This window comes from Phacochoerus africanus, chromosome 3 (assembly GCF_016906955.1).
Source record: "Phacochoerus africanus isolate WHEZ1 chromosome 3, ROS_Pafr_v1, whole genome shotgun sequence".
Lineage (NCBI taxonomy): Eukaryota > Metazoa > Chordata > Mammalia > Artiodactyla > Suidae > Phacochoerus > Phacochoerus africanus.
In genome coordinates this window covers 166,180,583-166,231,130 of record NC_062546.1, presented here as the reverse complement: position 1 = coordinate 166,231,130, position 50,548 = coordinate 166,180,583, and the positions used below count along the sequence as shown (strand labels likewise).

Below are 50,548 nucleotides of genomic sequence, written 5' to 3'. Positions count from 1 at the left end.
CTCTTTCTATGTGTTTCATTTCCAGTTCACACCTCGGGGTGGGAGATAATCTCTTTATGCTGGTGTGGTGTGACTCTGTCTCAGACCTGTGTTTAAGGTGCATTTCTCAATTTGGGGTATATGTTATTGTCTTTTTATTTCTTTCTCTTTTTTTGAGACTGCTGTCTCACACTTAAAGTAATTTAAGGTTGGTTGTGTTTTGTTTTTTTGGTTGTTAAGAATTGCACTTTGAAGACAACAAAGTACTTTTTTTTTTTTCAGATGAAAAGGCATGTTCAGACTTTCTAGTTTGTATGCATAACTGTTTTGTTAATCACTGTATAGCATTCTCATTCTCATGGACTTCTTTAAGTTAACCAACTGATTTTAGTAGAGGGCCTCATTAGCAAATGAATCTGGGAAAGAAAGAGAACTGCAGAATTCGGGTGAACCAAAATACTATTTCTTCTGCCTTGTCTCTCTTTAAAAATGTTTCCTCTTTCTCTTTTCTGTTTTTGCCTTCCCTTCTCCTCCTCCTCTCTCTCAACTTCAGTCTCTCCCCACCTCTCACCTCTAGCCATTGACCATCAGCATTTCCTTGATTCTTCCTTTCACTCAGCTTCATTCCACCATGCCCAAAGCATTCCTGCTGCTATGTGTTGCCGTGGTGCTACCGGGGCTTGTGCATGGAGCCATGTTGAGAAACGAAGAGAAATGGAAGCCGCTCAACAATCCTAGAAACCGAGATCTAGTAAGAACATCCCCTTGGAACATGCCTGACTACAGGGTGAAATTGGTACCTCTCTGGATTTGTACACATTGCACTCTGCTAGAGCGCAGTGGAGAGAAGGCTGCCAAGAGCTGAGAAAGTTCCCCAACAGGACCAGGGAAGAGTTTTGCTTGCCTAGTGGCTGGTGTTCCATTGTTCCTTTCACCAGCTTAGATTTCTTTCTGTGAAGAGAAACAAATTTATATTTAGAAATGATCTTATACACACACAGGACATTTGTAAGTGATCTTCTATACACATTAATTTATAGCCTTGAGTTCTTATATATATATATATATATATACACAAAATCAAAAGCATATATATATAATTATATATACACAAAATCAAAAGCATAACAGGGAATTCCATTTTGCACAGCTTGGGTTGACTGATAATAAAACAGATTCTCACATAACCAATGCTTGCAAAACTCAGTTGCAACAACTGAAAGTTGACCTGCATTCTTGGCAATTTACTAGGCATTATGTTCAACATAAAGTTATCTTGGAAGTACAATTCAAAATATCCATAAAAATTATTTTCAAAAAAAATGCAAATACAATAAACATGTTGGCATTGATTTCAAGATTTAGTTTGATCTTTTCTAAAGAAAATGATAACAAGATAGGATTAAAACCATCAAACAGCATCTTGCACAGCTTCTGTGTATTCATGTCCTAAAGGAAAACTGAAAAACCCCATGTATGGAATGACTAGGATCTGTCTTCCCATCAATAGGGAGGAGGCACGTGAGTTCTGGTCACTGTGGAGTTCAGTTTCACCTCTGAATTTGGTACTTGGAGATGGGCAGTAAGTTTTCTGACTGATGCTGTTAAAAGAATTGATCTTCCTCTCTTGATTTCTACCAAGAATGGTGAATTATCTTGTCTAGGGTTGAAATGTTGGATAAAAGGTCCAGGGGAGGACAGTGGAGAGAAAAGAGCAAAAGGAGGCACAACTTGTGTTTCTATTTCTGGATTTTCTACCTCCTGCCTCCTTACTAGCCCTGAAGTCAATTGGTGGAGGTTGGGGGGCCGGGGGGTAGACATGACAAGGGGGAAAATATTCATCTTTGAGTATTTTTGGTGTTTAATTTATAAATGGCACTGAACATTTTCTTTCTCTCTTCAGTTTTTCAGAACCCTTCAGGCGTATTTTAAGGGACGGGGTCTTGATCTTGAGAGGTTTTCGAATACTTTCTCCATGAACGAGAATCCCAGACCTCTTTCTTTCCAATCAGAACTTATTGCTTCTGCATTTTCAGATTTTAAGGAACAGAAAAACTCCTTCCCCAAACACCTCAAAGGCTGAATGTTTATTTTGAGCACAGGTAAAACTTATCCCTTTACTCCCAGGATCTATATCAACATGCAACTCAATCACAAAGTCATAAAGAGATTTTCAAAATCATTTGAAAAATGATTTTATTTCCTCATATAAATAAGTTCTCAGGATGATATTTATTGCCATTAATATTTAGAGTTGGTTCAAATATTTCATAGTTTGGTTTTAAAAAGAAATGACAGTTATGATTTTTTTAAGCATAGCTTTCTAGGGAGAGATATTAAAAATAGCAGAATTATTACTCTTAATAGAATTATGAAATATAATGAAATACCACAGACCAGACTGTATGGCTAAATTATGTGAAAAATTGTATATGAAGAAATATATTGAATTGTGCAGTTGGATTAAATGAAAAGTTAAAGTTAAAAGAATGCTTCTTTGGGGGAGAAAGTATCAAGCATATATTTGAGCTTGAGCTTCCTCACCTAGAGAAAAAAGAAAGGTGGAATATTAGTGAAGATGTCATTTTTCTTGTAGGAAAATAATTAGAAATTTGTTTATGTTTAATATTTGAATTTTATTATTCTTATTACATTAGCATTCCTTTCAGATAAATACCTACCACTTAAAAAGAAACAGATGTGATGCATTCCAAGAAGATGTATTATGATTCTAGTCCCTTAGCTTGTTGTGGGTTTTGTTTGTTTGTTTGTTGATTTTAGTGGCATATGGTTGACCTACAAAGTTGTGTTAATTTCAGGCATACAGCAAAATAAATCAGCCATGCATATATTCATTCCTTTTCAGATTCTTTTCCTGTATAAGTTGCCATATATACTGAGTAAATTTTCCTGTGCTATATAGTATGTCCCAATTACCTGTCTATTCTATATATAGTCATGTATCTATATCAGTCCCAACCCCATCATCCCTTCCCCACAAATTAGCTTTTTGTGTGGTTGAATAATAAAGGGAACTGAATCATAATTAAAATCCACTTCCATTCTTTCAGGATCATATGAGTGAATTTGTGAGGAAGCAAATTATTATTGTACCTCATTCTGATTGTGAAAGATTTTGATTATTAGCTCTTTTAAATATGATGATTTTTTAAAAAAATGATCATTGTTCTTAAAAGAAGATGAAATTTATCAGGTGGCAGATGCACTTGAAAACTTTCCTACAGTGATAAAATAAAAAATAGAATGAACAAAATATATGAATGAAGGGTTCTCGACTTTTTCCACATTCTAGCCCTAGGGTACCAGACTCTAAAACTGAGAATAATTATTAATACAAAGTACCAATTTCAGTATGAGGCAGTATTGCATACAAGTCGTTTGTGGGTCTTAGCTTATTCATCTATAAATGTCAGATATAGGTCTTCAACTCATAGGCAATGTCAGAGAAAACATCAAATATACACTTTCATGTGAGCATGACACAAGGTAGTGTTTAAGGGCAGGAAAAAGAAGGCACCCAGTTAGGGGTATTATTTAACCTTGTAAAAGAAGCAAAGCTTTGGACTTGGAGAATATTTCATAATTATAATCTCTCCCTTCCTAACAATTTTGAGTAGCAAATGAAGGCAAAAATAATTTTCATTGAAATATATTGATCTTTGGGTCTTTACATTAATTCTGTAATATTCATTTTCTATTTAGTTATAACATTTTCTTGTTCTTTCAGGTGTCTGGCTGATTTAAAGCTACAAAGGAGACTTCTCATTAGAAAAATTCAGTCATGGACATGGCTAATCTTTTGCTTTTCCCCCTCCATTTTTGTCAATTTCTAATGATTTTTAGTCTACATTTCCAGGTGTACATGTAAGCAACTTGAGTTTTGGGACATAATGACTTATATGCATGTTTTTTTTTTCCCTACTCGATAACCGTAGATATCAATGCGGAGCACCACATATAGTTGCCAGCATTACAAAAACACTCAAAGTCAAAAGAAACACTTTAAATTACATGTTCCTATAAGCTTGCCTTCTGTTTATTACCTTTTATCAATCACTGTTTTTATTTGAAAGGGACATTGTTCATTTTTACTCAAATCATGTGTAATAGGAATTTGGTTTGCAAATTTATCTGGCCTAGAAAGAAGATGCATTCCCAGTGTTGGCATTAATAAACAAAATATATGAATGAAGAGTTCTCTTGACTATTTTCGTATCAAGGGAGAGTAAGTGATATCCACAGTTAAGTTGACATGGACGGCAAAGAAACACCGGGTTTTAGGAGTTGCTTGGGCCTCTGGGAGATGCCCTCTGCCAGGAGGATCAGAGGTGGGCATTGTGCTGCACTAAATTTCCTAGCCATGCATCACCTCTGGCTCACCCACGCACAACTTCAAGAAGGGAGAGTAGAAATGTGTGGATTTTCTTTCTTTTATAACCAACTGTCTCCCCTCCCCCAGCCCCATCTCAGACTGAATTATTCTGATTCTCTTATTCTCATTTGGAATAACTACTTTCCTTTATGAATAGCTGCATCATTTTTGCTGATTCCTAAAAAGGAACACTGCCTTAGAAGCAAACACTGGCATCCTAATAACACTAGTCTATACTTTCTAAAATCGTGTTCTGTGGCTTTTTTGGTGGATGGCTGATATTGAATAACAACAATAAAATATTTATGCAAGAACAGATTCTATGACTGGTTCAATATGTTCTATTGTAATTCGCTGTGTAAGTATTTTCTCTGAGGGTTATGAGATATTTGTGAACCAAGATCATATCTAAGCCATTTTTATTTCTCCATCACCTAGTACAGTGCCTTGCATGTAGTGAGCACTCAGTAAATACTTGTGGAAGTAAATGTGTACTATTTTGCCATTAGTCTCCCTCAAACATCACACCCCATGTCGGCTTCTCTTTTTGACAAAGGGAGAAGAGAGAGTCATGACCTTCCTGTGTACTCGTCATGCTCATCATGGTAAAAAAAAAATCATTATTCTGCTTTCTTTGGATATCCCATTTTGATTCTCAAAAATCCGGCCCAAAAGTCTGGAAAAGTTTCTTCTTTCTATTTTCATTACTGCTCTAACAATTCCACTTCATCTCAAGGTATGCCTCTGATTCACCAGGGGACATTATCACCTAGAAAGAAGTGGAGAAAAGAAAAACAGAAAGATTACAATTTCAAGACCTATTGCTACATTCTGACCTGTAAACCAACAGTCATCTGTCATGTCATCAAAGTGTTCCAAGAAGAAAACCTGTCCTTCCACCCCTTGCTCCCTGTTCCAGTTCTCCACAACATGAATCTAAATTGTTATTTCCATATTCTAGGCAGAGCCTTCTCTTTACCTGTGACCATTTGCCTCCCTTTGCTTTCATTCTTTTACCGTAGGAGAGTTAGGACTAGACTTTTTTTTTTTTTTTTTTTTTTGCTTTTCATGGCTGCACTTGCAGCACATGGAAGTTCCCAGGCTAGGGTCGAATTTGAGCTGCAGCTGCTGCCCTGTGCCAGAGCCACAGCAGTGCCAGATCCAAGCTGTGTCAGCAACTTACACCACAGCTCACGGGAACACCAGATTCTTAACCCACTGAGGGAGACCAGGGATTGAACCCGCATCTTCATGATACTAGTCAGGTCTGTAAACTGCTGAGCCATAACGGGAGCTCCTTAGGGCTGGAGACTCTTGACTTCCTCACAAGTGCAATCCTCTGACTCCCTGGAGAAATTCAGGGGGGAATTGGCTTATAAATAATTTCTCTGGATTACCTTAACCCAACCCACCCCACTAGCCTCCCATATTTTATACCCAGATTGGGCCCTGGTGATCATTTATTACGAGAAAGAAATGCCTTCTAGCTGTGAGATATTTTTCTCTCACCTCGAAGTCCCCCTCTTGCAGGTCCAGGGCCCTCATCTGCCATCTTACAGTTGCTTTTCCTTGTCTGGATTGTCATAAAGAGTCACCAATGGCCAAGCCAGGTAATTGGTTCCTTGTAATTTGTCCCTAACCTCAGCTTCATATTGAGCTGCATTTCATACCTCTACTCCCTTGTCCATTCCCAAGGCACTTCACTGCCATCCAATTAAATTCATAAATGTGTTTGGAGCACAGATTACCAGGCTACAGAGAGTTCACAAAGATGTGCCAGGTAGTATTTTTCTTCAGATGTTGACAGCTAGTGTCTTTAGAAGAGGATGGCAGAGAAATAGTTAGAATACAAGGTAAAAGATATAAACCATATAAAAATATAAACCAAAATATAAATAGGAATGAAGAATAGTTCTATTGAGGAGAGGCAGTATATCATATTAATTCCGAATATGGGATTTGGAGTCATATAGATCAGGGTTCAAATCCTGGCTTTACAACATATTAGATATGGGACACTGGCATTAGGAATAACAACAACAACAAAAATACAATCCATTTTTAAGGATTATTTTGATATATGAATGTAATAAGCGTAAGACTGTACTTGGCCTATACAGTAAATTGGCAACAATGTGCACTGATCATAGCCAACATTTGATTCTCTCTAAAAGTTTAAGAAAAGAAGAAAATTTGGGTGGGAGTTAGAGGTGGGACGCAAAGTCCAGATAAACTTATTTACAGACTGAGAAGGAGCCTGGGGAAGGAGAAAGTTTGAGGATTTGTAGAAGACGGAAAAACTGATGGTGCCATCCGTTGGATAAGATGAGACTTAGAGCATCGTTTGAGGGAAGACTAGCTTTATGTGGCAAGGCAGAATCAGCAAGTGAAACATGCACGTGTTAGAGCAAATGGTTAAATTAAGAAAAAAAATCACTACAGTAAAGATCAAATTAATTTAAAGAAAAACATTCAAAAAAGAAATGAATTGAGAGAATTTTAAAGGAGAATTGAGCGAAATGATGAAGACGTAGGAAAATTTCCTTAAAGCGCATTTTATTTCCAATTCCTTAATAAGGTTCAGCGCGAGGACCGGGGCCAGCTGCTTACGCTGCTCAAGCGCCGAGAGGGTCCTGCCCCAGCCCTGGTCCCGCCCACGCCCACGCCCCGCTCACGCCCACGCCCACGCCCCGCTCACGCCCATTTCACCAGGACGAAGGCGTGGCCAGATGTTCCGGCGGAACTCGAGTGCGGCGGCTGCGGCGCAGGCCGGACAGGTTTCCCGGGAGAACAGCGGGTCCCTGTTTTCAGCGCCCCGGCCCGGGGTAAAGTCTGTAGGCTTGGCCCTTCCGTTTCTCCGTCTCGGTTCCTGGAACTGCGTATCAGAACCCCGCAGACATGTCGGGGTTCAGCCCGGAGCTCATCGACTATCTGGAAGGGAAGATCTCTTTTGAGGAATTTGAAAGGCGGAGAGAAGAGAGAAAAACCCGCGAAAAGAAAGTGAGGAAATGATAGGCCAGAATGGTCTCTACTGTCTTGTCGCCCTAATACACTTAAGAGAGATGGGGACCCAGTAACCCCATTCGCTGTATCGGGGCGGGTCCGGTACTTAACAGCAGTTTCTTCCCCTGATTAGCGAAACTAGTTCTCACCTCGTCCCTGTGCTGGAGCTCCCCCTTAAAACATTTCGACCACCGAAAAGACTTTGGCTCGGTGGTAACCATTTCTCTTTTTTTTCTATCACCAAATAGTGCGATTTCTCATTAGGTTAAATGAGGGGCATGGGGAGTAGAATTTGGAGTCAGTATCTTGTTCTCGTCCTAGTTTTGCCACTGTGTTTTTGTGTCTTTGGATACCTCTCTTCTTGAGGCCTCAGTTTCTTTATTTCTTGATGGACAGGTTGGAGGTCCCGTTTTTGAGGAGTCTACTAGTGGTGTGACGTAATCTTTCACAGAAAAAAGGGAATTTTCTTGTTTTATAACGAAATCGTTACTGGTGCATTTTTTTTTATATTTATGAAGAAAATATCTGAACATTCCATGTCTTCTCACTTAACCTTAAGTCCCAGGGAAAATGCATTGGCACCTTTTGAGATTAGCTGTCGGATTCTTTCCTAAATTATGCAGCTATTAAGTGCCCCATCTTTTTGATTTAAAAAGCAAGGATACAGTGTGTAGATTAATGAAATCAACGTTTTTAAAATTACTTTTTACAAATGACCGATTCAGCCTGAAGGGTGAGACCTAAATATTCTGAAATGCTTTGACAGCATTCAAATTTAGATTCCACATCCTATATATGTCTTCAGAGCTCAAGTTCTATAGAAATAGAAAATGAGGCAGATGCTCTGTTCTCAAGTGGAAGGAGCTAAATGTGCATTTGTTTTTGAATCATTAATTTTCAATCACAGAGTCTTCAGGAAAAAGGAAAGTCAACAGTTGAAGAAAATCCAAATGACTCTGAAGTTCCATCATCATCTGGAATTGACTTTACCAAATCTCAGGAAAAAGATGTCAATGAAGGTATGTTAAGATCACTTGGTATTTTCATTAGATGTTTAAGATACCTAATGATTTAGTGGAAACCTTATTATTATTTTTTTTTATGGAGTGGTATTCTGTTGTTGATGACCTGGTTTACCTGGAGTATAGTGCTTGATGTATAATAGGTGCCTAATAAACATTTCCTGAGTTATTGAATATGATAATGGTTCATTTAATGGGTTATATTTATGGAGTTTTTTTCCTTTTTTCTTTTCTCTTTCTTTTTTTGCTTTTTAGGCCCGCACCCACAGCATATGGAAGTTCCCAGGCTAGGGGTAGAATTGGAGCTGTAGCTGCTGGTCTTCACCAGAGCCACAGCAACTCAGGATCTGAGCTGCGTCTGTGACCTACACCACACAGCTCACACAATGCTGGATCCTGGACCCACTGATCGAGGCCAGGGGTGGAATACACATCCCGCATCCTCCTGGATACTATTTGGATTTGTTTCTCCTGAATCGCAAGGGGAAATCTCTGTGGAGTTTTTCAAATTGACATCGGTGTCTGGGAGAATTTTAGAATTTTTTTTTTTTTTTTAATTTGGCTGCCCTGCAGCATATGGAGTTCCCAGACAAGTAATCCGATACCAGCTGCAGCTGCAGCAACACCGGATCCTTATCTCACTGGCCAGGTCGGGGATTTAACCTCAGTGTTCCAAACCTCAGTGTTTAACCTCAGTGTTCCAAAGATGCCATTGATCACTTTGTGCCACAGCAGGAACTCCTAGAATCATTATTTTTAAAATTGACCCTCTTAGTTAAGTTACTAATTCTTCCAGACTATACTCCCTCAAAACGTAATGAATCATTCTTCTCCACAAAGTGGCTTCCAAACCACTTCTTTAATTACAGGAGAAAAGATAGAAATGTCAGAGTGGAAGGCTAATTGGCTGTCCCCGTGGGACCTCACACACAGTATAGGTATCTTGTTATGCTGTTTTATCCCAGGATCTAGTGCTCAGCTCTGCATGACCAAATTTTTTTTTGTCTTTTTACCTTTTCTTGGGCCGCTTCCTCGGCTTATGGAGTTTTCCAGGCTAGGGGTCGAATCGGAGCTATAGCCGCCGGCCTACACCAGAGCCACAGCAACGCAGGATCTGAGCCTCGTCTGCGACCTACACCACAGCTCACGGCAACGCTGGATCCCCAGCCCACTGAGCAAGGTCAGGGATCGAACCCGCAACCTCATGGTTCCTAGTCGCATTCGTTAACCACTGCGCCACGACAAGAACTCCTGCATGACCAAATATTAAATTTGGTTAGTGCACCCAGACCAGTTAAAACTCATGAGGGCCTAATTGATGAATTAGTATGCAAACTTATTAATTGCTGGTAATTGATATACTTTTCTGGTGATCAGAATACTGATGATAGTTCATGGTATCCATTTACCCATTCAAATAACCTGTGATGTTGAACTATCACTTAGGTTTTAGTTTTGGCTATAAGGTCTGATTGAGAACCATATTAAACTTTCTAGTCTCAGAGGGTAGAAATAGAGACTGGTTCTTTTCCCTCTAAACAAATAAGCTTTTTTTTTTTTTGTCTTTTTGCCATTTCTTGGGCCGCTCCCCCGGCATGTGCAGGTTCGCAGGATAGGGGTCCAATCGGAGCTGTAGCCGTTGGCCTACGCCAGAGCCACAGCAACGCGGGATCTGAGCCGAGTCTGCGACCTACACCACAGCTCATGGCAACGCCGGATCATTAACCCACTGAGCAAGGCCAGGGATCGAATCTGCAGCCTCATGGTTCCTAGTCGGATTCGTTAACCACTGCGCCACGACGGGAACTCCCAAATAAGCCTTAACATGGAGAAAACAGCCTAATAAGGTGGATAGAAAACAAACAAGCGTTATTCCTGCCTCCTTGGACCAAGTGGGAAAGAAGGGGCAAAGAGGAGAGTAAATTGGGTTTGTAGTTTCTTACCTTGCCAGTCATGTGAGGTGGAAAATGGGATTGAAGTTGCTCTAAAACCTATGAGTCTTTCTTTATCTGCTCAGGGGAGGAGCTGCTCTCCCATCATCAAGTCTTTGACATGCAGCTATAGTAGCAGGTACCACGGCACTGTGGCCTGCCAGCTCTCTTATCTAAAGCAGCCCCTGAGAGGTGGCCATTAGGCCCTTCCTAAAAAGGAGGTTCATTGAATCTGGTTCTAGTCCACCAAGAGCAGTCAGGCGTACAAGGACTGATTGACCTCAGCTCATGTAATCCCATCAGTCCTTTTAAGATATTAAGCTCTCAATTTCCCAGGAAGGAATTGTCCCAGAAATTTACCAGGATCCTTGGTGAGTGTAAACATGTATTCAGAGCAGAAGGGTTCAGTTCTGAAGAGGCTTTGGCAAATCCCAAATTTTTGGTAATTGGTAGGTTCCAATTTTTGCTAATTGGAATATATGGCCACTGAAGTCATTGTCATTGTCTTTCTCCCTCCATACACTGGTGGATTCCACTGCTAAATTCTTATTCTTGAGCACCTTTCCTACATACCAGGAAAGTAGGACTTCTTTTAATTTCATTTTCAATGAAACTTTCATTTTATATCAATTCATTGTTGCTGATATAAAAATTGCAATTAATTTTTGTATATTGACTTCGTATCCAGGAATTCTGCTAAATTCATGAATTCTGATGGTTTTTATTCATAGGTTCTTTTGGATCTTCTATGTATATAATCATGCAATCTGAATAATAACAGTTTTATTTCTTCCTTATTATCTTTATGCCTTTTATTTTTCTTCTTAATTAGCTAGAACCTCTAGTAAAATATTAAAAGGAGGAGTTCCCGTCGTGGCGCAGTGGTTAACGAATCCGACTAGGAACCATGAGGTTGCGGGTTCGATCCCTGGCCTTGCTCAGTGGGTTAAGGATCCGGCGTTGCCGTGACCTGTGGTGTAGGTCGCAGATGCGGCTTGGATCCCACGTTGCTGTGGCTCTGGCGTAGGCGGGTGGCTACAGCTCCGATTGGACCCTTAGCCTGGGAACCTCCATATGCAGAGGGAGCGGCCCAAGAAATGGCAAAAAGACAAAAAAAAAAAAAAATTAAAAGGAGTGGTAATAGTGGGCACACTTGTCTTATTCTCAGTAACTTTGAATAATTAACCATCAACAAACTGTGTTTGTTGAAACTTTTTTTTAGGTACTCTTTATCTAAAGGTCTTTAGTTAAAGGTATTCCATTTTTATTTGACTAAAAATTTTTTTATTAGAAATAGGTTTTGGATTTTATCTGATGCTTGTCTGTATCTATCAAGATGATCATATGACTTTTTTTCTGTTACTGTAATAAATGTTATTGATTTTTTTTCTTTGTCCACACCTACAGCATGTGGAAGTTCCCTGGCCAGAAATCGAACTGTGCCACAGCTGTAACCAGAGCCATAGCAGAGACAATGCTAGATCCCACTGAGCCACTAAACTCATTTATACATTTCATATTTATCTTGAGTGTTTAGAATTCTTGAAGATGATCATTATGACTTTATCATAATTATTTATTTTGGAGTTCCTGTCATGGCTCAGTGGAAATGAATCTGACTGGCATCCATTAGCAGGTTTGATTCCTGGCCTCGCTCAGTGGGTTAAGGATCTGGTGTTGACGTGAGCTGTGGTGTAGGTCACAGACAGGGCTCAGATCCCGCATTGCTGTGGCTGTGGCTGTGGCATAGGCTGGCAGCTACAGCTCTGATTCGACCCTAACCTGGGAACCTCCATATGCTGCGGGTGTGGCCCTAAAAAGACCAAAAAAACCACCTTATTTTGCTGCTCAGAATATGTGGGTTTTTTTCATTCTTTTCTTCCTTAAATATACTATCTCATTTATCCAACATCTTTGGGGTTTGAGGTATTTCACATAAATGAGTAAGCTTATATATTTATTAATATGTGTGTATATTAATATGTGTGTGTGTGTATGTAAATATTTACCTTTTGTTTGTTTGTTTGTTTCGGCTGCAGCCATGGCATGTGGAAGTTCTCAGGCCAGGGATTGAACCCACACCACAGCAGTGACCAAAGCGGCTAAGTGATAATGTCAGATCCTTAACCCACTGCACCACAAGAAAACTCTAAATTTAACTGTTTTGCTGTAGCTTTTCTAAAATATGATACAGTAAATCGACTTCTAAACTTGGCTTTTCTAATCATTCAAGATAATCATTATGAACTTAGAAGAATCATCTTACTGTAGTGATATCCTCAGATACAGATGAAGTACGTCATGTTATTTTGTTCCTAAGGTAATAGAAATAATTTTAATAATAGCATTTATTAAGCTTTTACTATATGCTGAGCATTATTCTTAGTACATATATTTAAAGACTCATCTCATCCTCAGAGTAGCCGTTTTTTTTTTTTTTTTTGTCTTTTTGCCTTTTCTAGGGCTGCTCCCACAGCATATGGAGGTTCCCAGGCTAGGGGTCTAATCAGAGCTGTAGCCACTGGCCTATGCCAGAGCCACAGCAACTGGGGATCTGAGCCACGTCTGCAACCTACACCACAGCTCACGGCAACACCGGATCCTTAACCCACTGAGCAAGGGCAGGGACCGAACCCACAACCTCATGGTTCCTAGTCGGATTCGTTAACCACTGAGCCACAACGGGAACTCCAGAGTAGCCTTTTAAGGCAGACATTATTGACCCTTTTTCACAAATGAGCAAATTAAGATACAGAGAGCTTCAGTAATTTGCCCAAAGTAATGAGGCTGGTGATAGAAGTTTGAAACCAGACAGCTTGGTTCTAGAGGCTCACCTTAAACCAATGTGCACTACCACCTGGTTATATACCACCAGACGTGTTTTGGTCTTAGGTCTATGTCCTACAATTCTTTATTTTTTTCCTCTCTGCTTTTAACTGTTAACTTCTGATTTCCCACTTAATTTTGCCTATATGTTTGGATAAGCCCTAAAGAACAGGTTAGCAATTCCAATAGAGTAAAATACATGGCTTTGTGTCAACTTTCTTCTTTGAGTTGTTTTTGGGAGTGTTCATTTGTCTTTTGTTTATTTGTAAGTTTGATATTGCTTAGGTAGAAATTTATATTCCATAAAATACTGTTTATTTTTTCTTTTGACTACTGAGGGTGCTAAAGCTTTTTTTTCTCCCCAACCTCAATGCCTTTTTTCTTTAGGAGAAACGTCAGATGGAGTAAGTAAGTCAGTTCACAAGGTCTTTGCCTCCATGCTTGGAGAGAATGAAGATGATGAGGAGGAAGAGGAAGAAGAAGAGGAGGAGGAGGAAGAAGAAACACCTGAGCAACCCACTGCAGGCGATGTGTTTGTACTGGAGATGGTTCTCAATCGTGAAACCAAGAAAATGATGAAAGTAAATTGCTTCTTATTTTGGTATTTAAAAAGAGTGTAAAAATGTGACATAGGAATTTGAGGAGAATCTTTAAATTATACATATATTCTTTTTTTTTTTCATCTTGAAACTTTTTTTTTTTTTTTTGGTCTTTTTACTATTTCTTGGGCCGCTCCCGCGGCATATGGAGGTTCCCAGGCTAGGGGTCTAATCGGAGCTGTAGCCACCCGCCTACGCCAGAGCCACAGCAACGTGGGATCCAAGCCGCGTCTGCGACCTACACCACAGGTCACGGCAACGCCGGATCATTAACCCACTGAGCAAGGGCAGGGACCGAACCCACAACCTCATGGTTCCTAGTCGGATTCGTTAACCACTGCACCACGACGGGAACTCCTAAATTATACATATATTCTAAAAGAATTCAGGTGTTCCCATCATGGCCCAGTGATAACAAACCTGACTAGTATCCATGGGGAAGCAGGTTTGATCCCTGGCCTCGCTCGGTGGTTTAAGTATTCAGCGCAGCGTGAGTTGTGTAGATTGAAGATGTGGATCTGATCTTGCCTCGTCTGTGGTGTAGGCCGGCAGCTGCGGCTCCAATTCGACCCCTAGCCTGGGAATATCTATATGCCGCAAATGCGGTCCTAAAAAGCGAAAAAGAATTCAGAATTCAAACTGTAAGAAAGGAAATACTATGAGACAACTACGGTTACTGGTTTCTTTTGTTTCATCTTTGAGATTTTTAATTTCAAAACCTTAATTATTGCATGTGTCAAAATGTACTGTAGTTTTGCTTTTTAAAGGTCCATGTTGTAATTTGATATTTTTTAAAACAAGTTAATGTTGTAATTTGATATTTTTTAAAACAAGTTCATGTTGTAATTTGGTATTTTTTAAAACAAGTTCATCATGAGTAGATAATTTGGAGAGAATTAGAATCTTCAGGGATTATATCATAAATCTCCTGGAGTATAAATCCATTTTGTAGCATCCAGTTCTACATTTGTTCTAATCAGTAATGTAGTAATTCCTGACCCGATTGATTTTTGTTTTCTTTAAAATATTTTACTGTGGTTTGAACTTTCTACTGTAGGAAAGGCTTTAGGTTTGCTTTTTATTTAAATCTAAATGTCATTTCTGTTCTGTACAGGAGAAGAGGCCTCGGAGTAAACTTCCCAGAGCTCTGAGAGGTCTCATGGGTGAAGCCAACATTCGCTTTGCTCGAGGAGAACGAGAAGAGGCGATATTGATGTGCATGGAAATCATAAGACAAGGTGTTTTTTCTGGGGATTATTGACAATAGCAGTTTAGTAGTCTGACTTTTAAAACAAATGAAAGGGCACCTCACTGTGCTGTTCGGAAAATATATTTAGAAGCTCAGAGGTGATAGTGATTAAAAATGATTTGCCACTTTTCATAGCAAGTAGGAGTCATTACCAAGAGAATGAAAATCACAGTGTGAGTCAATGAAATATCATTAATATTTATTGAACTCCTACAGATTTCTTTTTTGTTTTTATTTGTTTTTGAATGTTTCATTTTAGGGGTTTTAGACTTTTTAGTAATACATTTAGTAATGTGTGGCAAACACATTATTTTAAAATCACTTTTGAAGAGTATTCTTTTTTCTTCGGTTTTCCAAATCAGACAGTGTTAGATTGTTTTAATCTACTTTTTGATAAAAGACACAATATATATTTGTCATCTTTCCATTAAACTGCAAATCTTGGGCATAATGAGGGATATTTTCAGAAGTGCCTTTTTGACTAATTACTTCTATTTGTTATTTTTCTTTCCTGAGGTGTTGCCAGTGATGCCCTGCCTAATGGCTTGGGTAATCATACTACAGTGAACTTTCAATTTATCTTTTCAAGGTTTTGACATTTCCTTTCATTTAGACTAGGATCCTTTTAGAAATCTTGTTATAAGTTTCCTGGATTATTCATTAGAATAATTTGAGGTCACTGCTTTTTCTTTTTCACCTTATCAGAAATAACTGAACTTTTTCCTTTAGCATTTTGTGTTTGGTTCCTACTTTTCGTATTATCTGTTTTCTTCCCCCTGACAATTGCCTTTGATTTTAATCCCTTTTCATCTTAGAACCTCATTTCAGAAACATTTCAGAAATGTGGATTAAGCTTTCACTTTGATAATTCTGGGTTTTGTTTTTTTTAATAATCCAGTGAATTTTATTATAGTTGTACAACCATCATCACAACCTAATTTTCAAACATTTCCGTCCCAAACCCCAGTCGCCCCACCACACACACTTGTCCCCTTTGGTAACAGTCCTGGGTTTTGGTGCTGCTTAGGTATCCTCTGTCCATCCCATACTCCTTGGTGTGGGAGCTGGATCATGAAGGTTTAACCCCACTCATGTGGCTGATATTCATTGGGATGCACTTGCTGAGTTAGTGAGCCATATTCAGCCTTAGAAAAGGGGGATTTTCATGAAGGGCACATGGTGGAGAGTAGGGTTTTTCATGAAATTACACTTTGCTTAGAGAAACAAATGTTTTAAAATGCTAAAGATATGTGAAAATATACTAAAGCAAGTAGAATCTACTGTTTATTCTAAAGCGGTTTGTATAGTTCTAAAGTTATTTAGAGAATTTAAAAATTAGAGAAAGAATCTATAATTTGAACCATGGAATTCACGTCAGCTCAAGACTCATCCTTTAACCAATGGAATTTATTTTTTCATATTCATTATAGCTCCTTTGGCTTATGAGCCGTTCTCTACTCTTGCAATGATATATGAGGACCAGGGTGACATGGAGAAATCACTGCAGTTTGAGTTGATTGCTGCACATTTAAATCCCAGTGATACTGAAGAGTGGGTTAGATTGGCAGAAATGTCCCTGGAACAAGACAATATTAAGCAGGCTATTTTTTGCTACACAAAAGGTAATTAAAATGTTTTTCTCACTTTGTTTGATAAACTGTTATATAACAGATTTTTTGGAGTTCTTGTCATGGCTCAGCAGAAACAAATCTGACTAGTATCCATGAGGACGCAGGTTCAAGCCCTGGCATTGCTCAGTGGGTTAACGATTTGGCATTGCTGTGAGCTGTGGTATAGGCCAACGGCTACAGCTCCAATTCAACCCCTAGCCTGGGAACCTCTATGTGCTGGGAGTGCGGCCCTAAAAAAACCAAGAAAAAAGTGTCATAAAATAGATTTTTTTGATCATTGTACTTACTATTCTGGGGTGATGTTAGTTGAAATATATTTATTCCTTATATTCTGTTATACTAGAGGTAAGTATTTTCAATCTTATCAATGACTTTATTAATATTGTGAGCTAACAGTACACACGAAAGTTGGTAGAAGAACAGAACTTTCAGTTTCCCATTGGGATCAATGTTGGGTCTAAGCTGTTTCTTGAGGGTTAATATTAGATTGGAGTGTCCAAATGGAGATTAATATGAAGGTTCAGATTCTGTCTGATCTTGGATCAAGATTATTCTACAGTTCCTGTGAAGGTTAGATTTATTTCAGAATAAGCTACTTGGTTCCATTGGAAAATTAGAGTGTTACATTTTCTGAAAAGGTGGGTCACATTTAGGTACCATGAATGCCTTTTCATGATAAATCTTCCTTTTTTTCTTTTTAGCACTCAAATATGAACCTACTAATGTTCGTTATCTGTGGGAGCGATCAAGCCTTTATGAACAAATGGGAGATCACAAAATGGCAATGGATGGTTATAGGCGTATTTTAAACCTTTTGGCTCCGTCTGATGGAGACCGGTTTATGCAGTTGGCTAGAGATATGGCAAAGTAAGTTCAGAGTGAAATATATATAAATATTCTTATGAATTATCTTATTTTAGAAATTGAAGATATATTTGAAGTAGAATATGCTTTTTATTGCCGTTCAGGAAGTGTTTTGCTTTCTGTATTTTATGTTGTGCTTAAATAGAGTGATTTTTCCCCCAGTACTTTCTCTTTCCAAAGTCAACTGTCTGATTGTTTTGAAAATTCATATTTGTGATTATCGTCCATGTGTTCAGAAGTTTAGAAATGGAGCATGTTTTGAAAGGATGACTAGGTTCCCAGGTTTTCATAACTTAGTTGTTACGTACATTTGTAGCAATATAAATGAAATTATTGCATATGTGCTAATGAAATGTTTGTGATCTGAGTTCTGTAATCATTTTATCTTGAGCCTATAGTAGAATAACATTTGTGTGTGTGTATGTGCCTTTTTTAGGGCTGCACCTGCGGCATATGAAGGTTCCCAGGCTAGGGGTCGAATTGGAGCTACAGCTGCCGGCCCATATGAGAGCCACAGCCATGCAGGATCCGATTCGTGTCTGCAACCTACATCACAGCTCATGGCAACCCCAGATCCTTAACCCACTGAGTGAGGCCAAGGATCAAACCCGAAACCTCATGGTTGCTGCTGTGCCATGATGGTAACTGCTAGAATAACATTTTAAGATGAAAATTTTTCTTTAAAGTTGGCACATACTCCCAACTGAGGTATATATTTTATTCTAAAATATTAGTCCAAGTGTATTCTCTTCTCTGATAATGGTGTACAGCAAAACAAAGCAGGGAATATTCTGGCATACATAATGAATACCTTGTGGTATGCTTTCTGTCCTGTGATGTCTGTTATTATAGTATTTCAGCCTAGGGTTAACCAGCTTGATCTGAATATCTTAGGTTAACCCTGTTAATTCCATGGCCATTTTCATGAAGATACTTAGCTGTGAAATCACCCACTGTGCTCCCAAGAATGGGCTATGTAGGAATCCTGGAAGCATGTTTAGGAAATCCGATGTATATGATGCTCATTGAGGATCTTTCCAGGTTAATTTCTTTTATTCAGCTCTCTGGCTGTCGTACTGGTTAGCCCACTATGCTTCTACTTTTTGAACTGGTAGTTGACCTATGATAGTAATCTGTCTTCCACTTGTATTATTTATAATCTTGTCAGGCAATGGTAGATGAATAGTTCTATAGAAGTCATTCCTACATGGAATTCCTTTACTGTAACTTTGTGTGTGTGTGTGTGTGTGTGTGTGTGATTTCCAATGGTTTATTGGGCACAATATGTGAGACAGCTTCCTACTGTCCCATTTCCACAGTAACCAAAGGCTGGTTCCCTTATTAAGTATAGTTCCCAGATATGAATTAGTAAGCTAAATTCAGAAGTTGAACTGGCATCTCCAAAGAGGAAGGTAAAAATGCTTTGTATCAAATTGTGATTAAAAAATATAAAAGTTAAATCCACGGGCATAGAGGAAAATGATGATCCTGAGAACTTCCCTGAAATGTAAGCCTTGAACCTCATCTAAATCCTGTAAGCAGGTGAATCCTGGGGACGCCAGCACCCTTTGGCTGTGGTGCTATGGGGTGAGCTGTGAGCCTTCCTGGCTTCCTTCCAGGCAAACTTTCGTAGTGCCTCTGGCAGTGAGTCAGTCCCCACCAGGGAATGTGGGGTAAGGAGTGTGGGGCACAGGCACCGCAAAGCTGAGACATGGAGTTGGGGCAGGGCCAAGCCCTGCATTTCCCAGCTATGTGGTGCCCTCAGGAAGTGGGGGCACCTGCTTGCCTGGGCACTGCTGACTATAACTTATGACTGATTAGACTTTCTCTCAGTCCCTACTTTCCCCATAGAAGTAATTATTGAATATAAACTATGTGCCAGACACTGTACAGAGCACCAGGAGATTCAGTATTGAATGAGTTTTAAAATTCCTTACTCTAGCAAAAAAACAAAAAAACAAAAAAACAAAAAAAACAGGAGTTTCTATTGTGGCACAGCAGAAATGAAACTGACTAGAAATCATGAAGTTGCGGGTTCGATCCCTGGCCTTGCTCAGTGGGTTAAGAATCTGGCATTGCCTGTAAGCTGTGGTGTAGGTTGCAGATGCTGCTCAGATCTGGTGTTGCTATGGCTGTGGCTTAGGCCCGGCAGCTGTAGCTCCGATTAGACCCTTAGACTGGGAACCTCCATATGCCATGGGTACAGCCCTAAAAAAGCAAAAAATAAAAATCCTTACTCTTGTGGAATTCACATTCTAGTTGGAGATAGGCAGTGAGCAGATAAACAACTAAATATGAAGTATGTCAGATGTTTAAATAGGTAATTAAAGAAGGACTTCCTTGTGTTATGGTCATAAGGACCTGAAGGAGATATGGGAGTAGATATCAGGGAAGAGTATCACGGGCAAAGGAAATTTCAAGTGCAAAGGTATGTTTAGGAAACAACATGGAAGCTGAGGGCTTCAGGGAAGCATAGCAAGGGGTAATGTTAGAGAGGTATCAGGAAAAGATTCTTTGGCCCTTGTGAGTCATTGTAAGTAAGGGTCTGGCTTTTAATCTGAGTTTGGAAGCCACTGGAAGTTTTTTTTTTTTTTTTTTTGGTCTTTTTGCTATTTCTTGGGCCGCTCCCACGGCATATGGAGGTTCCCAGGCTAGGGGTCTCATCAAAGCTGTAGCCACCAGCCTACACCACAGCCACAGCAACTTGGGATCCAAGCCACGTCTGCAACCTACACCACAGCTCACAGCAACGCCGGATCCTTAACCCACTGAGCAAGGACAGGGACTGAACCCCCAACCTCATGGTTCCTAGTCGGATTCGTTAACCACTGCGCCACGACGGTAATTCCCCTACTGGAAGATTTTGAGTAGAAGAGTGACTTGATCTGACTTGAATTTTAAGTGCATCAATTATGGCTGCTCTTTTGAGACTAGATTGAGTCATGCATGGTAAGGACAGAAGCAGGGAAAACAGGAAATCATTGTAGTCATCCATGGAAGGGAAAATGTAGCTTGGGTCTGGGTAAAAGCCACAGGAAGTGGTGAGAAATAATCAGATTCTGGATGTATTTTGAAGGCTGAGCTCTCAGATTTTCTGATGTGCTGGGTATGAATGTGTGTGTGAATGAGACTGAGACGGGGGAGCAGTCGGGCGTGAGGGGGAACAAAGAAGGGAAGAATTCTGAGAACTAACCTCTGAGTTAATGGGTTTGGAATTAAGGAGGATGAGGAGGGGACAGTAGGGAGACTGTAGGAAATGGACAGTGAAGTGGGGGAAACTAAGACAACGTGATATTCTGGAATTTAACCAAAGAAAGCACTTCAAGGAAGAGGGATGACCATCTGTGTGAAATCATATAAAATAATAGATTTATAATCTATCATTTGTGTAATATGAGGACTAAATATTAACATAGAAGATGAGCTGGAGGGGTTCCTGGGGAGTAAGCAGCTCTTTGGAAAAATTTATAAGGGTAGCAGAAGAATGGGGAGGTAATCGGAATGGGTTGTAGAGGTAAGATAATTTTTAAGTTGTGGAAATTACAACATACTTGTATTCAGGTGGGAATGATCTATAACCAAGGGATTCATGAGAGAAGAGACAGGTTGGATGGAATGGGATCTAGTTGAAGGTTGGCCTTTTATAATAAAAGGAGAATGTAGAAGACAAGACCATGGGTATGAGCAAGGAGGTGGATGTGTTGGGAGTAAGTGGGGTGTCTGATGGGCTTCTCCATGTGAAATAAGAAGCGAGGTCATCAGCTGAAAGTGAGGGTGGGATGGTGTTATGGGTTTGGAGAGGAGAAGATGTGAAATAGCTGTCTAGGTCCTTCAAACCTTGCTACCCCAGAGACTGGAAGCATTTGTTTCATCTGAGAGCCTGTCACAAATGTTAGATTCTCTACCCTGCCCTGGTGCTACTGGGTCAGAATATGCCTTTTTATAAGATTCCCTGTTGATTTGTATTCACATTCAAGTTTGAGAAGGACTAGTAACTATAGTAAGATTGCTGAGCAGCACTGTGGGCCACTTGAAGCTAGTAGTTATTAATTTATTTTTACTTTTGGCCATGTGTGTGACGTGCTGAAGTTCCCATACCAGGGATTGAACCCACGCCACAGCAATGACCTAAGCCACAGCAGTGACAGTGCTGGATCCTTAACCGCTAGGCTACCAGGGAACTCCCTAGTGTTCATTAATTTAGAACAGTCAGCATGATCAACTGGGCAGCTCATGGTGAAGGTGTATGTGGATTAACCAGGGTTGGAGCTTTATCAGATGATTTTAATAAAAGGAGAGAAGGGAAGAAGAATTGAGATGTACATGGGAGTAATTGTAATGTTGGATCACTGAGAAGGAGGCAAGTGAGGACAGGAAGGGACTGTGAGAAAGTGGTAGGATCAATGCTTTGTAGACCCCATTGAGGTAGAAGAGTTGTTGGTTTTGGGTTACAGAGGGAGTGAGCTAGAATGATAAGTAGCTTTGGGAGAATGAGATACTTGATGTTATGAAATTGTTGTACTGACATTGCACATTTTTTCTCTGTATCAGCTCTGATTATGAGTTGTTTGTGTTTGTTTGCCTCAGTTGTGGCATGTGGAAATTCCTGGGCCAGGGATTGAACCTGTGCCATAGCAGCGACTCAAGCTGCTGCAGTGATAACACTGGATCCTTAACCCATTGCACCACAAGAGAACTCCTGATTATGATTTTATTTTTTTTTGGCTTTTTAGGGCTACACCCATGGCATATGAAAGTTTCCAGGCTAGGGGTCGAATTGGCGCTGTAGCTGCAGGCCTACACCACAACCACAGCAACACCAGATCCAAGCCACATCTGTGACCTACACCACAGCTAACGGCAACGCTAGATCCTTAACCCACTGAGCAAGGCCAGGGATCGAATCTGTGTCCTCATGGAAACTAATCAGATTTGTTTCCACTAAACCACGATGGGAACTCCTGATTATGATTTTAAAGAAGAGTTTTATTTCTCTCCTCCAAACTTTAAGAAAATGGAAATCATAGTTAATAGAGGGACTAAGTAAGAAAATTAATTTTATAAACTAAATTAAATAAACACTCATCCATTTTGCCATTTATTTTTTAGGAGTTACTATGAAGCCAATGATGTTATTTCAGCTATTAATGTAATTGAAGAAGCTTTCTCAAAGCACCCGGGCCTAGTCTCTATGGAAGATGTTAACATTGCAGGAGAACTGTACATTTCTAACAAACAATATGACAAAGCTTTGGAGGTAGGAACACTTATGTGTTTCTCTGTTAAGTTTTGAACATGTTTCTGTTCTAGGAATTCTTGTAAATTGATAATTCCTCATTTTATTTTATTTTTTGTCTTTTTGCTATTTTTTGGGCCGCTGCCACGGCATATGGAGGTTCCCAGGCCAGGGGTCCAATCGGAGCTGTAGCTGCCAGCCTACGCCAGAGCCACAGCAACGCGGGATCCGAGCCGTGTCTGCAACCTACACCACAGCTCACGGCAACGCCGGATCATTAACCCACTGAGCAAGGGCAGGGACCGAACCCGCAACCTCATGGTTCCTAGTCGGATTCATTAACCACTGGGCCACGACGGGAACTCCCCTCATTTTAGTTATATATTAAATTACTTGTATTTTAAATTATATTTTTAAAGTCTGTATGGAAACAGATTGAGGTTCTATAGTAATATATAGAATAAATACAGTGTAGTTATTATTAATAATATATACATACTGAATATAAAATATAGTTACCATATGATAAAAACTATTACCTTTATCATACTTGCTAGATATGTCTGTACTTCAAGGTAGGAGGACTCAGTAGCCAGACTAATTGCCATGATTCATTTCTCTCTCTTTTTTTTTTTTTTTTTTGACCAACCTGTGGCAAAGTTCCTACGGCCAGGGATCGAATCCATACCATATCAGTGACAATGCTGAATCCTTAACCACTAGGCCACCAGGGAACTCCTCATTTCTTACTTTTGTTGGGAAAATTAGATTGGTTTAATACAGAGAAATTATGTATTTTCAGTTAAGCTTTAGTTAATATGATTTACAGATGTTAATGTATCACAGTGGTTCCTTATTTTAGAGACATACTATTGCTTTTTATAGCCCATTTAAATGTTTTAAGGATTATTTGAATTAACTGTACAAATCTTTGTATTGTGAAAAAGTTTTTCATGCATACCTATTGTATTATTTCCTTGTCCCCGCATTCTTTTAGGTAATTGCAGATTTTTCTGGAATTGTGCTTGAAAAAAGATCTACAGAAGAAGGCACAGAAGAGAATACAGGTTGTAGTTTCCTCTGCATAGGAAAGGGTGCATAATCCTCTTTTGTTCATAATGCGCCATTTTGAAATTGATAGTTAATATTCTTATAACACATTTTCCCAAGAAGCATATTCCCTGACAGAGATTTTGTATCTTTTCCTTGTGAGTTTTCACACACAAATAATCATTTTAAAAATTGCCTTTAGTCCCATTTATTTCTCAGTACATCCATTTGAACTTGGCATTTGTCACTGACCCAAGATCTTTTTAGTGCTATGTGAAAAAAGAATGAATTACTGAGCAGCTTGTCAAAAACCTTTAGAACTAAGCAATTCACTTTTCAAAAAGGGCTTAAAATATTCTCTTCTAGTTTATTTCGAACTTAAGCATTGAAAACATTCTCCTTCAGACATAAGCGTTCACATATAGTTCTACTTCAAACTTAAGCCCACTATTACTTTATCCCTTTTTCTGCCTCTTTATAGTGAAGACTAAGAAGAGGCTTTTGGATTCAAGAAGGTTAAAGAGGAAGTTCACATATCCCTGTTTGTCATTTTTGTTTTTTAGTTCTTTGTGGTCTTGATAGAAGGTGTGGAAGTTTATGTAGGTTTCAGGTAAGTGGATAAGGTATTTGGGAAAGAAAAGGAAGGATAATTGCTACCAGGGGCAGATGGAGTGAGGTACATGAACCTAGTACTAGAGTTGGTCAAACTTAGGATTTTTTTTGTTTTTTTTTTTGTTTTTTTGTCCTTTTAGGGCCGCACCTGCAGCATATAGAGGTTCCCAGGCTAGGGGTCTAATCGGAGCTGTTGCTGCCACCCTACGCCAGAGCCACAGCAATGCAGGATCCGAGCTGCTTCTGCCACCTACACCACAGCTCATGGCACCACCTACCCACTGAGCGAGGCCAGGAATGAACCCGAAACCTCATGGTTCCTGGTTGGATTCGTTTCTACTGTACTGTGATGGGAACTCCCAAACTTAGAATTTCTTTGAATGAAGTAAATGAGATCATACATAGAAGATACAGTTTGCTTCATTTACCCCACTCTCTAAGATTACATATAGGAACTTTTTGTCTATCTGTCTAATCCACAGCTGATGATAATGTTACCTGCATTGTACCTGATGGCGTGCCAATAGATATCACAGTGAAGCTGATGGTCTGCCTTGTACATCTCAACATTCTTGATCCACTTAATGTAAGTAACATTAAGATTTGTGCTTGAGATACTTTATACTTTAGATCAAATCTATAGTGTTTTCTTTAGATAGCAAGAAATTGAAATTGATCCTAGATTTTACATTTCTTAATTAATAACCAGGAAGTCATAGTAAGCATCGGATTAGTTTTGGGTGAATGTTTTATAAAAGCTTAAGTGTTTGGAACTGGGCTATAATAATTTGTTTTCCTTTTAAAATTAGTAATAATCCAGAGATCAGAATTTGAGATTAGGCCTTTTAGACAATTGGCAGTTTCTGACAGCTGTTCTTTTTTGGTGACCTCAGACTAACTATTTCATTGAATAAAAAAATGTATCACGTATCTACTTTGCAGACCTTAGGATAAAGTATTGAATAAAATATACAAATCCCTGTCCTTATGAATCTTTTGTTCTAATGGAATTAGATAATAAATAAAATAAATACATAAAATACAGGATGTTAGTTTGTGATAAGAGTTCTGGGGAGAAACAGAGAAGAATGGAGAATATTGGGGGTGGGAGGAGTTGCACTTTTATATAGAGTGGTCAGGAAAACTTCACCCCACAAGTGGCATTTGAATAATGACTTGAAGGAAATGAGGGAGTGAGCCAGGCAGATACCTGAGGAAGAGCTTTCCAGAAAATCAGCAAACACAGAGTATGTGAGACTTGCCAGAGGAATTACATAGCAGGTGGGTGTCGTCTTAGCTCCTGCAATGCCTGCCTTATAAAACCCTTCAATAGTATAAGTTGAATAAGTGAGTGATAGCAGAATGAATTCTCCTTAGTAGAGATACAGAAATGAATTTTATTTCATTTTTTAATTTTTAATTTTCAAAATTAAGTTAAATTTATTTATTTTGCTTTTTAGGGCCACACACGTGGGAGTTCCTAGGCTAAGTGTAGAATTGTAGCTATAGCTGCTGGCCTACACCACAGCCACAGCAACACCAAATCAGAGCTACAGCTGCCGGCCTATACCACAGCTCACGGCAACGCTGGAACCTTAACCCACTGAGTGAAGCCTGGGATTGAACTGGCTTCCTCATGTATCCTAGTCAGATTCATTACCACTGGGTTGTGACTGGAACGCTCAGAAATGAATTTTTTAAAAAACAACTATTTAAAGCTGTTTTTATTAAGCCTTGCTTCTTTTAGATTTACCTCTGATAACTGGTATAAATGTTAGAAAGAGAAATATAAGTGGATGTGTGTATTTGTAATGAATGTTTGACTTTGGGCTCTTATTTTGGGGTCTAGCCTCTCTTGACAACACTAGTGGAACAGAATCCTGAAGACATGGGAGACCTCTATCTAGATGTTGCTGAAGCTTTTCTGGATGTTGGTGAATATAATTCTGCACTTCCCCTCCTTAGTGCACTAGTCTGCTCTGAAAGATACAACCTGGCAGTGGTTTGGCTTCGGCATGCAGGTAATACTTTTTGGTGGGAAAAAGTTTTCATCACATAAGCAGGCAAGCACTTATTGCCCCAAGATGGTAATAATTACTATAAAATATTAATGTCCTTGTGAAAGTATTTCTGATTTCAGGTCAGTTTTTTGAAAGTTAGTATTTTTTTTTTTTTTAATGGCCACATCTACAGCATATGGAAGTTCCTGGGCCAGGGATTGAATCTGAGCCATAGTTGCAAGCTGTGCTGTAGCTGCAGCAATGCTGGGTCCTTTAACCCACTGCACCAGGGGCTAAGGATTGATTCTGCACCTCCACAGCAACCCAAGCCCCTGCAATTGGATTCTTAACCCATTGTGCCATAGCAGGAACTCCAAAAGTCAGTACATTAAACTGTCTTGGTTCACCACTAAGTAGTATTCCCTCACTAATGTTTTAGAGGAATGATTCGCTTAATGGTACCAGAATGAAGTAGAAGGACCAACATATCCCATTAAAAATACCTTAAATACCTGTCTTTTACTTGTCTTAACCAAGGCTCTGGTTTTGGTAATAGATTGTTAGACCTAGGATGCAATCTAATTTTTGAAGAGCTTTTAAGGATTTATATTTGATGTTATTTTGAGGGAAAAGTTATTGTATTTTCAGTGTTCTTTGAGGAAAAATGTGCTCAATTTTGGGTTTTAGCTGTCATTTTATTTCATCTAAATCTGCAGTAATTGGAAATCATTTAGAGTAGGAAAAACAGTGTAAGAAAAACAACTAAATCTCTTACAGAAATGTATGAAGGCCAGAAATATTCTTTTTTTTTTTTCTTGTCTTTTTGCTATTTTTTTGGGCCGCTCCCGCGGCATATGGAGGTTCCCAGGCTAGGGGTCCAGTCGGAGCTTTTGCCGCCAGCCTACGCTAGAGCCACAGCAGTGCGGGATCCGAGCCGCGTCTGGAACCTACACCACAGCTCACGGCAACACCGGATCATTAACCCACTGAGCAAGGGCAGGGACCAAACCCGCAACCTCATGGTTCCTAGTCGGATTCATTAACCACTGCACCACGACGGGAACTCCAGAAATATTCTAATAGTATTTCCTATTGAATCAACATGAGAGATACATTAAAATTTGAATAGTCTTTGTTTAAAATATTACCTAATGATATGGCAACAAGTTTGACAATCTGGAAGAAATGGACAATTTTCTAGAATCTTAAAGCCTGCCAAAACTGAATCAAGTAGAAACAGACCAACTGAACAGACCGATCACTAGAAATGAAATTGAAGAGGTCATAAAATCACTCCCTACAAATAAAAGTCCAGGACCAGATGGCTTCACAGGTGAATTCTATCAAACATATAAAGAGGAATTGGTGCCCATCCTCCTTAAACTCTTTCAAAAGGTTGAAGAAGAAGGAATACTCCCAAAGACATTCTATGATGCCACCATCACCCTCATTCCAAAACCAGACAGAGATACCACCAAAAAAGAAAACTATCGCCCAATATCATTGATGAATATAGATGCAAAAATTCTCAACAAAATCTTAGCCAACCGAATCCAACAACATATCAAAAAAATTATACACCATGACCAGGTTGGGTTCATCCCAGGTTCACAAGGATGGTTCAACATACGCAAATCAATCAGCATCATACGCCACATTAACCAAAAAAAAGTCAAAAATCATATGACCATCTCAATAGATGCAGAAAAAGCATTTGACAAAGTCCAACATCCATTCATGATCAAGACCCTCGCCAAAGTGGGTATAGAGGGAACATTCCTGAATATAATCAAAGCCATTTATGAGAAACCCACAGCAAATATAATCCTCAATGGGGGAAAACTGAAAGCCTTCTCCGTCAAATCTGGAACAAGACAGGGATGCCCACTCTCACCACTGCTCTTCAACATCGTTTTGGAAGTCCTAGCCACAGCAATTAGACAAACAAAAGAAATCAAAGGCATCCATATAGGAAGAGAAGAGATCAAACTGTCACTGTATGCAGATGACATGATACTATACATAGAAAACCCGAAGGACTCAACCCCAAAACTACTTGAACTGATTCATAAATTCAGCAAAGCAGCAGGATATAAGATTAACATTCAGAAGTCAGTGGCATTTCTGTATACCAGCAATGAAATATTAGAAAAGGAATACAAAAATACGATACCTTTTAAAATTGCACCTCACAAAATCAAATACCTCGGAATACACCTGACCAAGAAGGGAAAGGACCTATATGCCGAGAACTATAAAACTTTCATCAAAGAAATCAAAGAAGATGTAAAGAAATGGAAAGATATTCCATGCTCCTGCATTGGGAAAATCAATATTGGAAAAATGGCCATACTACCCAAAGCAATCTACAGATTCAATGCAATCCCTATCAAATTACCCATGACATTTTTCACAGAACTAGAACAAACAATCCAAGCATTTATATGGAACCACAAAAGACCCAGCATCGCCCAAGCAATCCTGAGAAACAAAAACCAAGCAGGAGGCATAACTCTCCCAGACTTCAAGAACTACTACAAAGCCACAGTCATCAAAACAGTGTGGTACTGGTATCAAAACAGACAGACAGACCAATGGAACAGAATAGAGAATCCGGAAATAAACCCTGACACCTATGGTCAATTCATCTTTGACAAGGGAGGCAAGAGCATCAAATGGGAAAAAGAAAGCCTATTCAGCAAGCACTGCTGGGAAATCTGGACAGCTGCATGCAAAGCAATGAAACTAGAACACACCCTCACACCATGCACAAAAACAAACTCCAAATGGCTGAAAGACTTAAATATACGACAGGACACCATCAAACTCCTAGAAGAAAACATAGGCAAAACACTCTCGGACATCAACATCATGAATATTTTCTCAGGTCAGTCCCCCAAAGCAATAGAAATTAGAGCAAAAATAAACCCATGGGACCTCATCCAACTGAAAAGCTTTTGCACAGCAAAGGAAACCCAAAAGAAAACAAAAAGACAACTCTCAGAATGGGAGAAAACAGTTTCAAATGATGCAACCGACAAGGGCTTAATCTCTAGAATATATAAACAACTTATACAACCCAGCAGCAAAAAAGCCAATCAATCAATGGAAAAATGGGCAAAAGACCTGAATAGACATTTCTCCAAAGAAGATATACAGATGGCCAGCAAACACATGAAAAAATGCTCAACATCGCTGGTTACAAGAGAAATGCAAATCAAAACTACCATGAGATATCACCTCACACCAGTCAGAATGGCCATCATTAATAAGTCCACAAATAACAAGTGCTGGAGGGGCTGTGGAGAAAAGGGAACCCTCCTACACTGTTGGTGGGAATGTCAACTGGTACAGCCACTATGGAGAACACTTTGGAGATACCTTAGAAATCTATACATAGAACTTCCATATGACCCCCCAATCCCACTCTTGGGCATCTATCCGGACAAAACTCTACTTAAAAGAGACACGTGCACCCGCATGTTCATTGCAGCACTATTCACAATAGCCAAGACATGGAAACAACCCAAATGTCCATCGACAGATGATTGGATTCGGAAGAGGTGGTCTATATACACAATGGAATACTACTCAGCCATAAAAAAGAATGCCATAATGCCACTTGCAGCAACATGGATGGAGCTAGAGAATCTCATACTGAGTGAAATGAGCCAGAAAGACAAAGACAAATACCATATGATCTCACTTATAAGTGGAATCTAATATCCAGCACAAATGAACATCTCCTCAGAAAAGAAAATCATGGACTTGGAGAAGAGACTTGTGGCTGCCTGATGGGAGGGGGAGGGAGTGGGAGGGATCGGGAGCTTGGGCTTATCAGACACAAGTTAGAATAGATTTACAAGGAGATCCTGCTGAATAGCATTGAGAACTTTGTCTAGATACTCATGTTGCAACAGAAGAAAGGGTGGGGGGGAAAATGTAATTGTAATGTATACATGTAAGGATAACCTGACCCCCTTGCTGTACAGTGGGAAAATAAAAAAAAATCATAAAAATAATAAAAAATAAAAAAAAAAAAAAAAATTAAAATATTACCTAATGACAGAAAGTTCTCTATAACTAGAGGAGCATTGATTGACATTTTGGGATATTTTGAAACATCACAGATATGAAACAGTACAGAGAACACTCAATGATTAAGATAGCACTAAAAAGTTGCATTATTTGTGGGTTTTGAATTTTAAAGACATGAATAGGGAGTTAGAGTTTTTACTGCCTTCTGTAAGGCTGTGGTATTGAAACTACTTCTGTTACTAATGGTAGACATCTAAAAATCTTTTTTAAAGATACTGATAATTGGTTTTTGCATGTTACGCCTGTGTAGCATGAGATGAGTAGAAGATAAAACCTCAGAATCATCTAAAAATTATAAAGAGACTTGAAATAGTAGATTAGAAAGAGCATTTGAGGAATTTAATGCTTGTAGCATAATAACAAAATATCTTTAAAAGTGAGACATAAAAAAATTATGAGAAGTGCCATCACAATGATCCATCCATATCTAGTAGTCTTCCTTTATTACCAAAGTTTAACCTAAAGACAGGTGGTCAGTAGATAGTTGAGAAAACAGAGACAAAATAGCATCTTAAGGAGATCATTAAAGTGAAAAGGAAAGAGGGGAAAGGGCCTAGATTAGTGCTGTGACTATTCATGTAGAAAAGAAGACATGCTTAGGGGCAGTTCACCTTCAGTTTCCAGGGATAGGACGTAGTGATTGATTGGTATAAAGTGTGAGGAAAAGATCCCTCTAACCTCCCTTCTGAGAACTAATCTTTAGGAAATAATTGAATACAGTGAGGAGAGGTAGTTTATATTGGAGATCACAGAACTCAGGAATCTAGCAGGTAACAAAAGTGAGTCAAGAGGGTAAGTCATAGGCCCAGGATAGGATAAGACCTGGACAACCCCGGACAAAGGGTGCTGCCATTTCTCAGCATGACTGGTGCACCAAGTGGGAATAAGGGGACCCGCTGATCCCAAATCCAGGTTTTTCAAAAGAGTCCAGTTACATGGATTTTATGAAAATCCTAATTTAAAAAAATGTAGCTAGATTTCTATTTTTAACAACAGAGGGCTGACAAAACATATTTGTGAGTTGAATTGGTCTGCCAGTTGGTGAACTCTGGCTTATATACATGAAGATATTTACTGCAGTTACTTTTTAGAGTAAAAATTTGGAAATAGCCTAAATGTCGAATAATATGTTTAAGTAAATAATCAATTTAATTGAATATTATAAGCATTCAAAGTGCTAGTGAAGGCATGGGAAAATGTTGAAAGCGTAATACGAAGTGAATAAAGCAGAATACCAAATTGCATGTGTGTGTGTGTATACTGATTATATCCTTATAGCTTAGATGGAGATTAGAAGAGATAATTATTTTAAAGTACTAGAAATATGCATATATTTCTTTCTTGTTACAGTTTTTAAAAAATATTTCCTATAATATTTGTTTGAAAATGTAGAAGTAATTTTGACCAGCTTACAAATCTATAGTTCATTTAATGCTTTATTTTTTAATATCATTTTAGAATGCTTAAAGGCCTTAGGCTACATGGAGCGTGCTGCCGAAAGCTATGGCAAAGTGGTTGATCTGGCCCCCCTCCATTTGGATGCAAGAATTTCTCTTTCCACCCTTCAGCAGCAGTTGGGTCGTCCTGAGAAAGCGCTGGAAGCTCTGGAACCAATGTATGATCCAGATACTTTAGCACAAGATGCAAACGCAGCACAGCAGGTAGGCTGTGTAACATACAAGGATGTTTCTCTTGGTGGATTGTATTTTAGAACTTTCACCTCAGTTAAGGATGTCTCTGCAATTTATGTCCAAGTTTTATTTAGTGCTGTTGAAAAATGATTGAATCTTAAGTTACAACAACTCATTAAACATTATAATTTATAGTTTCTGAAACATTGGATTTTAATTTTTATGGGAGATTATAAAGCAAATGTTTAGGTTTGGGTTTGTCTTTTTCTTTTTGCCTTTTCTAGGGCCACTCCCGTGGCATACAGAGGTTCCCAGGCTAGGGGTCTAATCAGAGCTGTAGCCACTGGACTACACCAGAGCCACAGCAATGTAGGATCCAAGCCGTGTCTGCAGCCTACACCACAGCTCATGGCAACGCCGGATCGTTAACCCACTGATCGAGACCAGGGACCGAACCCGCAACCTCATGGTTCCTAGTCAGATTCGTTAACCACTCAGCCACAACGGGAACTCCAAGGTTTGGTTTTAAGATGAAACTTTTCTGTGCAACAAAGCAATTTACACAAAAAGAATCTTGTCATACTTATTATCATGTGTTTATTTACTTAGGAACTGAAGTTACTGCTTCATCGTTCTACTCTGTTGTTTTCACAAGGCAAAATGTATGGTTATGTGGATACCTTACTTACCATGTTAGCCATGCTTTTAAAGGTGGGTAATGGTCTTACTTTGTATTAGCCTTATTGACTTTTAAAATGTTTAGATTTTGGTTTAAACATACATTATAGCTATCTTGTAACTCTTTTACTCTGTTAAATTCAAACTTTTAAAAGTGAAAGTCAGATGAAAGACAAAAGAGATGTAATTGAAAGTTCTACATTAAAGTGTAAACTTGACTATACATTGTAAAATGAAAACTTTGCTAGTACATATTTAGAAAAGTGAAAACCATTGTGGTGTCAATTATCAACCCTATAGACACCACAGTGTGCCAGAATTTTCATTAGCAAAAATGTTTTCCAGATAAGACATCCTTTCCGAGCCTGGCTTTTTTGCAGAGTGTGTGTGTGTGTGTGTGTTTCATAAACTTAATGTAAACTTTTTCCTGACTAAGGTGAGTATTGTGACCCAAATTCCTTTCTTAGGAAAAAAATAAGTCTATTTTTTCTCTTTGAGGTGGTTATGTACACAATAATTAGTCTTTTTTCCCCTAAGGAAAGTTTCAGACACGCCTGTGATACTGGTTTCCCGTAGATTTTCTTTTAGAAATTATGTGACTAAAGAATCTCAATTATCATCTTTAATTCAGGTAGCGATGAATAGAGCTCAAGTCTGTTTGATATCCAGTTCCAAATCTGGAGAGCGGCATCTCTACCTTATTAAAGTGTCAAGAGACAAAATATCAGACAGCAATGACCAAGAGACAGCAAATTGTGATGCAAAAGGTAATTACTTTCATTTGCTTTATTGTATAAAGTTTGAGCGAAGACTGCTGAAGTAATAACACCTGACAGTAATCTAATTGAAAATATACCCTTTTCAGATAAAATGATGGTTTCTAATCTAGACCCCTCAGGTAAAATAAACCTGTTTGGTGTTTAAAAAAGGAAGGGAGGAAGGAAAAAAAGAAAGGCTATATATAAATATTTTTGTTTGAGAAAATTAAAAGGTAGGCATCTTCTTAGATCATTCTGTGAAAAAAAAAAAAAAGATTTTTTTTTTTTTTAATGGCCTCATCCACGGCATATGGATGTTTCTGGATCAGGGATGGAATCTGAGGTGCAGCTGCAGCCTGTGCCACAGCTGTGTCAGTGCCAGATCCTTTAACCCACTACCTGGGCTGGGGATCAAACCCACACCTCCACAGTAACCGGAGTAAGTTATTAACTGTAGTAAGTTACTAACTGTAGTAAGTTTTTTTCATTTTTTGTTTTTTGTCTTTTTAGGGCTGCACTCGTGGCATATGGAGGTTCCCAGGCTAGGTGTCAAATCTGCTGGCATACACAGCAACGCCAGATCCAGGCCGCATCTGTGACCTACACCACAGCTTACAGCAACACCCGGTCCTTAGTTCACTGAGCAAGGCCAGAGATTGAACCCACGTCCTCATGGATACTAGTCAACTAGATTAGTTTCCACTAAGCCACGGCAGGAATTCCCATGCAGTCAGATTTTTAACCCACTGTGCCACAGTGGTAACTCCTAAAACAAACTTTTAATTTTGACTTTTTTAGAAAGAAAATATACCCTATTTTAAGAAATTTGTGAACATTAAGTGCTAATACAGACGGCTTTATTTATCTAGTCACTTCAATTACATATATTCTATTCTCTGTTAAATCCATTTTTGATAAATGTAGCAGTAGTCAACAAAATAGAAGCTCTGAAAATTACTTGCTTTGACCCATTCTCAAGTCATATGACTTAAAAAGCCATCTGTTTTTAGCTGGAAAAGGATCAGGTATGTTTGAGTGAGGCTATTACTCAGGGAACTCTGGGAAAAACATTAGCCATAAATTAGGGATACCAATCTGGCAAAAAAATTTATTCCACGGATATTAAGTCATTGTCACTGACTTGGCAGTGTGCAATGGACAGGGTTTTAGCATCCAGAAGAGCTGAATCTGTATAAGCACAAAATAAGGAAGTAAGATAAGTAAGATGTTGAGGGGAGAGAGTCAACTGCTCAACTCCTAATCTAGCCTCAGAGCTCTGCCGTCTCTCGTTTATTGGTTCTGGGCTTATCCCAATGGCTTCTGTCTCTGCATACATGTATTTTGGACTATGTTTCCTTGAGTTATATTTTTCTCTATATGTGATCCTGCCTGTTTTCACATATAGAAAACAGGATGCATTGTTGGTTTTTCTTAAGCTCATAAAGTTTATGTTTTGTTTTGTTAGTTTCATCATGGTGGGCATCACATTACACCAGTGCAGCATGTGGTAGGATAAACAAGGGCTCTTTATGCTATGTGCATCTTTGTACTCTTATTTTTTTCACTCAACATTTTCTCATATTCTCTTGTCTTTGTAGCTGTTCTGTTTAAGGAATGTGTAATATCTCATTGGATAATTCCATAATCTCATCATTTCCTTTTTATTTCTTGATTATATGTTTGCTTCTGATAATTTTTCTTTTCTAAATTATGCTGTAGTGAGCATCTTCATGCCTATGGATTTATCCATATTTTTGACTAGTTGTTTTGGATAGATTCCCAGAAAGAGAATTACTGAGTTGAAGGCAGTTAAAAAAAAAAAGTGTTATGGCTTTTGGTATTTCTCAAGGGCTGTAAAAAAGGGAACCTTCTTAAAGACAAATAAGGAAAAGAAGATTGTTAAAGGGAAAAGAGAAATTTTGAGGCAGAGAGAAATTGAGAGTATAAAAAGATCAAGAACAATCTCAAAGTATGAATTTTAATGCTTTTGCTTAGTAAAGATTTGAATCCCTTGTATGTGCAAGATCCCTTATCTGACCTCAGTCATGGAAAGCATGCTCGCTGTGCCCTGGAGGAGTATATATCCTAGCTTGCACTGGGAGACATGAATGAGGTAGATGGACTTTACAGAGAACAAATCTGAAGTCAGGATTACGTGGGACTGCAGATTGTTAGACAGGCAGAGCAAAGGGGTCATGTTGAGGGAATGGAAACAGGCAGCTCCCTCCTCGTCCTTATCAGAAAAATGTTGGCAAGAATTCAGTGCTATAGGGCCATGGTTATTAAACTTAACCTTAAAATCAATTGTGTGAATTTTCCTTCTAATACTGCTGTTTCTGGAAATGCAGTGTCCTAACTGATTTTCACTGGTCTCATTTTAGCCATATTTGCTGTACTCACAAGTGTCTTGCCAAAAGATGACTGGTGGAACCTTCTGTTGAAGGCCATATACTCCTTATGTGACCTATCGCGGTTTCAGGAGGCTGAGTTACTTGTGGATTCTTCATTGGAATATTATTCATTTTATGAGGACAGGCAAAAACGCAAAGAGCTAGAATACTTTGGTCTCTCTGCTGCAATTCTGGACAAAAATTTTGGAAAGGCATACAACTATATCAGGTGATGTTCCAAAAACTTATTTTAATTAAATTCAAACATGTATATTTACCCTGACTTAGTTTCTTGTGCTTAAGGATTAATAAGCTGTTTTATTTTAACTCTCTTGTCATTTATGGGTTCAGTTCTTTGGTGATTCTCAGAAGCAGTATATGAGAGCATGCACTCCTATATACTTAACCTTTTGTGCCTCAGTTTCCCCATTTGTTATGATAAAACAGACATCATAATATTACTACCTTAGGATTATTGTGAGGGTTAAATGAGTAGTTAAATATAACGCACACATTATTATTCGTGTTCATTGCATTGCAGCTATAGTGGGCTGGCAAAGAAAAGGTGAAACTTAAAACCAGTTGATTTTGCTTTTTGGTTTATAAATTGTGTTGAAAAGCAGAAGCTAAATGTACAAAGACTGCATCCCCCTTGTTGGAGGATGGTGCATTTCAGTGTTGGTGGGAGAGTATTGAAGGGTTTTGATCTTAAAAATCAGGAAGATTTCCTTTTTACATTATTTTCTACCCTCACCCTCTTTCTGCAATTTTAGGTTAATGGTAATGGAACATGTCAATAAACCCCAGCTCTGGAACATTTTCAATCAAATTACCATGCACTCCCAAGATGTACGACATCATCGCTTTTGTCTCCGTTTAATGCTCAAAAACCCAGACAGTCATGCCCTGTGTGTCTTAAATGGACACAATGCCTTTGTATCTGGTAGTTTTAAGCATGCACTTGGTGAGTGTCCTGGCACCTGTCTTTGTCTGCCTCCCTCTGCTTTGATTTCTTTATCTCTGAAATGGAGATAGTAATTGGACCTACCTTGTAGAGTATTGTGAAAATTAAATGAGTGAATATAAAGTACTTCAGCTAGTGCCTGGCACATACAGTAAGTGGCTATAAGTGTTCACAATAATGATGATATTTATTTTTCTTATAGTGCTTTGGTTTCAAAAGGCTAAATTATGTCCTAAAACTCACTTTAAAGGTCAGCAGTTTGCTTGGCTCAGGCTTGTTTTTTTAAAATAATTTTCATCAATTATGGATACTCTGCCACCAGATTTTAATTTGTTATAGTAACAAAAAGGGACTTAAGATTTTCTGATAATTCATTACTTTAGGAGACAAGTCTTTATTTATTTACATCAAGATTTATTTACATAGTTCTTACTAATTCTGATTAAACTCAGGGAAAATTCATTAGTCATTTATACAAAATTTCTGTAATAAGGAATCAGGAGCAAACTAGTAGAAAAATACCTAACCAAATGTTTAAACTTGAGATGAGGTGTGTATCTCCTGCTGTCTAAAAGCTAGTATTGCCAAGTTCACTTCTGCTTATACTGTGATTTTGGCTGTTTAATAGTTTTTGTGTTTCTTTGTGAATGGCTGTTGTTTTTAACATTGTTCAGCCAGTAATCTTTTCTTTTTTTGTGTGTGTGTATTTTTAGGGCCGCACCCATGGCATGTGGAGGTTCCCAGGCTAGGCGTCTAATTAGAGCTGCAGCTGCCAGCCTACACCAGAGCCACAGCAACGCCAGATCCAAGCCACGTCTGCAACCTAAACCACAGCTCACGGCAATGTCAGATCATTAACCCACTGAGCGAGGCCAGGGATCGAACCCACAACCTCATGGTTCCTAGTTGGATTCATTTCTGCTGAGCCGTGATGGGAACTCCACAGCCAGTAATCTTGGAACATTAGATTTCCTTTGCTATGTATGCTATTAAGAAAATATAAAATAGAGATTTTAGTTTATTTTCCTATATTTAGAAGCTTTTACTCAAGGCAAAAATAGAAAGTCCAAATGGCAGTTTACCATCTGTGTTGCTAAGGAGATTTTGCAGTGCTGTTCTTTCTGGAATAGAAGTTTTCTTCCCTATATGATAAATTATAGATCATTATTTTATGTGAAAAATTTACTTAAATGCACCTCTCATACAGTTAGGATTTTGACATGAGATAATTTTATGTATAGAGTACATGGAATTCACAAAGTTTGGATTCTTATTTTATTATTAGATACATTTAGCTCTTCTCAGAAAAAACAAAGTAGTTTTGCTTTGTTTAGGAAGGTGATACCCATAATCTATAAAACAAAATGAAACTATTTTTCTTTTTCTCACAGCCATGATCCATCACATTTGAATTTATAAGACAGGTCAATTAATTTTACCAAAGAATTCGCTAAAAGACACATTCCTCCATTGGGGGTGTTTTGTTTTGTCTTTTTAGGACCACACCTGCAGCATATGGAAGTTGCTAGGCTAAGGGCTGAATCAGACCTGCGGCCACCAGTCTACGCCCCAGTCACAGCAACACCAGATCTGAGTTGCATCCACAACCTATACCACAGCTTGCGGCAACACCCGATTCTTCATCCACTGAGCAAGGCCAGGGATCGAACTGGCATCCTCACAGATACTAGTCAGGTTCTTAAACCACTGAACTGCAACAGCAACTCCTTCCCCCCTTTGGTTTTTAAAACGATTTAAGATCATAAGTAGATTTATGACCACAAAATCTGGTACATTGTTTATTTTGCAAGTATTACTCTATGTGGAAAAGTGTAACTGTACTAAAAAAAAAGTTACTTTTATACTCATATTTAAACTTCATGGTTAGGATGTGTTCATAGGTAAGTCCTTCTAACTTTGTTATATGTTATACGTTTTAAAATTCAAATTAGTGTGCATCTGGTTGGTACACTTTGCATATATTTAATTAACAGTAATGTTTGTTTACTGTAAAATATATTTGAGTGAGTGTTGAAGAAATAAGGGACTGTGTTCTTGTCACACAATCTTATATCACTGCTCATTTTCCAGGACAGTACGTGCAAGCCTTTCGCACCTATCCCCATGAACCTCTCTATAGCCTCTGTATAGGCCTAACCTTTATTCACATGGCATCTCAGAAGTATGTATTAAGGAGACATGCTCTTGTTGTGCAGGTAATTCATTTGGATTTCTCATTACTTGATTTCATGTTCTTTAAAAATGAATATATTTAATGATTTTGTTATCCTGCTTCAAAAGTAATACCTGTTTAGTTCATGTGTCAGGAACACCCAGCACCCATCCCTATGTTCAGCACTCACGGATCATCCTCTAGGGGTCCTCCTGGCTAAGACTTAGACAGCCGTGTAGAAGGAGTACACAGCCAGATCAGAAGGAAAGAAGACACTGGAAGAATCTTGAGGAATCCTGTACAGGCTTCCTTGTATTCTGGAGCCCCAGAGGCTTCTGGCTTTCTAGGTCCTGAAGATTTTTAAATTAAATATAATAGCATATACATATAATAATGTATGAATATGTACTTATATGACTGTTTCTTACATCATCATCACAGATTGTTCCTTTAAAGTTTTTTAGTTCATAAAGCAATTTGAAATTACCTTTTTGTTTTCTTATTTACTTTTTTTTTTTTTTGTCTTTTTGCTATTTCTTTGGGCCGCTCCCGCGGCATATGGAGGTTCCCAGGCTAGGGGTCGAATCGGAGCTGTAGCCCCCGGCCTACGCCAGAGCCACAGCAACCTACACCCCAGCTCACGGCAACGCCGGATCGTTAGCCCACTGAGCAAGGGCAGGGACCGAACCCGCAACCTCATGGTTCCTAGTCGGATTCGTTAACCACTGCGCCATGACGGGAACTCCTTCTTATTTACTTTTTTACATAGCTTGTCTCCTCTAGTAAGAATATAAACTCCCAAAAGATCAGAGATCTTACCTGTCTTGTTCACCCCTGTTTCTCAATACTTTTAGTTTTATTTCAGTTTTTACATTTATATGTTTGAGGCATGTATAGACATGTGAGATTTTTTATTTTTTTGAGGGGAGGGGACATGCTTGCAGCATGTGGAAGTTCCTGGGCCAGGGATCAGATTCAAGCCACAGCAGTGACAATGCTGAATCCTTAACCTTTGGGCCAACAGGGAACTCCTGGACATGTTTTTTAAGTGATGAGGAAGGAAAAGAAAATGTTCTTTCTCAGATTTTTATCTTTAAATTTCTCATTTTTAAGTATGAAAATTTGATATTTCTCTGAGATTGTTTAATTTACTGCTATTACTTAACAAAGAACCATGTGTTTCAGTGGAGTAGAGGTGATATTCATATATGCAAATGAGTTCTTTTATTATGCCAAAAGTAGATTTATTTATTGAGCATAATCATTTTTATTCCTAAAATGCACTAATGCTAAGGAATTCCTTCTTTTTTTATTATTTATCTGTTTATTTGGAAAATTTGTGACCATTTATTACATAGCAGGTCATTCAGGAAATAATTGCATTTTATCTTCCATACATACAAATTAGTTGATTCCCTCTTAATTCTCAGGAGTATATTTATTTAGTTACTTACATAAAATCCTTGGACCTTGCAATTTGTAGCTCTTTGTGCATGATAAATGTTGAAGCTGTATTAAAGAGGAAAGTGAATATAGGAAGAAGCAAAGCAGCAGGTTGCTTTTTGGACTGTGTGACATGCAGGGAACCTCCGTCATTACAGTCTTACTCTGAAATAGTTTTTTCCATAAAGACTTTGAGTCAGAAGCTTTCAGGGAGAAAAAACATCAAATGTTTTTGGCTAAGAGGTAATTAAGGTTCCGAGAGAAACATAAAAGGTACCCTTTACCCAGAAACGTTAGATATACTCAAGTGAGTTTGCTCCTGAGGATGAGACTTCTTAAATTATTGCTAATAGGGGCTCAGGTTTTATATTTTGCTTAAGCTTTTTAGACGTGTGTCTCAAATCTAAAAGTTTACTAACCTCTAATGCCACAAAAGCCAACTTGAAACCATGAAAATGTATTTTATGTGCTTACAGATTATAGATCTTTGACAGCTAGTTGTAACATTTGATTCTGTTTTCTGAGAATTCTTTTGCTCTTAGTTTATTTTTTTTCTTTTGCCCTTAGTTTAAAAACTATCTTCCTACACACCTTCAGAAGATATCTTGACTATGTAATAATATGACACTACACTGCAGATAATAGGTTCTTTTAGGGTAGGACTGTGTCCTTTTCTTTTTTCTTTTTTTTTTAGCACCTGTCACATACCTGTCAAATGAGTGAAATATTGAACTATTTGTCTTTTTCTTTTGAGTAGGGCTTTTCCTTTCTTAACCGATACCTCAGTATACGTGGGCCTTGCCAGGAATCATTCTACAATTTGGGCCGTGGCCTTCACCAGCTGGGGCTGGTTCATCTTGCAATCCACTATTATCAGAAGGCCTTGGAGCTCCCTCCACTTGAAATAGAGGTATGGTATGATTTACTTTAAAAACTGAGGAGTCACTTCATTTCATCTGTAGATAAGTGCAATTAGCTTAGTGTTGTAGATTAGAGAGTGAAGTTAATTATAACTTATGTATTAAAATGTGTTTTTTCTCTTATTGAATGCAGTTATGTAATTATGTTCAGCAACAAGTAATTCTTTGACATCCTAGCCTTATGACCTGATCAGCAGCTATGTGAACATATATAGAAATGATCATATCAACATATGTGGAAATGAACATATATGGAAATGACCAACATATTGTGGAAATGACCATTTCACTTATCCTAGGATAGCCCGTAGTTTACAGGTGATAGACAAGAAGCCTGAGCATTGAGTAGCAGAGCCATTATTCATTTCAAACTTCAAGTATAACTAACATATTTCTTTATAAAGATGAAAGACCAGGAGTTCCCATTGTGGCTCTGCGGAAACAAACCTGACTTGTATCCATGAGGATGCGGGTTCGATCCGTGGCCTTGCTCAGTGCTTTGGGGATCTGGCGCTGCTGTGAACTGTGGTGTGGTTTGCAGACTTGGCTCAGATCCTGCATTGCTGTGGCTGTGATGTAGGCTGGCAGCTGTAGCTCTGATTTGACCCCTAGCCTGGGATCTTCCATATGCCATGGGTGTGGCCCCAAAAGAAAAAAAAAAAAGATGAAAGACTAGTACTAATGTAGCTTTGTTTAAGATAATGTAATAATGTAATATAGGGTGAAGTGGTGCCAATACTATGACAATCTGTGTTTAAAGTCTAATTGTAATTTCTGAAGGAAAGCATGTTTTCACTGTTAAGGCTTTTAAGGTTGCACTCATAATCCCCAGATTCCGTTACAACCGTTATCTAGTACCCTTGTTCGACTTTAGTTGTTAAGCAAATAAATACATACTTAGTTATGCTGATGAAATATACTTTGTGTTCTTTACTTCATAAATACGTTTAGGTATTGCTCCTCAAACTTTTTAGGTATTATTTTTCATTGTTGCAGGTGTTTTTTCAGTTGACACCAAAATTTTATATGAGGAAGATTAAAGACGTAGATTTAATCTACTCCACTGAGTTTATTGCTTTGTTGTTTAAGTAACCCCTCCTAGAACTATTTTTTGTATACCTTTCTGTTATATAGTACAGGTTTTTTTTTTTTTTCCGCATCTGGTAATTTGTGTTACGAATTTTTTTAATGCAGAAGGTTTACATTTTTTATGAAGTCATATCAATCTTTTTTATAATTTCTGCTTTTGCTGTTATACTTAGAAGGGCCTTTCCAACCTATGATTATATTATTATATTATTCAACTGTATTTTTTTTTCTTACATGGTTTCATCTTTTTACTCTTTAAGTCCTCATTCATCTGGAGTTTATTCTGCCATGGTTTATGGATGAGACTTTTTCTTTAACATATTATTTAGACATGTAAATATATTTGATGATACAGTTACTATAATGATTAATTGAATCAGCATTACCTGATAAAAATTAGTCTTATAATTCTTTTTTTTAGTATTAAGAATTTTAATTGTTTTTTGAACACTTACAAAACTGTTTATTTGCCATAAAATTGTCCTGGTTGCCAGTTTGAAATATAACTCATTCATGTATTTTCCCCCTAGGGTATAGAAGTTGACCAGTTAGACTTACGAAGAGATATTGCCTACAACTTGTCTCTCATATATCAGAGCAGTGGGAATATTGGAATGGCTCAAAAGCTTTTGTATACTTATTGTTCTATATGAAAATTCTTAGCTGGGCTGCTGCTGTGCATGGACCAGTATTTTCTGTCTTGGAGCTTATTAAGCCCAAAATGGAAATGATAATTTCGGAATTATAAGCTGTGTATTTCATTTTTAATATATGATAATATTTTGGTAAATATGCAAAATTACATTCCTGTAATAACTTTTATATTATTCTGTCATTTTCCCTTACCGTTTTTGGTAAGTTGTCCCCCAGTCTGAAATGGACAGTAGTAGTCATTCAACTAGCATGGAGTTGAATACTCTAATTTTTTTTCACACCATTTTATTCATCTGTGTATTTAATGCGACATATTAAGCACATTCTGTGTGCCAGTCACCTTGATAGGTATTTGGGATACGGTAGTAAGACAGATGTTACCTCTTAATACAATTCTTTAAATACAGACCTTGAGCATTTATTAATTTGAAAGAAATATTTGCTACATTTTTATTTACATCATTGGTGTTGGTCATCCTTTTTTTTTTTTTAACATTTTTATTAAAGCATGGTTGATTTACAGTGTTGTGCCAATTTCTGCTCTACAGCAAAGTGACCCAGTCATACATATACATTCCTTTTTTGCATTATCTTCCATCATAGTCTGTCCCAAGAGACTGGATATAGTTCTCCATGGTATACAGTGATCATCCATTTCTTTGCGCCCTGTAACTGTCACTGGTAGTTTTTCAAATACGTAGAAAAGGAGGTTACGAGGTAAAGAAAAGACGAATTGGGACTCTTTCTCATGTCAGCACAATTAGATAATTAATTCACTTAACTCCTTGCAGAATTACTTTAAATGGTTATATGGTGGGAAGACAAGTAATTGAGTTAATCTTGCTTTTCAACTGCGTGTATCTTAGCTGTATAGACTTTCACCTAGGAGGCTTGGGTCAGGGATCAACACACTGCTCTGAGGCATATAGAAAAATTGCATTATCAGTGTTTAGCTTTCTGACCAGAAAAAATAGAAAATAGAAAAAAAACAGAAACCAGTAACATGACCTGGTTTCCATTTGAAGATCATGAGGAATGTACGAAGACTGGGAAATTATATATGTGGATTAAAGCGTTGCTGATAAAGTAGAAACAGATTAAATCTTTTACTTATCTCAAACATTGTATATTCTTGAATCCAAGATAACAGTACTTGTTAGATATTCTGTTGGTTAACAAGAGCTTTTTATAGTTTCTTTTTAGGGGAAAATGCTGTAATAAATGTGCATGTGGATTATAAAACCCAGTCTAATTGGAAGAAAATAAGTATGAGACTTAGGATCATAGACGTACAGTGGGGGCTTCTTAGGAATTTCTTTTTTTTTCTTTTTAGGGTTGCACCACAGCATGTGGAGGTTCCCAGGCTAGGGGTTGAATCGGCAGCTGCTGGCCTACACCACAGCCATTGCAAGGCCAGGTCAGAGCCACGTCTGCGACCTATACCACAGCTCATGGCAGCGTTGGATCCTTAACGCACTAGGTGAGGCCAGGGATTGAATCCGAATCCTCATGGATACTAATCAAGTCTGTTACCACTCAGCCATGACGGGAACTCCTTTTTAGGAATTCTTAACCCCAGTTTACACTGCAGTGCATAACTTTGTAGTAGAGAAACAATTTGTATGTAATAAGTAAATGTATGGTATACTGTGTATTGTGTATTTATAGAATTTAAATAAATATTTTTGTGATTAAAGTTAATTGTTTCATATACTTTATGTATGTGAGCATGTGTGTATATGTATATATATCTGTCTTTTTTTTTTTTTTTTTTAGCTTTTCGGGGCTACACTTGTGACATATGGAGGGTCCCAGGCTAGGGGTCTAATCTGAGCTACAGCTGCCAGCCTACACCACAGCCACCAGTAACCCAGGATCCGAGCTGAGTCTGTGACCTACACCACAGCTCATGACAACACCAGATCCATAACCCACTGAGCAAGGCCAGGGATTGAACCCCACAGCCTCATGCTTCCTAGCCAGATGCATTTCCCCTGTGCCGCGATGGAAACTCCCTGGTTTTTGGGTTTTGGGTTTTTTTAGCCACTCCCACAGTATGTGGGCCAGGGATCAAACACAAGCCACAGCAGTGACAATGCTGGAACCCACTGAGCCACCAAGGAACTCCTAAGTATATTTTTTCCAAGCCATTTGTAGGTAATGATAAAGCGAACTGTGATAGGGTGATAAGATAGATTTATATCTTGGAATCCTGCGGAGTTGAGTATTCTGTGTTCAGAGTTTCTCTCTTGAATTAAACTCACTGGGCTGTAACTCCAGTATCTGCTGAATAGCCTTGGAGGACACAATAAGTCCCTCCAGCAGACTTCTGAGAAATTGTTGAGAATCGTGTGAGCTTGTTTCTCATTTAAGATCATCACTACATTTGCTGAGTGTTAGCTGTGCTGCTGTGGGCTTAGTGCAGTCAGGATATTTTAGATACATTGTCTCTGATTCTCTTAGAGAATCACCTGCAAGGTAGGTGTTATTATCTTCCTCATCTTGATGATGAGAGGTTAAACAGCTTGTTCCAGATCACCAGCAAGCTACTCCTTCCTCAGAGGTGTTCATTTGGAGGAGTGTACTTGTCCCAGTTTAGAGTAACAACATAAAAACAGGGTAAGTTTACTTTAGAAAGAAAAAGCTGATGGTTATTTTTCTGTCTTCCAGGGCTTCCACCTATTAGAAGCCTGAAAACATCTACTGGGACATATTTATTTATTTATTTATTTATTTATTTATTTTTAGGGCCACATCTACAGCATATGAACGTTCCCAGGGTCGGGGTTGAACTGGAGCTGCAGCTGCCAGCCTACACCACAGCCACAGCAATGCCAAATCTGAGCCACATCTTCGACCTATGCCACAGCCTGCAGCAACGCCAGATCCTTAACCCACCGAGCGAGGCCATGGATCAAACTTGCATCCTCATGGACGCTATGTCAAGTTCTTAACCTGTTGAGCTGCAATAGGAATTCCTGGGTGTCTTTTAAAAAGTTGACAATTCACCATCCTCTCCCTATCTATGGAATCCTGATAGCCACTTTATGCAATGAGATTCTTTTCTCCTGGTCACAGTTGATTCAGCAGAGTCTGCTCCTGAACCAAGCTGGGCCAATCAAGAGTTTGTACCCTCCTCTAGGAACTTTAGGATTGAGATAGAGCCTTTCTGTGGAATTGGAACCTGAGAACTTTGAAGACATTTTCTGCTTTCCCCGTGGGCCAGCTAGCAGTTAACCTGCTCCATTGAGAAAAAACTGGTGCATTAAGAGAAGAGATTAGAGATAGAGCACTCCCGGGGTCCCCAGAGATTTTCCAGTTTTCCATTCCCATCCTTCTGAGGCTTCCTTCTTACCCTTGGGTTCTTTCTATAAGAGTTCCCTGCTTCGGAGTTCCTGTCATGGCTCAGTGGTTAACGAATCCGACTAGGAACCATGAGGTTGTGGGTTCTATCCCTGCCCTTGCTCAGTGGGTTAAGGATCCAGCGTTGCTGTGAGCTGTGGTGTAGTTGCAGACACAGCTCAGATCCCACGTTGCTGTGGCTGTGGTGTAGGCTGGTGGCTACAGCTCCGATTCGACCCCTAGCCTGTGAACTTCCATATGCCGTAGGTGTGGCCCTAAAAAAGGCAAAAAAGACAAAAAATAAAAAATAAAATTCCCTGCTTCTATAATGAATTGCACTTTAAAGTTTACACTAGTTTGAATATTTCTATTATTTGCACCCACAAAAAGTCCTAACTGACCTACAATTATTTCCTCTTCCTTTTCAATTAGCATTCATGCTTTTTAGATTTTTTTCACAAGAAGGAAGGACACAGAGCAACCAAGGACAAAGTCTCTGAATTATAAGTAGTGTCATGAAGTCTAATCCACAAAAGAAAGACATAAAAACTTCAGAGCAAAAACAGGAATGTGCCTACTGTCTGGTGGTATAAAGTCAACAGTAAGTCAACTAGAATTGTCTGACCACTATACTTCTTACAGTAGTTAATTCTCTAAGAAGCATAATAGTCAACAAGATAGAAAAGCATGGTGAAGAAGGATTTAATGCCCAAGTAGTTAAGGATAAGATAAAAAATAACTATGAGTTTCATCTCCAGGTCTATAGCCCTCAAACCAATTGCTATTATGTTCTGAAACAGAAAATTATAATTTTATTTTATTTTTTTATTTTTTATCTTTTTAGGGCCGCACCACGGCATATGGAGGTTCCCAGGCTAGGAGTTGAATCAGAGCTCTAGCTGACAGCCTACGCCAGAGCCACAGCAACACAGGATCTGAGCTGCGTCTGCGACTTCACACAGCTCACGGCAACGCCAGATCCTTAACCTACTTGGGCAAGGCCAGGGATTGAACCTGAAACCACATGATTCCTAGTCAGGTTCATTAACTACTAAGCCACGGCAGGAACTCCAAATTATAATTTTTGAGACATACTAAAGAAAATCAAATGAACTGAATTTTTGAAGCAGGCCAAAAGAGTTGCTGTAAATCACTTGAACATGACATTGATCCTGATGTGATTCTAGCTGATTTATGTCCACGTACGAGAAGAGATATTCTTTTTTTCTGTCTTTTTAGGGCCACACTCCTGACATATGGAGACTCCCAGGCTAGGGGTCAAATCTGAGCTGTAGCTGATGGCCTATGCCACAGCCACAGCAAGGTCTGGTCTGCATCTGTGACCTACACTGCAGCTCAACGCCAGATCCTTAACCCACTAAGCGAGGCTGGGGATTGAACATGCATCTTCATGGATCCTAGTCAGCTTCATTTCTGCTGAGCCATGACGGGAACTCCAAGACGAAATATTCTTTAGGAGATATTCTTGTTTTCCTTAGAAGGGGACTTGTGGCTCAGAGACCTGCTACAGTTTCAGTGTATCTGGATTTCACCAGAGTATTTGAGGAAGCTTGTCGTGATATGCTTGTGGCTTGAATGGAGAAATGTGGCTGGTTGGTCAACTGGCAGAATGACCAAACCCAAGAAATCTTGATAAACTGATATCAACTGGAGAGAAATCACAAATGATGATGTGCCACCAGGTTCCTTAATAGCAACAATTTAGATGAAGATTTAAGAGGCCGTCAGATTTACATGTGAGAAAATTAAAAGTTATAATTACTCACAGCAACAAATCAAGAATGAAAACTAAACTACAAGTAACGGTTTAGAAAAAAAATTATACACTTAAGTCGAAGAATGTCAATTTTTGAAATGCAGATCGTGGCTAGTTTACTAATAGTTCATTGAAAGTAAAGTCTCTTTCACTCTGATCAGATTCTATTTACATAAAACGCTCCAGAAAATGACAAATAGGAAAGTGAGGTTTAAGAAATAATAGAGAACTCTAGAACGAAAGTAAGATGCCCAGCATAGAATATAGAAGTCTCGAAAGGGAACACGATTGTTCTTTTCAAATAGTTAATGAAAGATGTGGGAGGGTGATTACTCGTATTCTGAGTAACCCAGAATAAATGGCATTTCCCTTTTAATCTAGCTCGTCACACACATTTCCCTAATATTGTCCCTCATTTATCACCTGTACAGTCACTGGCAATTGTCACCTTCTGCCTGGCACTCACATCTCTTTGGAAGATGACTACCTCACACTTCCTCCTTCTCTGGAAAGGGCCATCAACAAAGACTGAGTCCTCCTGGTCAATGCTAATTGAACTTGACCCAAGTTGAGCCAATCATAGTCTCTTCCAGATATTTTGAAGCTTAGCATTAAGAGAGGATGTTTAAATGTGGTATCTTTGGAGCTGAATTACACTGATGCAATGTTTTAAGGAAAAGGCTGGCAGAGTCTTGCTGCTGTGGCCTCTAGAGTGCTTCTTCCTTCACAAATGAATTCTTCATTTGATTCTCGATGGTAATTCTGTATCCTTCCAAGAGATTCTCTTTAAAGGTAGCCTTTAAAGCTAGCAAGCCAGCTGCATTCTTCAGGTAGCTGGTGTTGAATACAAAAGGTGTATGGAGGGAAAGCAGCACAGGCCAGGGAGGGGGAGCCATCAGACTTGGATGCTGATGACACATGGGAGCCCGCTCAGCTGGGCGCCCTGCAGCAGATTGCCTGTTGGAAGAACCCCTTGATGGTGGACATGGCTCGGCCTTTGTATTCCAGCCTTGCTCAGTCATTGCCTAGAAGTCAGCAGAGAAGGGCATAATCTGGATTATTTATCTCCGCCTTGCTCAGTCATTGGCTGGGGGACCTCTCTGAAAAGAGCATGACCTTGGCTCAGAAGCTTGAAAAGTTAAGAGCTGAAGACAGTCAACTAACCACATCTCCAATCTACAGAGATACCTCAGAGGTTTCAAGATCAACAAAATCCACAAGACGAAAGGAAACCAAACAAAAAATATGGTATAAACTCAAGACCACAGAAGAGAAGAAAAAGATGAAACAATTTTGGAAAGTAAAAAGCAAATGGGCAACTGGCAGCTAGCTTAAGCCAGAGGGAAAAAAAAGCAAAGTGCCCACAGAGGGTAGTGAGGAAGCAGCTGGAAGCAAGTAGAGGCGTCAGGAACCGCCAAAAGCAGGTGAGGTGGGGCTAAAAACCAGCGGAGCAGTGGAAAGTCTTAGGAAGCTGTGAGACTGTCTTAGTTAACCCTAGTTACCTAATGCAGGTTACCTCTTCACCCCTGTCCTGCAGAACATAGGTGGCTTATTTTCTGGAGTTGTTAAATCAGGGCAGTGTACAAGGCTATATCTCAGTGTAACACTGCCTTCAGCTGTGCCTGGTGTCCCTGAAACCAGAGACCCTGATTTAGCTGAACTGGAAGCTAATGATCATTAGACATTAGACGACAGCCTCTGAAAAAGATAGATATAAGCAAATGGAGGGGAGGGGGCTCAGAGGGAACAGAACTGGTGCAGGAAGTCGAAAATAAAATGCAATTAATATTCCAAAATGAGAAAGTATTGTATACATGAAGAGAAGATGCTGTAAAAGGGAAGAGTCAAAGAATAAAAGAGCTTTATGAAATTAAAAATGTAATTGTGGGAGTTCCCGTCGTGGCGCAGTGGAAACAAATCTGACTAGGAACCATGAGGTTGTGGGTTTGATCCCTGGCCTCGCTCAGTGGGTTAAGGAGCTCTGGTGTAGGTCACAGACAGGGCTCAGATCTGGCGTTGCTATGGCTGTGGCCTAGGCCCCTAGTCTGGGGACCTCAGTATACTGCAGGTGCGGCCCTAAAAAGACGAAAGACAAATATATATATTGTATACACACACACACATATACACACACATATATATACACACATATATATGTATATATAATATATGTAATTGCCAGAATTAATTCCATGAAAGAGTTGAGGAAAATAGATTTAAAAAAAATAGAAGAGGT

The 50,548-nt window shown here is 38.8% G+C and overlaps 2 protein-coding genes across 2 annotated transcripts; both read left to right on the top strand.

Annotated features, from left to right (window-relative positions):
• The first annotated feature begins 290 nt into the window (after positions 1-290).
• Positions 291-3,878, top strand: C3H2orf66 (chromosome 3 C2orf66 homolog). Its single transcript, XM_047770465.1, has 3 exons — positions 291-730; positions 1,883-2,081; positions 3,728-3,878. Exons 1-2 carry the CDS (start codon positions 611-613, stop codon positions 2,060-2,062), a joined length of 300 nt encoding a protein of 99 aa, XP_047626421.1. The 5' UTR covers positions 291-610; the 3' UTR covers positions 2,063-2,081; positions 3,728-3,878.
• A 3,259-nt stretch (positions 3,879-7,137) lies between these two features.
• GTF3C3 (general transcription factor IIIC subunit 3) lies at positions 7,138-43,472 on the top strand. Its single transcript, XM_047773129.1, has 18 exons — positions 7,138-7,372; positions 8,283-8,394; positions 13,542-13,735; positions 14,868-14,991; positions 16,433-16,624; positions 17,335-17,500; positions 22,607-22,754; positions 23,731-23,800; positions 24,878-24,981; positions 26,245-26,416; positions 31,952-32,154; positions 32,734-32,835; positions 33,434-33,569; positions 35,942-36,179; positions 36,724-36,914; positions 39,006-39,130; positions 41,288-41,440; positions 43,070-43,472. Exons 1-18 carry the CDS (start codon positions 7,271-7,273, stop codon positions 43,190-43,192), a joined length of 2,655 nt encoding a protein of 884 aa, XP_047629085.1. The 5' UTR covers positions 7,138-7,270; the 3' UTR covers positions 43,193-43,472.
• The last annotated feature ends 7,076 nt before the right edge of the window (positions 43,473-50,548 follow it).

Coding starts and splice junctions, on each gene's coding strand:
- C3H2orf66 (XM_047770465.1), top strand. CDS start 611: ATGCCCAAAGCATTCCTGCTGCTATGTGTTGCCGTGGTGCTACCGGGG. Junction 731..1,882: donor ATCCTAGAAACCGAGATCTA/GTAAGAACATCC, acceptor TTCTCTCTTCAG/TTTTTCAGAACCCTTCAGGC.
- GTF3C3 (XM_047773129.1), top strand. CDS start 7,271: ATGTCGGGGTTCAGCCCGGAGCTCATCGACTATCTGGAAGGGAAGATC. Junction 7,373..8,282: donor GAAAAACCCGCGAAAAGAAA/GTGAGGAAATGA, acceptor TTTCAATCACAG/AGTCTTCAGGAAAAAGGAAA. Junction 23,801..24,877: donor AGGCACAGAAGAGAATACAG/GTTGTAGTTTCC, acceptor TCTAATCCACAG/CTGATGATAATGTTACCTGC.